The sequence below is a fragment of the Mustela lutreola genome, chromosome X (assembly GCF_030435805.1).
Source record: "Mustela lutreola isolate mMusLut2 chromosome X, mMusLut2.pri, whole genome shotgun sequence".
NCBI classification, from domain to species: domain Eukaryota; kingdom Metazoa; phylum Chordata; class Mammalia; order Carnivora; family Mustelidae; genus Mustela; species Mustela lutreola.
This window is the reverse complement of record NC_081308.1, coordinates 19,562,900-19,634,684: the sequence shown is the minus strand read 5'-3', so window position 1 is coordinate 19,634,684 and position 71,785 is coordinate 19,562,900. Positions and strand designations below refer to the sequence as shown.

The 71,785-nt window shown below is 39.2% G+C and overlaps 2 protein-coding genes and 1 pseudogene across 4 annotated transcripts; 2 read left to right on the top strand and 1 right to left on the bottom strand.

The window, feature by feature from the left end:
* Positions 1-3,507: 3,507 nt before the first annotated feature.
* On the top strand, positions 3,508-3,661 carry LOC131822262 (U4 spliceosomal RNA; annotated as a pseudogene).
* A 117-nt stretch (positions 3,662-3,778) lies between these two features.
* Positions 3,779-22,035, bottom strand: EIF2S3 (eukaryotic translation initiation factor 2 subunit gamma). Its single transcript, XM_059157533.1, has 12 exons — positions 21,883-22,035; positions 21,268-21,331; positions 20,198-20,325; positions 19,992-20,113; positions 18,073-18,167; positions 16,419-16,577; positions 14,156-14,290; positions 11,871-11,965; positions 11,197-11,341; positions 9,633-9,802; positions 9,187-9,359; positions 3,779-4,200 (listed from the first exon to the last, which is right to left on the bottom strand). The coding sequence occupies exons 1-12, from the start codon at positions 21,949-21,951 to the stop codon at positions 4,137-4,139; spliced, it is 1,419 nt and encodes a 472-aa protein (XP_059013516.1). The 5' UTR covers positions 21,952-22,035; the 3' UTR covers positions 3,779-4,136.
* An 11,911-nt stretch (positions 22,036-33,946) lies between these two features.
* Positions 33,947-68,775, top strand: KLHL15 (kelch like family member 15). 3 transcript variants are annotated; one of them, XM_059157179.1, is made up of 4 exons: positions 33,947-34,004; positions 34,579-34,778; positions 47,012-47,723; positions 63,410-68,775. In XM_059157179.1, exons 3-4 carry the CDS (start codon positions 47,019-47,021, stop codon positions 64,517-64,519), a joined length of 1,815 nt encoding a protein of 604 aa, XP_059013162.1. In that variant the 5' UTR covers positions 33,947-34,004; positions 34,579-34,778; positions 47,012-47,018; the 3' UTR covers positions 64,520-68,775. The 3 variants fall into 3 exon arrangements, with proteins under 3 accessions (XP_059013162.1, XP_059013163.1, XP_059013161.1); XM_059157180.1 differs by lacking the exon at positions 33,947-34,004 and having other exon boundaries at positions 34,301-34,778; positions 63,410-64,501; positions 64,817-68,775; XM_059157178.1 differs by lacking the exon at positions 33,947-34,004 and having other exon boundaries at positions 34,301-34,778.
* The last annotated feature ends 3,010 nt before the right edge of the window (positions 68,776-71,785 follow it).

Below are 71,785 nucleotides of genomic sequence, written 5' to 3'. Positions count from 1 at the left end.
TTGTTCCAATGATCTATTTTTGCATCAATACCATACTTCTTATACTGTGGCTCTCCATGATCTAAAACATGGTGAGTCGACTCTCCCGTAACTCTTTTCCGAAAGTTTACTATTCTTGTGAATTTACTTTTCCAAATCTTTATCAGCTGGACAAGTTCTTTTAAGTTTTATTGATACCTACTCAGATTGCACTGAATTTATAGCAAAAAAAAAAAAAAAAAAAAAAAAAAAAATTGGCAAAGGCGCCTGGGTGGCTCAGTGGGTTAAATCCTCTGCCTTCGGCTCAGGTCATGATCCCAGGGTCCTGGGATCAAGCCCCGCATTGGGCTCTCTGCTCAGCAGGGAGCCTGCTTCCTCCTCTCTCTGCCTGCCTCTCTGCCTACTTGTGATCTCTGCCTGTCAAATAAATAAATAAAATCTTTTTTTTTAATTTTATTTATTTATCAGAGAGAGAGGGGGGAAGAGAGAGAGCACAGGCAGACAGAATGGCAGGCAGAGGCTGAGGGAGAAGCAGGCTCCCTGCTGAGCAAAGAGCCCGATGTGGGACTCGATCCCAGGACGATGGGATCATGACCTGAGCTGAAGGCAGCTGCTTAACCAACTGAGCCACCCAGGCGTCCCAATAAATAAAATCTTAAAAAAAAAAAAAAAAAAAAAAAAAAAAAGAATGCATTATTCTTTTAATATAATTTTGCTGGCATTTACTATTTTAGCATGGATTTTGTAACTTGGTGAAAATACGTTTCAGTGATTTGGTTTTTTGCTTTTGGTAGTATTTTCTCCAAGTTTGGCAGCAGGGATAGAACTTTGAACAATGAGTTATGAGGTCTCCTTTTGTCTTTTCATTTCCCATATTCTGAAACAGCTTAAACAGAAATTACCTAATCTTTGAAATTTGGCAGAATGAATATTGTTTGTGGAAACTTCTGCAGAGGTAATGGTTTTTTCAAAAATTTGATTTATTAATCTAACAGAGTGTGCAAGAGAGCAAGAGAGTGAGAGAGAATGAGTGGGAAGAGTGGCAGAGGTAGAAAGACTCCCCACTGAGCAAAGAGCTGGATCCAGGACTCGATCCTAAGACCCCGGGATCATGACCCAAGCTGAAGGCAGAAGCTTAACCAACTGAGCCACCCAGGCATCCTTGCAGGGGTAATTTTTTAGTAAGCCAAGTTTCTTGATTATAAGTATATTAAGGGTACTGGCTTCATTTCTTATAATTCCTTAAAAATTAATGTATTTCTAGGGACGCCTGCGTGGCTCAGTGGGTTAAGACGCTGCCTTCGGCTCAGGTCATGATCCCAGACTCCTGGGATTGAGTCCCGCATGGGCTCCTTGCTGGGCAGGGAGCCTGCTTCTCTCTCCGCCTCTGCCTGCCTCTCTGCCTGCTTGTGTGCTCTCTCTCGCTCTCCTTCTGACAAATAAATAAATAAAATATTAAAAAAAAATTAATGTATTTCTAGAAAAGCATCCATTTCAATGAATGCTCCTCCATATTAAATTTTTCTAGAAATAAGATTTCAGAAGTTTTATTAAGAGTGCAGCTATAGGGGGCACCTGGGTGGCTCAGTGGGTTAAAGCCTCTGCCTTCGGCTCAGGTCATGATCCCAGGGTCCTGGGATCGATCCCCACATCGGGCTCTCTGCTCAGCGGGGAGACTGCTTCCCTCTCTCTCTGTCTGCCTCTCTTCCTACTTGTGGTCTCTGTCAAATAAAAACAAAATCTTAAGAGTGCAGCTATATGTACTCTTATCAAAGAAAATTATTTTTCCTCTGCAAAACCCAAACACACACACATCATTTTTGGAGGTTATGTAACAGAGAGAACTTTCTATGGCAACCTGGAAATCATTTGCATGTCAGAGCTAGATTGCTCTCATAATCCCCATTTCTGTGAGACTTTAAAACTTACCATACAGTGGTACACAAAGCATTCTCTTATAAAAAGAGTAACACTGGCTGTGTTGACAAGAGACTGCAGTGGGGCAAGTGTGGAAGCACAGAAGAGTTATGTGTGCACTGCTGTTGTAGGTGATAGCCCATGGTGGTGTCAACTCTATCATTAACAGTAGAAGGGATGAGAACTGGTCAGAGTCCAAAAATATCTTGACAGGTGAGTCAAGAGGAAGTATCCATACAATGTACTTTCATCAGTAACACTGCATTACAGGCAGATTCTCAAGCAGGTACAGCTGTTGCTAAGAATCAATGCACTGACTTCAAGTTTTAAGAAAATCAGGCCCACAGTTTTCATGTTTGTATATACCTATTTACATTAAACATAGTGCTTCATAAATCTGTTGAAATTCATGTAGATGCTAGAAATAGACAAGAGACAAGACTTTTGCTTTCAATTCTGACATGAGATTACTTAAGATAAATTTAGTCAACTATGGAAACTCTGGGTCTTGTTATCCCTGAACTACTGGTGGAAGGTGCTTACAAAACAAAGGGAACATGCTAAACATAAAATTAATGTCTGGATTAGGACCTTGCTTTATTTAAATGTCCTTCATGTTACAACACAACCCTTCAAAGTCAATCAAGTATGCAACATCATATGTTTCTTCAGAACTTATAAATTTAAGTAATAATTCATAGCCACACCTTCTAAATTTCTACAGGACAGTTTCAATTCCTAAAAAGGCTTATTATTAGTCTGTGGCATCAAGTCCCACATTAAATGCAATTTAAGAAAAGCAACTAGAGACTTAATATTATCAGACTATCAAAACTCAGTAAATTTTGTGTTATTTGATACACCTACTTCTCAGCTCTCTATACTCACTTCTTAACACTGGGGAATTTTTAAAAATATCAATTCCAGGGCTCCATCCCTACTCAATTAAATCAGAATCTCTTCAGGACACATTTTTCTTTTTTTCCCCTTTTTTTAAAGGTTCTCCAGAAAATCTAATGTCAGCTAGAACTGGGACCTACCACTTTAAGAGAATCTTACAAAGTAAAAAATAAATAAAAATAAAGCAGGGGTGCCTGGGTGGCTTAGCCAGTCAAACATCTGCCTTCAGCTTGGGTCATGACCTCACGGTCCTGGGATCAAGCCCCGCGTCAGGCTCCCTGCTCAGTGGAGTCTGCTTCTTCCTCTGCCTCTGCCCCTCCACCCTACTCGTGCTCTCGCTTGAATGAATAAATAAAATCTAAACAAAACAAAACAAAACCCAAAAATAAAAAATAAAGCAGAGGACAAGAAAAATGTAAAATGGAGGGCAAGGTAAAAATCAAAAGGCACACCCTTTGCTTTCTAACATCACTGACCTCTTGAAAGATCCAAAGGTTACTAACATTAGAATCTACATTATAACCATATCAATAAAGCAGTTAAGAAAAAAACAAAATAAGACCTAGAAAGATCTATGTTACTTATCTAGAATCATCAGGTTTAACAGTGTTTTCCAGTGGGGGAAGGCTATCAGGTTTCAGGTATAAACCAATGCAGAAACAACTGCAGGGCATCAAAAGAAAATGAGAACTTCTGGCTCTAGTTTCCTGTGTCCCAGTTCAGGAATCGTAGCCAATGAGGTTTATCCGAGGCGTGATTATTGCTAATTGAAAAAGGGGACATAAAGGTGTGTCCATGGGAATGAGCTCCTATGCTCTTAAGTTAATTTTTATTAATTTCTTTTTCATTCATAATTTCAAAGATAATGCAACATAAAATACGGGGCAAAGGGAAGCTGGTTTTCAAGAACTTGTGTCTTCAAGTTTTTACTGGTACAATAGTCCTTCGAGCCTGGAACCACTCAAAGATGAATCACGCAAAGTAAGAAGAAAACCTTTATTTGAAACAGGTTTCTTGGTATGTGTGCTACAGAAAAGGCTGGCTGTAGCAGTTTCATTTCAATCCTGCAGTGATGTATAAATTAGACATTATTTAGGAATGATTAATTTCTGCTAAAATGTAGATTCAATCCAACATTATGCCAATTTTTACATTTATTGTAGACCCTATTTTAGCATTAGAGGTTAAATTTTCATCACCAAAAAATGAGAATAACTTTACAGCTACCACTAAGGTAATGAGCTGTGAAATTAATTTCCCAGTACTGCTTTGAAAATATACCCCTAGGTTGTAAAGAGAAATTCTGACTCCATCCAAAGGTATGATTTCACCGGAATTCTTCAGTCATCATCTACTGTTGGCTTGATTGTCACTCCTCTTCTTATTTGACCCCAACCAATTAAACTGCAAAAAGAAAAATTTAAAAACCATGAATTTTATACTCATTTCATTATCATTACTACACAATCATATGACATAACTGGTTTTACTTGCTGATCTACTAAATTTGAATGTTCCCCAAACCTGCTGTTCCACTAAGAAAGCTCACACTTTCTTCTTAGGTCCTCAGACCTACAAATATGCTTGTCTTCACTCTACAGAAATATACTAACTCCTCCAGAACCACCAGAGTCCTCTAGTCCACCTAAGGAATCATGATGATACACAATCTACCACAGTCTGATTTCCTAAAAAATCTCCTTTTCTAACCTTTTCTCCTTGAAAAATGCTTTTTGACCATTCACAGCACTGAACAGATCACAAAGGATTTAACATGACCCTGGCTGGCCAAGAAAATTAAGCGAAGAACTAAGCAGATTACTCTCAATAGCAGAGGAACTTCTGCTCCCTCTTTCGATGCTTGCTCTAATCAATGACCACGATGGAATGCTACCTCAACAACAGCTTCCAGAACAAAACTCATCTAAACACAAGGTAAAACCATAATCCTAGGCAATGTAAAGATCGCTCAGATGCCCTCATTTAACAGTTTTAACATATTTGCTAATTTTTAGAAGTCTGACTCTTTCTTACTTCAATTTCTTTATTATTGAGGTATAACGGACATACAATATTATATAGGTTTCAGGTATAAAGCATAGTGATTTGACAATTCTACATATTATTCAATGCTTACCATAAGTGTATTCACCATCTGGCACCATACATTACAATATCATTTTTTTTTTTAAGATTTTATTTATTTATTTGACAGAGATCACAAGTAGACAGAGGCAGGCAGAGAGAGGAAGGAAAGCAGGCTTCCTGCTGAGCAGAAAGCCCGACGTGGGGCTTGATCCCAGGACCCTGGGATCATCACCTGAGCTGAAGGCAGAGGCTTAACCCACTGAGCCATCCAGGTGCCCCAATACATTACAATATTATTGACTATGCTCCCCAAAGTGCACTTTTCATTCCCAGAACTTATTTGTTGTATAACTGAAAGCCTTAATCCCTTTCACGGACTCTAATTGTCCCCCTACCCACCTCATGCCCCCACCAGAGACTACCAGTTTGTCCTCTCAATTTAGGAGCCTGTTTTTTAGATTCTACCTGTGAGTGAAATTATATAGCTATTTGTCTTTCTCCAACTTATTTCACTTAGCATAAAATCCTCTAGATCCATCCATGTTGTCACAAATGGCAAGACTTTATTATTTTACGGCTGAGTAATATTTCACTGTGTATATATACACAGTGTAGGCGTATCTCCTTCCTCCAATCATATATGGATGGACACTTAGCTATTATAACACTGCAATAAACATAGATATATGCACATATATATCTTTTCAAATTAGCGTTTTCATTTTCTTTGGGGAAATACCCCATAGTAGAATGACTAGATCATATGGTATTTTGAAATTTCTGAGGCACTTCCATGCTGTTTTCCATAGTAGTTGCACCAATTTATATTCCCACAAACTGTGCATGATGGCTCCCTTTCCTCCACATCCTCAACGACACTTATTTTTTGACCTTTTTTTTTTTTTAAGACTTATTTGAGAGAAAGAGAATTTCAAGCAGACCCCCAGCTGAGACGGAGCCCAATATAGGGCTCAATCTCACGATCCTGAGATCACGACCTGAGGTGAAATCAAGAGTCAGATGTCCAACCAAAGGAGTCACCCAGGCACCCCTTTTTCTTGTCTTTTGGACACTAGCCATTTGGAGTGGTATGTATCTCACTGTGATTTTGATTTGTATTTCCCTGACAATTAGTGATACTGAGCCTTTTTTCAGGTCTTTGTTGGCCATCTGTACGTCTTTGGAAAAATGTCTATTAAGGTGCACTACCCTTTTAAAAACTGAATTCTTGGGGTGCCTGGGTGGCTCAGTGAGTTAAGCCTCTGCCTTCGGCTCAGGTCATGATCTCAGGGTCCTGGGATAGAGCCCTGCATCAGGCTCTCTGCTCCGCAGGGAGTCTGCTTTCCCCTCTCTAGGCCTGCCTCTCTGCCTACTTGTGATCTCTTTCTCTCTCTCTCTCTGTCAAATAAATAAATAAAAATCTTTTAAAAATAAAATAAAATTGAATTGGTTAGCTGACTTGGCCTAGAGTTGTGAAAGTTCTTTATTTATTTTGGATACTAAGCCTTTATCGGATGTATCATTTAGAAACACCTTCTCCTGTTCAGTAGATTATCTTTTCATTTTGTTGGTTTCTTTTGCTATGCAAAAATTTGGTATTTTGGTGTAGTCTCAATAGTTTATTTTTGCTTCTGTTTGCCATGCTTGAGGAGACATATCCATAAATATGTTGCTAAAGCTGATGTCAAAGATTACTACCTGTTTTAAGAGTTTGTCTCTTTAAGTCTGACATTTAGGTCTTAAATTTGTTTTGGGGTATGGTGTAAAAAAGTGGTACAGTTTTGGGGTGCCTGCGTGGCTCAGTCAGTTAAGCATCTGCCTTTAGCTCAGATCATGGACTCAGGGCCCATGATAAGGCCCCAAGTCAGATTTCCTGCTCAGTGGGAGTCTGCTTCTCTTCTTCCTCTGCTCCCCAATCCACCATGCTTGTGCACATGCTCTGTTTTGAATAAATAAATCAATCCTAAAAAAAAAAAAAAAAAGGTGGCCCAGTTTCACTCTTTTGTGTGTAACTGTCCAGTTTTCCCAGCACCATTTTTTGAAGAGACTCTCTTTCCCCCACTGTATATTCTTGCCTCCTCTGTCACAGATTAACTGACCACATAAGCATGGGTTTCTTTCCAGGCTTTCCTGTTCCATGGATCTATATGTCTATATTTGTGCCAGTACAATACTGTTTCGACTACTATAGGTTTGTAAGACAGCTTGAAATCTGGGGCTGTGATATCTCCAGCTTTGTACTTTTTCTCAACTGTTGTGGCTATCTGGGATCCTTTGTGATTCCACACAAATTTTAGGATTATTTATTCTAGTTCTATGAAAAATGGTATTTTGATAGGAATTACACTGATTCTGAAGATTGCTTTGGACAGTAACACCATTTCAACAATATCAATTCTTCTAATCCATAAGCATAATATGTCTTTCCATTTGTGTTGTCTTCAATTTCTTTCACCAAAGACTTATAGTTTTCAGAGTATAGGTCTTCCACATCCTTAGATTTATTCCTAGGTATTTTATTCTTTCCCAAGCAACCATAAATAAAATAGTTTTCTTAATCTCTCTTTCTGCTACCGTTATTAGTATCTAGAAGACAACAGATTCCTATATATTTATTTTGTATCCTGCAACTTTCCTGAATCCATTTATTATTAGTTCTAACAGTTTTCTGGTAGAGTCTTGCTAATTTTTAAGCAAGATCTAGTTTCATGTGAATAAAATCCTCTTACAGTATTAGTGGGCAGACACACACAAAAAAATCCTTTTATTCTAAAATCTGTTCTGATCTAGGAAATGTACCATTCTAACTAAGTAAGAATAATATATTCCCTGTTGAGAGTTTCTGAAAGTTTATTATTTAAGCCTATTTTAAAATACCCTGGGAATCAGTGTGTCTGTAATAGCAAATGGTATAATCACACCAAACAGTAAAATCAAATGACATAAATACCACAAAGCAGGATTATTTACTTAAAATTCAACCAAAGGGTGCCGGGGTGGCTCAGTGGGTTAAAGCCTCTGCCCTCGGCTCAGGTCATGATCTCATGTCATGATCTCCTGGGGTGGGGCCCTGCATCAGGCTCTCTGATCCCTGCTTCCCTCTGAGCAATTTGAGCATGAAAATAAGTAAGGACAGTAGTGAATCATAACCTACTGAATAAAATAAAACTCTATGAGTCTATATTATAATCAGTTAAGTAAACACTAGGGAAGAAAGAACAATAAATGAGAAGTGGCGGGTTGGGGGAGCGTTGTCACCATTTTCTAATCATATAATCAAGTTCAATTCAGACAAGAATCATCAGCGGATGCGAAATCCAGGGTGGTAAGACGTGATGAGGAGTAAGCTATTCACTTCATCTCAGTGAGTCTTCCCATAAAATGCTTAGTAGGTGCACAGATAAAAAATAAAAACAGTATACAGTAGAAAACTGGACAACACTTCAACTGCATAATCAAAATTAACTTCCACAAGGAGGAGCAATCAGATCTCATGTGCCTCTGGTTGTGATTTCCTGAGGAGGTATCACCATCTATGTAACTATTCCAGCCAAGAATACATAACCTGAACCTAATCTTATGAAGTATCAGATAAACTCAGATTGAGAAAGAGTAAAAATGTGTTCTTCAAAATAGTCAATGTCAAGTAAGACAAAAAAACAAAACAAAACAAAACAAAAAAACCCAAGTACCTGATTAGAGATCTAAGAGACGTATGACAACTAAATGAGCCGAGACCAGAGGGACTACAGGACATTATAGGGACAAGCTGTGTAACTGGATTATCAACTATAGGTTTCAGTAATTATCAATGTTAACTTCTTGAAGTGGTTAATTAAGAGAATGTCTTTGTTTTTAGGAAATATAAACCAACATGTTAAGAGATCAAGAGATATGATATATACAACCCACACCTAAACAGTCAAGAAAGAAGTTTATACATATAGAATACACACACACTCAAATAAATTGCATATCTGGGAAAAGAGAAAAAGAGTTATGTGCAATTCTTGCAATTCTCTTGTTAAGTTTGAAATTATTTCCAAATATAAAGTTTTACAAAGCCAAAGAGAAAGATCAAGCCTAAATTCACTGGTTTTTTCATAGGTTGTGTGTATCACAAATCAAGGCTAGAAATACAAATTCAAAGTCATCCAAATAAATAGTGAGTTAAAGCCTCAAAAAATAGTTAAGCTAAAAAACTGTTGTGTTCAAGGTAAAGTATGCCTGCCCACCACCAAGAACTTAAGGAAACTGACTGTGTCTTTTTTATTAGATAGTGACGAAGGCTAGTAAACTTACCGCCAGTGTTTCTCAACTCTTCGGCTAAGGGCAATTTTTTCTCCTACTTCTGTGCAGACAGGGTTAGTCAAAACAATTTTGCCCAAATCGGCCTTGACTGCACTAACTCTTCCTCCTGTTGACAGGGATCCTATGTTGACCATGAGCACTTCATTCTTAGACAGTTTTTGCACCTAGGAAAATAAAATTGAGGAAAGATAAACCCCAAAATCAAGAAAATGCTTGCCAAAAATGACACGTATTTTCCCATATCCTTGCCAACAATACATACCAGCAATTTTCCATTTCTGCTAACCTAATATGAGACTTTCAAGTTCCTAAAAGTAGAAAGCCAAATTCACTCACCCTTTATGTTAATCCCACGTTAACTATAAAAGAATGAACCTCAAAACTGGTCCTAACATCACTGCCACTTTTCTGAAACAGGAATTATAGAAAGCACTTACCTTTGCTGCTTTCTTGTCTCCTTCAGTGCGTACACCTAGCAGCCGTCTAAGTAGGAAATAGGAGATTTCCAATTCTGTGAAGATCTCTGGTAAAGCTCCAACTGCACCAAGTACCTGTCCCACCATTCTGTCAGCCCGGCACAAAGTAGGGTCAATTTTTGTTCCCACTCCTGATATAAAAACAAGATATATAAAGCCTAACTTTTAATTTCCTGTAAGTCTACCCAAAACTTAGTCAAATAAATACAGCATATACCTATACATTTTAATACACATTTATATTCTCATACTCATGTAATAGCTTCATGGGCATGAGAAAATACCTGTCTTACCTGAAGAAACAGAATCATGAACCCACGGATTAGTTGGGCATTTGAAAACAGTCTCTTGATTTAAATTCTAAACAAAGGACAGAGATGACAACCTAACTAAAAAATGAGTCTGAATATACTTAATAAAGGTTGAAAAGATACAAAATTCATAATGAGTAATTTGTAGAATATTTGCTTGCCATTTCTCCCCTGAAAGGCTGATTAAAAAAATAACTTCAGGGCGCCTGGGTGGCTCAGTGGGTTAAGCCGCTGCCTTTGGCTCAGGTCATGATCTCAGGGTCCTGGGATCGAGTCCCGCATCGGGCTCTCTGCTCAGCGGAGAGCCTGCTTCCCTCTCTCTCTTTCTGCCTGCCTCTCCATCTACTTGTGATTTCTCTCTGTCAAATAAATAAATAAAATCTTAAAAAAAACAAAAACAAAAACAAAAACTTCAGGACTTCATATATGATTCAGAGGATCCACTTCAAAATATTTTAGCTGCATATGAGGATAGGGAAGGGGATAAAAGGATGAACCAAGACTGGTAAAGCACTGGTTAACTGGTTCAAGCTGGGTGGTGGCTACATGAGTATTATCATTAAATTATATATAGTAAACTCTTAATGACACAATAAAAAAGTGAATTATATACCCAAAAACCAGAGAACCAAAAGACGAACTCCTTCTTTATCCAACAACAACTTCTTTAATTCAAAGGTACAACATATCTAAGTCTCATTTGAATCTTGTCTTTTTCTGGGTATCTGCTAAGACACTAAGTTGTAACAAACTAGAAAAATCCGTAAAATCATCTCAGTAATTGCTACACAATCAAAGTTATTTTTTATTCCCACCTCAGAGTAAACATGATCTGAAAGGATTCAACTGACATTTGTGGATAATTTTCCATTTGCAAAACACACACAAAAAAACAACCACTCTACCACCAAAATTGTGTAGACAAAGAAGTATACTTAATTATTTTAAATGCTGGATCATAACACTTATTACTGCTAAAAGGAATTACTTCATATACTAAACCAAAACACATTCTTCTTTATCCTTAGAAATAGTTTTTACAAACACATGAAACTATCTTATGAACTAAAACCAATAACTTAACCACATTAATGTTCCCCACCCCAATCAATTATTTGAAATACCCAATTAAAAATCTACAATATATCTTTTTGGGCAATCCTTTTCCCACGAAAAATATGACAAAAATGTAGGGATGAGAGAAAAATCCTTACCGATAAGACCTCCTGGGGCAGCATATTGAAGATCATTATGTTCTGCAAAAAGGGACACGATTTTGGAAAAGATTGGTTTACACATGAGTTTTCCTTCACTATCTTTGGAAACAATACCAGGTCTGACTTCTATCTCCTGGCCCACCTGTAAACATAGAAGAACATAGAAGTTAGAAATTAGATTTACTGTGGGACAACACCATTACCAGTTACATAGCAGAAGTCTTAAGAGGAAGATGCCCAAACTGAAAAGACCATTATTTCTCTATGTTGAGGATTGTTATTAAAAAAAAAATAATAATGGGGAAGAGAGCTTCAAAACCAGAAATATCCATCCAACTGTTGCTAACTACCTACCACACAAGCCTATCTCCATATAAAATGTGATCCAGGGGCGCCCGGGTGGCTCAGTGGGTTAAGCCCACTCAGCTCAAGTCATGATCCCAGGGTCCTGGGATTGAGCCCAGCATTGGGCTCTCTGCTCAGCAGGGAGCCTGTTTCCCCCCTTCTCTCTGCCTGCCTCTCTGCCTACTTGTGATCTCTCTGTCAAGTAAATAAGTAAAATATTTAGGAAAAAATTTTTACTTTTAATTTGGAGTATCCTACTATTCACCTTATGATTAAGACAGGGAAAAATAAACAAATAAAAATATAACAATCAAAATCCAGTTCACCTTTAATACTCCTTTTAGAATACTGCCACCAGCTACACCACCCTTAAGGTCATCAACTTCACAGCCAGGTTTGTTGACATCAAAGGACCTAATAACTAAAAGAAAACAAAACAAATTAAAGTCGAATCTGCTCATTTTAATTTTAAAATCTTTTTTTTTTTTTTAATTTTATTTATTTTATTTGACAGAGAGAGAGATCACAAGTAGGCAGAGAGGCAAGCAGAGACAGAGGGGGAAGCAGGTTCCCTGCTGAGCAGAAAGCCCGATGCGGGGCTCGATCCCAGGACCCTGAGATCATGACCTGAGCCGAAGGCAGCAGCTTAATCCACTGAGCCACCCAGGCGCCCCTGCTCATTTTAATTTTAAAGGAAATATTCTTTACTAAGATAATTTTTCTAAGATAGAGGCCACATAATATTTATACACACAGGCAACTTTGTGATAAAATCTATTATCATTACTCTTACGCTTATTGCAGGTTTACGTATGATGAAAATAGTAGAAATAAAAGTTAATTGACGGGGGCACACTATGGTACATCCATACTATGGAACATCAGCAGGTATTAAAGAACGTTTCGGCTTTTTTTTTTTTTTTTAAGACTGATTTATTTATTTGAGATAGAGAGCATACATGCGTGCTGGGGGGATGGGCAGAGGGAGGGACAGAAAAACTTAAGCAGACTCCACACTGAGCATGGAACCTGACATGGGGCTCAATCCCATGACCCTGAGATCTTGACTTAAACTGAAACCAAGAGTTTGATGCCTAACCAAATGTGCCACCCAGGCACCCCTAAAAAAGGATGTCTAACCTATAATATAATGACCTAAAAGAATAACCCACACATTCTATTTAAAATCACACACACACACATAAAACCAGACACAAGTAACACAGAGAGTATGATCCCATTTCCATAAAGTAAAACTGAAATGGGAAACACGTACATGTTTATACATAATGATATGCACGAAGAGGAAGGTGTGAGACTAGTACACACCATTAACTTTGGCTGCTTCTGGGCTAAAGGGCTAGAAGTGAAAGGCAGGGAGACTGTGGACTTTTTTTCCTTTATCTATCTCTGCGTAACTTCTTAAATTAAAATTTAGTTTTAAAACTACAAAACAGGGGCACCTGGGTAGCTCAGTCGCTAAGCATCTGCTTTCAGCTCAGGTCATGATCCCAGGGTCCCTGCTCAGCAGAGGGCCTACTTCTCTCTCTCCCACTCCCCCTGCTTGTGTTCTCTGTGTCTCTGTTAAGTAAATCAAATAAAATCTTAAAAAAAAAAAAAAAACCTACAGAAGAACTTTCGAACTACATGCACTGAACTTAGGTCAAGAGCAGTGACTTTGGGGGCGCTGGGTGGCTCAATTGGTTAAGCCACTGCTTTCGGCTCAGGTATTGAACCCGGAGTCTTGGGACTGAGTCCCACATTGGGCTCCCAGCTCCACAGGGAGTCTGCTTCTCCCTCTGACCTTCTCCCCTCTCATGTTTTCTCACTCTCTCAAATAAATAAATAAACAAATAAATAAAATATTGAAGAAAAAGAAAAAGAACAGTGACTTTAAACAAGGATACACATCACAATTACCCAAGAGAACACTTCCCATGATATCAAGTTGTGCAGGCTCAGAGAGGCTCAAATGTCTGTTTTAAAAAGGCTCCTACATCTGTATAGGAACCACAAGCTTAGTGTAGTACCAATATTGGTCCTATGAACTTCAGTAAAATCTTCATTAATGTACAATAAAAACATCTGTATGAAAGTTCTAATATCCTGTTACTGATCAAAACATTTTAATTCCATGGAGAATACTGTATAACTCCATCTTGATCATGTGAAATACCATATACAGACCACAAAAAGGTTAAAAGTTCCTTCTGTATGGGGACTCTGTCCCTCTTCCAGTAATGCAATCTAACATTGTCAATACAATCCCAGAATCAAAAAAATTTACGAAGATTGTTTTTATCTCTACAGAAAGAGGAAGTATTAATAAACATCCTTCAAGATGAATCATCAATATGAAAAAGATCAAATTAAGAGTTAAAGAGGAGTGCCTGGGTGGCTCAGTGGGTTGAGCCTCTGCCTTCGGCTCAGGTCGTGAACTCAGGGTCTTGGGATGGAGCCCAGCGTTGGGCTCCCGGCCCAGCAGGAAGCCTCCTTCTCTCTCTCCTACTCCCTCTGCTTATATTCCCTCTCTCGCTGTCTCTCTCTGTGTGTCAAAAAAATAAAATCTTTAAAAAAAGAAAAAGAGTTAAAGACAAATACTATCACTTACCAATAAGTCGGGGTTCTGAAGTAAAGTCTCTTGGTGGTACTGGAATTTTCTTCACTATGTACTCACAAACAACTTCAATGTTGTATTTCAGCTGAGCAGAAATTGGAATAATAGGAGCTCCTTCTGCTACTGTGCCTATACAAAATTCAAAAAGATTAAAATCCTTTACTTTTACAGAACTTGGTCTTTCTACGTTACATGAAAAAGTCAAGATTACAAAAATAGACGCCTTGGAGTGTCTGAGTGGCTCAGTCAGTTGAGCCTCCAGCTCTTGGTTTCAGCTCAGGTCATGATATTGGTTGGAATTGTGTGATTGAGCCCCACATCAGGCCCTGTGCTCAGCAGGGAGTGTGCTTGAGAGACTCTCTTCCTCTTCTTCTGCCCCTTCTTCTCTAAAATAAATAAATTTTAAAAAGCAAAACAAAACAGGGGCACCTGGGTGGCTCAGTGAGTTAAGCCTCTGCCTTTGGCTCAGGTCATGATCTCAGGGTCCTGGGATCGAGACTCACATCGGGCTCTCTGCTCAGTGGGGAGCCTGCTCCCCCCCCACACTGCCTGCCTCTCTGCCTACTTGTGATCTCTGTCAAATAGATAAATAAAATCTCTAGAAACAAAAACAAGAAACACTAAAATAGATGCCTAAACATCCTCACACAAATGCCAACAGGTGCAAAGTGATAATTCTGTTTAGAAAGATGGCAGTATTCTGTTGGTTTTACTCCTAAAAATGAATACTACTCCTTTTATGGAAAAAAATTTGTTAAAATATATTTACACATGTATTTACTATGCTAAAACGATAATACCATCTAAAGGAGTAAATATTAACGCTCCTGGGAAAAAGCACATTACTAGTTTAAAGATTTCTAGTAACATGTAATTAACCTCCAAATAAATGTCAAGGTAAAATTACAGACTCTTTGCTAATCAAAGACTACTGGCTCATAAAATATTTGCTCCTTATTAATTATATGTCAAACAGGTTGGTCAAAGAAATGGACCAAATATAATTAGATTTTAATCAAAATGACTTATTCTTTTTCATCATGACAGAACTAGATTCATGGGAATCAATCCTTCGAACAACGCTGAGAGGGAATTGTCAACAATAACATGCATTATGTCTTCCCTGAAATGAAAAACCTTATGCAGCAGAGAAATGAATGGGACAGAGAAATGAACTCATAACGATTAAATACATCATTGTCAGTTCCAGTGATCAAAGTACTCGGTAAGAATAGTATAAGACTCAAGTTCAAAACAAAAAAAAGCTTCTGTTGATTAAGGAGGCCTTTTTTTCCTAAACTGACTCACAGTTTCCAGAATACAACTTCAGTTCTAACTTTCAGCCAGCAAAAATATACTTCAGTTTAAACTTCTAATAATAAAAGAAGTCACTGAGATGAAATTTGTAGCATAGTGAATATAGACAATAGTATTTTAACAACTTTTGTGTGGTAACAGACAGTAACTATATTTACTGTCGGGAACACTGCATTATGTACTGAATTATCAGAACTATTGAATCCCTATATTATACACTTGAAACTAACATAGTATATCAACTATACCTCAGCAAAATATTTGAAACACACATGGATGAAAAAAAATGTATGTGCTTTAGTTTATCAAATTCACATAGATTTCACTAATTGTATCAGGTAGCTAACAAGTAGTAGGTAGGTAAATAAGGTTTTTTGTTTTGTTTTTTTTTAAAAGATTTTATTTATTCATTTGACAGAGAGAGATCACAAGTAGGCAGAGAGGCAGGCAAAGAGAGAGGAGGAAACAGGCTCCTGGCCAAGCAGAGAGTTGGATGCGGGGCTTGATCCCAGGATCTGGGACCATGACCTGAGCTGAAGGCAGAGGCTTTAACCCACTGAGCCACCCAGGAGCCCGGGTAAATAAGGTTTTAAGATGCAAAAATCTGGGGCGCCTTGGTGGCTCAGTGGTTTAAGACTCTGCCTTCGGCTCAGGTCATGATCTCAGGGTCTTGGGATCACACCCCACATTGAGCTCTCTGCTCAGTGGGGAGCCTGTTTCCTCTCTCTCTCTGCCTGCCTCTCTGCCTACTTGTAACCTCTCTCTCTCTCTGACAGATAAATAATAAAACAATTTTTTAAAAAATCTTAAAAAAAAAAGATGGAAAAATTTATCTATTTCAGACAGTCTATTATAGTAAAAGTTAAATTTAACATCTGGTATCTGGATTAAATATCTCTCAAAGTGATTCATAGATTTATTAGTGATTACGTCTTCTTACCTTGTACAAATGCAAGGATCTGTTCATACTGTTCTTTAGCCTGACTTTCTTTTACCAGATCAATTTTATTTTGTAGAATCAAAATATGCTTCAGTTTCATGATTTCTATAGCAGCCAGGTGTTCAGAAGTCTGAGGTTGAGGACAAGACTCATTACCAGCTAGATGATGAAGAATTAAAAAGATGCATGAGAATTAACTGAAAACATCCAGAATAAGCAAATCCAAAGGGACAGAAAGCAGATTAGTGGTTGCTAGGAGCTGGAGGGAAGGTATGGCACAGAGTGACTGCTTAACAGGCATGGGGTATCCTTTTGGGGCAATGAGAATGTCTGGAACTAGAAATTTGTGATGCTTATAGAACACTGTTAATGTACTTAATGTCACGGAGTTGTGCACTTTAAATAACTATAATGGTAAATTTTATTTTATGTGTATTTTACTACCAAAACAAATTTACCTGGCATCTAATGAAGGAAACTTTTGCATATTCTAGCCTCACTCCAGGCAAAAGTCCTGGATATCACTGCCAAGCGTCCACCGTTTGCCCTGTTTCACCCTTTGTGCCTGCATTCACTGGAGCCTCCAGATCATCTGACTTTCATCCCTGGTGCTATGCAAGAAGCTTGGAATCAACAAGTTTGGCATCCCAGGGTCTGCCCTTTGCTCAGGTATAAGGTATAGCCCTCTGGCTCTATCCAGTCTTAGAGATGTTTTGGCCCAGTTCAGCTCCTAAGAGGTAGAGAGTAATTAAGGGAAAACACTTAATGCAGTCTGTGAATTTCAACTACTACCAAAGGGTACTCCCTAACAAAGGGAGACAAGAACACTAAATGCACAACCAACAGCGTATCATAAACATTGGCATGTTTTGTTGGGCATTCCAACAATCAACTTCCCCAAGCAGTGATGTTAAGCAGTCCTGTACTGTACCTACTTGGCACCCTTTAAAAATTATGTCCCATACATTAAGTGTCTGCCTTTGTCTTCGTTCACGATCCCAGGGTTCTAGGATCAAGCCCAGTATCAGGCTCCCTGCTGAGTGGGGAGCCTGCTTCTCCCTCTCTGCTCTTGCCCTATCTCTCTCAATCTCAAAATCTTCAAAAAAATAAAAACAATGTCCCATAACAATGAAATCTCTTGACAGCTCACAGAAGGAAGGTAGCACAATCCTAGCTTTGAAAATCCCAATTAGGTCTACACTTTAGCACTTATTATGAATAAGATTTGCATCTAAATAAAACCACTATACATCAACATTGCTGCAGATGACAAATACATGTACACTTATAAAAATATTTAACTAAAATAATAAACCATCTCATGTCATCTAGGTAGGAAAAGTGCACTAGTGATTTTAATTTAAAGATATAGACTAACCTTGAAGCTAATGATACATTATATGTTTATAAAAAAATAAAAATTTAAATTAAAAAAAATATATACTAACCTACGAATTCTCTAATCAGCCCCACATCTATCTTAGTATTTTATGATACCTGGTAGGCAGAGGTGTCATCCTGGATGACATCTTAGCTCCTATTTGTGTCACTCTTAGGTAATGGATACGGCCCTTAATGTCCCTAGTTCCCCTTTAATATTCTATCTTGGATTTGCTCCACACTGCTTTGTCGAAACCAATTCTGATATATTTACCTATCAACAGAAGAGCTGCATCCATCACTGCTGCACCATTTAGCATAGTAGCCATCAAGATATCGTGGCCAGGACAGTCAACAAAGGAAACATGTCTAACGATGAAGAAATAACAATCAGTTCTAAAAACAATCCATATTTTCACAGGTAGAAAATTCCCAAATCCAATCAAAACGAATATGGTATAGAGCATGATATAAAATGTATACTGGAAATGTCATTGATTTGAAAGCTAAAACTGTTAACAGAATGGGCACTACCACCTAAAAAAATAATTTGCCAAAAATTCCTCCAGCACCTTGAAAAGCTGGAACTGCCAATGTGAAATAGAGACGGCAATACTATTTTAGCAAAACTGCTACTCATTGAGAATTACTATTTTTAAAGAGTGTATGCTCATATGGTCATGATCTAAAACAGGGGTTAGCAAACTAAGACCCTTAGGCCAAATCTGGCCCATACCCACTCAAGCACATATTATTTGCACCTACTTTCGTAACACAAGAGCAAAGATGAGTAGCTTCTTCCCAGAGAACCTACGGCCTGCAGAGATAAAAATATTTATGATCTGGCCACTTATAAAAAAAGGTTTCCTGTTCTCTGATGAGGACTAGAACCAGGGTGAGGCTGAGTGAGATATTTGTCTTAGATGTAAAATTTAAGAGAGTGCCATGGGGTGCCTGGGTGGCTCAGTGGGTTAAAGCCTCTGCCTTCGGCTCAGGTCATGATCCCGGGGTCCTAGGATCAAGCCCCACATTGGGCTCTCTGCTCAGTGTGGAGACTGCGTCCTCTCTCTCTGCCTACTTGTGATCTCTGTCAAATAAATAAAATCTTAAAAAAAAAAAATTTAGAGAGGGCCAAAAAACTCACTAATCAAGATAAATAACATTTAAATTTTTAAGATTTTTAAAAACAAAATGCAAACAAATTCACAATGAGTAAAATATCAAAGGTAACTAATAATGCCACACTGAACCAAAAATGATACTGAAGCAAATGGGAAAAATGTGCTATTTTGAGTTGTCTTTATTTAAACAAATAATATTCTATTAAGATTTCTTTGCATCAATTTCAAAAAGCACTGCCTTGAAATACTGTTTATCCTGATCACTGAGGTTTTTTTTTAGGATTCCCCCCCTTACATTTGGGGTTCAAGGGAAGGGCTTCACTTACCTTTCCCCAGTCCCAGCCCTGGCCCAATGTAAAATTTCCTTGTGGGCCATCCCTAACCCCATTAACATCACTAGGGAATAGGAGTCTGTAACATCTGATAAAGAACCAGGATACAAATCATATTCAGAAACTTGATGTGGTAACAAGCCCATGTACTGAAGAGAAGTAATTAAGGATGGCTTTGTTCATCCCCTATCTAAAAAACTGAAACAACACTATTTAAAAGAAACGTAGGAAGCCTCGCAAAAAGCTTCCCCTCAATCCAATGAGCTGTGTTTCCCTCCATTCCATTTGCTCACGTTACCTTTCCTTTGGAGAACTTACATGCAAGTATCTAAATTGAGGATGAGGATGATTTAGACTTTTCAAATTACTGTCCTTACAGACAGTAAGAACACCAAAACATAGAAAAAAGATACTCAGCAATTAGTTTCAAAATTTAATATCTCAGTTAAATATTTCAAAAAGCACAATCACGAGGCGCCTGGGTGGCTCAGTGGGTTAAGCCACTGCCTTCGGCTCAGGTCATGATCTCAGGGTCCTGGGATCGAGTCCCGCATCAGGCTCTCTGCTCAGCAGGGAGCCTGCTTCCTCCTCTCTCTCTCTCTCTCTCTCTGCCTGCCTCTCTGCCTACTTGTGATCTCTCTCCGTCAAATAAATGAATAAAATCTTTAAAAAAAAAAAAAAAAAGCACAATCACAAGACAATAGAACATGAAGTATAAGGTGTTTTCTGAAAGAGGTCACCTGACTAATTTGAAATTCCCTTTGGTCCCTGGGATGTCTGTAGGAAACTCATCTGGTGTACTACTTCCACAGGATCTGTAACATTCTGGCCGAGGACAACTTGGATCGTCAAGTTTATAAATCTAAAAATTCCAATAAAAAAAAGATTCGAATTTGTTATCTGCACATTCAACAAAGCTTTTTCTAGTTCTACAACACAAACTCACCTTAGCATTAGCATATCCAAGCTTGATTGTAATATTTCTTTCTAGTTCATTTTTGAACCTGACAGTGTGAACTCCAGAAATAGCTTTTACAACTGTGGATTTCCCATGAGCTACATGACCAATGGTACCTATAGACAAAGTATAAGAAATTAATTCATGAGCATTCAGTTACACAGAATACTATTTCAGAAAGCACTGGAATAGAAAATCCAAAGCTAAAACTCACTATAAATACCAACATAAAACCAACAGTGACTTCAATTTTTCCTCCTTCATATTCTTTCCTACCAAAACCTTATTCTGATACAGGACTGAATGGAACTTCCCCTGTAATGACAATCTTGTCAAAAGCTACACTCCAGTACAGCAAAAGCTATTCATCTTATGTTTCTAACCACATGAAAAACTGCCTTCATTTAAAATAAACACTCAATAAGATAAAATCTTAAAGAACTTCCAGCACAACCACAGTGAAGTAAAAAAATATGAGTCCTGACACAACCAAAAAGAAACTGCAATAATAGGAAAACAACCCAGGTTTAATTATGGTAATGCTATTAAGGGTAAGATGTATCTTATAACTTAATATAACCTGATGGTAGAGCTTTACTTTTAACTAAATTTAATCGTGCTGCTTCTGTCAAATACCCTAAATTTACACTCAGTCAACAAACCTTCTCCTCTAAAGTTCTAGGTGGCAATTAGGGGAGGAAAAAACCCCTTCTACTTAATAATCACTTATATACCAAATAAAACTTTTGAAAATTATGCCCTTGCAACAACCCTGTGTGGCAAGTACCATATTTTCACCTCTTCTGTTGCATATGACTACATCTTGCTTTATGCTACTAAATTTTTCATATGTCTGTACCATTTCTTCTCACCTAGACATGAGCTAGGCGTGAACAGTATATGCTTCCCACAAAATCTGGCAGGATTTTACTCACAGGCTCAAAGTCTATTTCTTGAATATCTGCGTCCTCATAAAATTCAAGTAATCACACAAAGGGAGAAGATAATAAAATTACCTGTCGAGATAAAATCATGTCGCCAAATTATTCTTTTCTTACCTATATTAATTGTGGCTTGTCTGCTGATAACTTCGTGTGAAAGTGGTGTCAACTTGGTAACATCCTGCAATGAAACATTTTTATTTCAAATCGCTGTAGGTTAGACTTCCTTTGACTTTACATTTGCTACCCATAGCCTGCCACCATGTGAACAGCTGTCCTCTACTTCTAAAGCACTTTTCCTGCAAAAGCAATATTGTACTTTGATAACTGGGAAGCCCTAAATGTCCTGCATCGTTACAGAACTACACCTCCACTCACTATGGGAGATGTCAAAGCCTGAGACCGAACCCCCACCCCCAACCCGCCCCGGCAACCTTGTCAGCATAAGCACTGAGAATACGGTAGATACGCCCTTTCCACACCTTCAGAAGCAAAAGCCTTAGTAACACTTAACACCATGACTTTCCAGCCGAATCCTCCGGGTGCCTGAGGTCCCACAAACTCAGAACCCCATGTACAGCTCACGGACTTGCCGAGCTGCAGGCGGCGGCACGAGTCTCCCTCCTAACACATGCTCCCGACAGCCCGGCACTGCCTCGTCTCAACGCCTCCCCGGAGGCTCGATCATCCACTTCTGAGTTCACTTCGCATCCTTGCAGAACGAAACCTTACCAAGGTGGCGAGATCCTGGCGAGAAAGATGCGGCTGCCCCAGAGTCACTCCAGCCTCACCCCCCGCCATCTTGCTCCGAGAAGAAGGAAGTCGCCCAAGCTGCCGCCTGACCGAACGCAGGTCCCCTTTTGTGGGGCGGGGAAGGGGAGGCCGGAAGGCCGACTAGGACCCACGCCTGGGAAAGGAGGCGGGCTAGTGCAGCAGGGTCCTCGCTGCTTGGACTTCTCTACGCTTGGGTTTACACAATGTCTGACGGACGACTCACTAAAAAAACAGGAGGCAGAGTTTTGGAATCCATTCGTCGCCCACCTGACGGATTTTTGTGCAGGCAACGCTGAGGGCAGCCCCAAAAGAAGCCCCCCTCCTCCCCCCCTCCGCTAGGCGGGTGATGCAACCGCCAAGCGCGCCAGCGAGGGAGAAGCCACTTCCGGTTCCCGTGGGTATGGCCGGAAGAGTTTCCCGGAAGCTGGGAATGTTCTCTGGGGGTGTGAGGACAGACGATGGGGGCTGTCCATCTTTGCTGATTTCCATAATTTAATAAGGCGAGATCGCTTGGGGTGCGGCTAGGCGGTGATGGCCACGTTGGCCGCGTTTACGGCGTTCGCGTCACCTGGCGGGTGGCCGGGAGGGCGCCCTCGCGCGGAGGTTTGATGAAGTGCTCAGCGGATCAGGGATGTTCCGGAAAAGCAAAGTCCCTAACTTGTTCTCAGGTTTCTAGGGCCTGGGAGGCGGTCCGTGGTGGCTCTAAACTGCACAGCGTGGAGTTAGCATAGGATGGAGCTAGGCGTTTTAAGAGCGCCGAAGGAGGTGTTTTTTTGTTGTTGCTCTTGTTGTTTTTAAGCCCATACAGGAAAATTCACTTCTTCAATAGAAAGATTACCACTAAATCGGTGTTTTAAAATTTAAAGACTTCGGGGAATTTCCTTTTTTTTTTCCCCCACGGTGTATCAAAAAGAAGTCGAGTAATTTTTGTTTCTCCCCATGCATTTCTGTACTTTACAAATTTTCTGTCATGAACAGGTGTTCTTTTCTAGCCAGCAAAAAAATGTAAAGAGGGGTGAATAAGAATTTAGATCACCTGTGTTCATAGAATACTGAAGTAAGATTAAAAAGAATATGTTTCCTATCACATAAGTTTTAGGTTACAACAGTTTACCTAAAATAGGAAGTTCTATTTCAATAAATGCATTCATTGGTTAAGTGATGGTAGAGACTGTACATTGTATTGTATTTGAATGGAGGCATTTAGTTCCTAACTTCAGGAACTTACAGATCTGTAAGCTTATAAATTTAGAATTTAATCTTAGATTCTGAATAGTTACACCAGCCAACTCAGAAAAACCCGTTGAGGGGCGCCTGGGTGGCTCAGTGGGTTAAAGCCTCTGCTTTCTGCTCAGGTCATGGTCCCAGGGTCATGGGATTGAGCCCCGCATCAGGCTCCCTGCTCAAGTGGGGAGCCTGCTTCCCCCTCTCTCTCTGCCTACTTGTGATCTCTGTCTGTCAAATAAATAAATAAAATCTTGAAAAAAAAAAAAAGAAAAACCCGTTGAGGTGATAAAAATGTAGAAATGTGGAATCATTATGTCATACACCTGAAATTAATGTAATATTGTAGGTCAACTATACTTCCATTTAAAAAATTGTCAAACTAGTGATGCTTGCACAACTTTGTGACTATACTAAAAACCAGTGAACTGTATAGTTTAAAAGAGGGAATCTTACGGTATGTGAATTATATCTCAATGAAAAATAAAATTCATTGATTATAAATAGAACATAATATGCTCCATTGTCAGAAACGTACTAAAAGTAGAAATGTCACAAGAAATAATATTAATTTAAAATTATAGTTAAATATTGGCGCTGACTTAACAAGTATTCACTTTATCTACCCTGCACAACAATCTGATGAAGTAGATAGTATAATTCCCATTTTTACAGGTGAGGAAACTGAGTCCCTAAAAGATTACATAACATGCCAACAATCTCACAGCTTGTAAGTAGCAGAGCTGGAATTCACAGGCAATTACAAGTATACTCTTTTTAAAAAGTTAGTTTTGAGGTGGGTGCCTGGGTGGCTCAGTTGGTTAAGTGACTGCCTTCTGCTCAGGTCATAATCCTGGAGTCCTGTGATCTAGCCCCACATGAGACTCCCTGCCTAGCATCTCTCTCTGACCCTACCCCCTCTCATTCTCGCTCTCTCTCATTCTCTCTCTCTCAAATAAGTAAATAGAAAAAAAAAAAAAAACTAATCCCCAAATCTCTCTTTTTTTTTTTAAAGTTAGCTTTGAGGTAAAATTGCATACCATGAAACTCGCCCACTTCAAGTATACAATTCAGTGATTTTTAGTAAATTTTCAGAGCTGTGTAACCACAATCCAGATTTTGAATATTTCTGTCACTCCCAAGAGATCCCTCATGTCTATCTGCAGTCAGTCCCCCTTTCCATCTCTGGCCCCGGGGCAGCCACTAAAGGCCTTTGTCTCTACGGATGATTTCTGGAACTTTCACGTAATTGGAATCATATAAAACGTAGTCTTTTGCATCTGGCTTCTTTCACTAAGCATAGTGGTTTTGAGGTTCATCCATGTCATAGTATCTATCAATAGCAGTTCATTCCTGGGGCGCCTGGGTGGCTCAGTGGGTTGAAGCCTCTGCTTTCGGCTCAGGTCATGATCTCAGGGTCCTAGGATCGAGCGGAGTCAGGCTCTCTGCTCAGCAGGGAGCCTGCTTCTCTGCCTGCCTCTCTGCCTGCTTGTGATCTCTGTCAAATAAATAAATGAAATATTTAAAAAAAATAGCAGTTCATCCCTTTTTATTCCTGAGTTAATTCCATGTATGGGTATACCACATTTTGTTAATTCTTTCACCAGTTGATGGGTATTTGGATTGTTGGTTATAGTGAATAATACTGCTATGAACATTGATGTAAAAGTTTTTGTTGTGAATAATGCTCCTGTGAACATTGCTGTACACATTTTTATGAAAACATGTTTTCTTTCTCTTGGTAAATATCTAGTTGTGCAATTGCTGAGTCTGATGGCAAATCTATGTTTAACATTTTGTGGAACAGTCAAACTTTTTTTTGTAAGATTTTTTTTTATGTAGGGGCACCCGGGTGGCTCAGTCATTAAGCATCTGCTTTCGGATTAGGTCATGATCCCAGCGTCCTGGGATCAAGCCCCACATCAGGCTCCCCACTTTGTGGGAAGCCTACTTCTCCCTCTCCCACTCCCCCTGCTTGTGTTCCCTCTCTTGCTCTCTCTCGCTCTGTCAAATAAATTTTTTAAAAAATCTTTAAAAAAAAGATTTATTTATTTGACAGAGACACACAAGAGAGGGAACACAAGCAGGGGGAGTGAGAGAGGGAGAAGCAGGCTTCCTGGTGAGCAGGGAGCCGGATTCAGGGCTTGAACCCAGTTTCCTGAAATCATGACCCAAGCCAAAGGCAACGCTTTATGACTGAGCCACCCAGGCGCCCCTGAACAAACTCTAAAGAGGGTGCACATTTTACATTCCTACCAGCAATGTATGAAGGCTCCAGTTTCTCCACATCCTCAACAACGCTTGATACTGTTTTTTTCTTTTTATTATAGATATTCAAGTAGATGCAGATTTCATTTGCATTTCTCTAATGACTAATGATGTATTGAGCATCATTTCACGTACTTATTAGCCATTCATATTTCTTCTATTATTCCAGCCCGTTCTTAAATTGGGTTGCTTATTTTTCTTATTATTGAGTTGTAAGAGTTCTTTATGGATTCTGGATACCAGTCTCTATCAGACACATGATTAGCAAATGTTTTCTTCCAGCCGGTCGCTTGTCTTTTCCTTTTCTTAGTGGTATCTTTGAAGAGCAAAAGTTTTTAGCTTTGATGAAGTCCAAGTTATTTCTTCATTTATGAATCATGCTTTTGGTATCATACTTAAGAACACTTTATCTAGGGGCGCCTGGGTGGCTCAGTTGTTAAGCGTCTGCCTTAAGCTCAGGTCATGATCCCAGGGTCCTGGTATCAAGCCCCATATCCTGCTCCTTGCTCAGCAGGAAGGCTGCTTCTTCCTCTCCCACTCCTGCTGCTTGTGTCCCCCCGCCCCCACATCAAATAAGTAAATAAAATCTTTAAAAAAATAAAAAATTAAAAAATAGAAAAAGAGAACACTTTGCCTAGCCCAAGTTCACAAAAATTTACTCTTAGGTTTTCTTCTCAAAGGTTGATAGTTTCAGCTCTTATATTTAGGTCTATGACCTATTTTGAGTTCATTTTTATGTAAAGTGTGAAGAAAGGGTTTAACTCCATCCAAAAGGGCTTAGCTCTTTTTACATGCGGATATCCGATTGTCCCAGCACTATTTGTTGAAAAGACAATCTCTTCCCTATTGCGTTGCCTTGGCATCTTTGTAGAAAATAAATTGGCCATAAAAGGGTTTATTAAAAAATAAACGGTTTATTTCTGGACCCTCAATATTGTTCCATTGATCTATATGTCTATACTTATGCCAGTACAACACTGTCTTGATTTCTGTAGTTTCATAGTGCATTTTGAAACTGGAAAGCGTCTCTTTTAACTATGTCCTTTTTCAAAACCACTTTGGCCCTTTTAGAGCTTTTGCATTTCCATATGAATTTCAGGATCAGTCTGTCCATTTCTGCCAAAAAAAAAAAAAAAAAAGAAAAGAAAAGAAAAGGAAAAAAAAGCCTGCTGGGTTTTTGATATGGATTGTTTTTAATCTGCAGATCAATTTAGGGAGAATCACCATCGAGGCTTCCATCCCATGGGACTATCCTGCGTTACCTATATTTAGCATTCCAGTGCCCCCCCTCCCCAAACAGTGCTGCGCCCCTCACATCACTGGACAGCAAGAAGCTCTTCAGGCCTTCCTGCCAAGCCTGGGCCCAGTTGTTTGAGGAATGCTTCCCCTGCTTCCACTGCAGCTACCACCCCCAAGCTGTGGCAGCCAGAACTGACTTACCTGAAGTCCCTCTCTGCCCTGTACTGACAAAGACACTTTGTCCCCAGAGAGCTATGTGATCACTGTTTTTTTTTTAAGAATTTAGTTTTCGGAGCAATAAATAACCTCAGAGCCTGGATTCAATCCCGTCTCTACCCTTAACCACACTCCCCAAACCCCAAAGCTGTGCTTCTGGCAACACTTATTACTGAAGGCTTTATTTTTTTTTTCACTTCTTTCATTGAGCAAACACCATATAGCATCTCTTCATTGCTCCCACTCACCTCAACTCTGGCACTCACACTTAGGGTGTGTACGTGTGTGTGTGTGTGTGTGTGTGTGTGTGTGAGTTTGCATGCACATCTACCGAAATGCAGTGCTTATGAATATGTGGCTTGTACTTTGAGGCTTCTAAAGTATAGTGTTGCTTTTCATTGGTTCATAAAGAACATAAAGACGATTAACTTTGGAGGAAATTTGTTCTTTTTTAACATTTTCATTTACAAGGGGGCATTGTGTGCATTGTGTTTCAAAGTAAATATATTCCATTAAAATGGTGACATTCATTTCATCTTTTATAGATAGTGGATGTTTAACAACTTATAATACTTTCATTTTTTTTTTTTAAAGATTTTATTTATTTGTCAGAGAGAGCGAGCGAGAGCGAGCACAGGCAGACAGAGTGGAAGGCGGCAGAGTCAGAGGGAGAAGCAGGCTCCCTGCGAAGCAAGGAGCCCGATGTGGGACTCGATCCCAGGACGCTGGGATCATGACCCGAGCCGAAGGCAGCTGCTTAACCAACTGAGCCACCCAGGCGTCCCAATACTTTCATTTTTAATCTGGCTTGGTATACCACGTTCTTTGTTTTTACCAGTATCTCACTGGCTACTCCTCTATCTTTCCCCTGGATGACTCCCTAACAGGAGTGCCCCGGGGCCCAGTCCTTGCTCTACTTCACTCAGTCCCTTGGGAATCTCAAAAACACCTCATGAATATGTGGCTTGCACTGTTGAGGCTTCTGAAGCATAGTGTTATTTTTCATTGTTTCAGAAGGAGGACAAAAATGATTAACTTTTTAAACATTTGTTTTTTCTGACATTTTCATTTGCAAGGGGACATTGTCTACACTGCATTTCAAAGTGAATCTACTCAGTTAACATGGCAACATTCATTGCACCTTTTATCCATGGTGGACGTTGACCCACTTCTAGTACCTGTCTCTCCTGCTGGTAGCATCCACACTCTGATCTCCTACACCGGCTCCCTGTTCTCCGGGACAGCTACCTCCCCTTGGCATGCCCCCTTGTCCTTTCTCCCACAACTCCTTCAAACCTGTTCCTCTTGGGGTCTTCCCCATCTCAGGAAATGTCAGTTCCATCCTTCCAGTCACTCAGGCTGGAAGCCTAGGTGACATCCTTGGCTCCCCTACATCCAGGAAACCCTGTTGGCTTTACCTTCAGAATATCTACAGTCTGGCCCCTTCCCCAAGTCTCCCCTTTAACCTCTATTCTATTCCATTGTTAGACAAGTCTCCTTACCCATCTTCCTGCCTCCACATTTGTCCACTTACATTTTAAAATAGCCTATTTTATTATTCATGTGTGTGTGTGTATGTGTGTGTGTGTGTGTGTGTATGCTTGGTTTTCTTTCAGTAATGACTTGGCATAAATACATTGTGAAATGATGACCATAATAAGTTAACATCCATCATCTCATACAGATAGAAGAGAAAAAACCATTTTTTTCTTGCAATGAGAACTTTTACGATTTACTCGCTTAGCAACTTACAAATACCGCATATAGTAGTGCTGGCTATAGTCATCATGTTGTACATTACATTATGCCTAAACTCTTATTATGAATTATAGTGTGAATTATATTGCTGAGCTTCCAATGGTTCCCAATCTCTCCATGGCCAAAGCCCTTACAGTGGTCTACAAGGCTTTACACAGTCTGGTCCTTCACCTCCTGTAAGCGAAATGCAACTCCCTAACTTGGCCATCCCAGGTAAAACTGGAATAGCTCTCACCTCAACACTCCTAATCTCTTTATCCTGCTCTGTTTTTTCCTGTAACACTCATCACACTCTAATAGGCCCCATAATTTGCTTATTTATTTTATTACCCCATTTATTTAATCTTTGAGATGGCAAGGATTGTTATATGTTTTGGTCACTGACAGATTCCCAGTGCTTAGTACAGACTTGGCACAGAGTAGGCCCTCATAAATACTGATGGCATGAACAAGTAAATCAGCAGAGATTCGATTACTAGTAGATTACTATAGTAACTGAACAATTTATGGAATTATATAGGAGTAAAAACCAAGATCATTTAGTATGTTCATCAGTATAATAGCAATGGTACAGTTGATAGAGCACGGCGTGGGGCACTGGGTGGCTCAGTCTGTTATGAGTCTGCCTTTGGCTCAGGTGATGATCCCGGGGTCCGGGGATTGAGCCCCGCATCCGGCTCCCTGCTCAGTGAGGAGCCTGCTTCTCCCTCTCCCTCTGTGTGCCATGCCGCTCTACCTACTTGTGCTCTCTCTCCACCAAATAAATAAATAAAATCTTATGAAAAAAAAAAAAAAAAAGAGCATGGTGTGAGAGGCCACAAAAGCGGGGTGAAGCCTTCACTGCCTCAGTCTATACTCAGCAGCCTTCGTGGGTTTTTTCTTTTTCCTCTCCCCTTCTTGTGTCCTACACTGGAATCCTACTAAATTACCAGCGGCTCTCTAAATAAAGCTGCCTTGCTGCCTCTCCTAGGCCTGAAACAGACTGGGTTGTAGGAGGTCCTTTACTCTCTTCCCTTTCCCCTGTACTTCTTCCCTTTGGATTGAATTTAGAAGTTACTGCCTCTGAGAAGGCTTGCTTGACCATCTCAAGCCCGGATTACATCCCCCTACCTTTGTGCTTGCTCACAGAGCACCCCATGTTGTCTAAACCTGTCACAATGTGTTGGGGACTGTGAGAACAACCCTGAATGTTTCTAAACCCTTGTTAGCTGCTGGCCTCAAGCACAAAGCAGTTATTCTCACAACTGCCAGCAGAGAATTGCTTGCTAGGGCTTTATGGATGGAAGTGAAACATGAAGAAGCATTTGGTTCCAGAAAGAATCACATTGTTGAGTCCTCTCGGCCATACAGAGATAAGTTATTAATTCCTTTACGTTGAGGTAACTCCCCACACTGATAAACGAACACAAATATAAATACTTCAAATACACACTATCTCATGGAGGGGGTGTACTCTCTGAAGGCTTTTTGTGTGTGTGCCCATATTCCTTTTGTTTAGGGACCTGGCACTCTCCTAGCTGGGCCCAGGGGATGGGTTTAAAGGCTCATGAGTTTGGGGAAGAGAACTGGGACAAACCCTTTCCTATGCTTAGCAAAGGGTTCCCACCTAATGGCCACAAATCTGGCTTAGAGATGACCAGAGAAGCCATGTCCTGTTTAAAAAGATTTGCGCAGTGGCAGTATCGTAAACCAATGAGGTTTATCTGAAGCGTGATTATTGCTAATTAGAGAGACTGAAGTTTCCTTGTGATGGCCTTGGGTTTCTGCTTTGCTAGAGGACTGGAGGGAGAGTCAGGTTTGTGAGTTGGGAAGTACACAGGGAATACTGGAGAAACGTGGAGAGGTGGTGACAGACCAGAGGCTAGAGATAATAGGAGAGAAACTACAAGGAGCCATTCCAAGTGACAGGTGACCAGCAACAACCAAGGCATGTAGGCATTAGCCCAATCCTCCAACATTCATGAAGACACCCATTTCCTGTTAGTCATGCAACATAAAGGCTCAAGTTATTTTTTTTAAACATTTTATTTATTTGACAGAGAGGAAGAGAGAGAGTGCAAGTGCACAAACCCAGGGAGCAGCAGAGAGAGAGGAAGAAGCAGGCTCCCCCGTGGAGGAGGGAGCCCCAATGTGGGGCTCGATCCAGGACTCTGGAATCATGACCTGAGCCAAAGGCAGACCTTTACCACCCAGGCGCTCCAAGGATCAAATTATTCTATGGGGTTGTAAAAACAACAAACTTTAAAGGCTGGAAAATTTGGGGACTCTCAGATTGCATTATTTATTATTATTATTAAATAATTTTGTAAATTTTTTAAATTTAAAAATTAAAAAAATTTTTAAAGATTTTTATTTATTTATTTATTTATTTGACAGAGAGAGAGAGAGAGAGAGATATCACAAGTAGGCAGAGGCAGGTAGAGATGGGGGTGAAGAAGGCTCCCTGCTGAGCAGAGAGCCCAATGCGGGGCTCGATCCCAGGACCATGGGATCATGACCTGAGCTGAAGGCAGGGGCTTTAACCCACTGAGCCACCCAGGCGCCCCCAAAATTTAAATTTTAAATAAATAATAATAATTATTATTAAATAAATATCGAAATATTAATTAATATTTAATAGAACTAATAAATAATTAATAAAATTTATTAATAAGAATTAATAAATAATATTAAAATATTACTAATATTTTTAAAAAGCTTATTTTTAAAAAAGTAATCTCCACACTCAATGTGGGTTTCAAATTTAGGATCCTGAGATTAGGAGTTGCATGCTCCTCCAACTGAGCCAGCCAGGATGCCTTAAAACCAAGATGCCTTAAAACCCCTGATCGACTATAGGGCGCCTGTCCAAACAGTGTTAAAGAGGAAAGAGATGCACGTGTAACCTTGTCAGAGTTCACTGAAGATGTAATTCGATTCCCAGAGGTTAAGGTGGGAGCCAGTTACATGCAAAGGGATTACCAAGACAATTACCTGACTGCAGACTCTAGGTTTCTAAAAAGCCTTGACTGCTTAAAAAAAAAAAAAAAAAAAGTGGGGGCAGGGTAAGATTGTGCAGTATCCTAAATCCTCCTAACCTCCAGGTTGCAACTTCCTTCCCACTCTACCGCCTCTTAGACCCAAGCCTCCAGCATGCCTCGGGACATTGCAGACAGCAAGGCAGCGGATTTGAGGAGTATTCTCAAATACTTAAGTTAGAGGGCTAGGAAAAGACAGCTTCCATTTGCCCTGTGGGACTCTACCAATGTGAAAGGATGCCCTCAAGGTATTTGGGAGCTCCCATTACTTTCCAGTAATTGGTGGGAAAAGTAATTGAATACAGGAATTACCTGGAGGAGTTAGTTTATTTAAATGACGTGGTTTAACTTTGCTTGGTCTCAGAGAAGCAGAATGCTCTTTACTGTACTAGACCCTTCTATAAAACACTCTAAAAAAAATGAGAGTGAAAGAGGTATCATTGATTAAACAGAACCCCAGAACCCCTACGCCCTCACCCCTCCCTTCCCCCCACTCACACCCAGGAATGGACTCTACATAGTAAATATACGGATTGATGAAAAGACACTGCCTAGTTTCAGAAATGGTATTTTTTAAAAAAGAGCCTTGGGGTGCCTGGGTGGCTCAGTGGGTTAAAGCCTCTGCCTTCAGCTCAGGTCATGATCTCAGGGTCCTGGGATCCAGCCCCATTGCTCCGCAGGCAGCCTGCTTCCCCTGCTCTCTCTGCCTGCTGCTCTGTTTACTTGTGATCTCTCTCTGTCAAATAAATAAATAAAATCTTTTTTTAAAAGGCCATTAAAAAAAAGAGCCTTTTGGACAAAATTTTAATGCCACATATGAGGCCTGGTAATGTCATAATAAGGATGTACTAATCACAATGGTTTAGGACATCACTCACTGTAGGTGTACATACCAGCTACATAGAACACAGACACATTTTGGTTCCTGCTTTAGTCAAGAACCTAAGTTTCTCTCTAGATAGGTCACTACTACACTATGTAATATATACTTCAAAATATAAGCTTGTTCGCTAGTACACAAAAATAAAATTCACCACTTTTAAATGTTCAAGAATAATGTATGAAAACTCAAATATTCAAAGTTGAATGTATGCTGTATTTTAGGGCTTATAGTTTTTTAAAGCTCGTTTTATAGTTTAAGTCGGAAAAGCTCGTTTTATAGTTTAAGTCAGAAAAGTTAAGCTTATTTCCCTGTTTCCAAAGGATTCAGGTGATTCTTTATTTTTTTCCCACGAACTAGTCTACTTCAGCAAAACAGTACACCGTGTGCTATCTTGGCCTCTTGGGAAACATGACATGTTCAAGTTTGCTAGAAAGAGATAATGATCGCTTTTAGCCACACACCTCACTGTAAATTCATCAGGATATTGGTCTAGAGAGAAAATGGCGGCGGGGGATGGGGTGGGGGTTGGGGTAGGAGAAATTCCTCAGTTTAGGATTAGAAATGGGCAACGGATGGCTTAATTTAAGGTTAGCTGTAGAACCACTGGCCTCCAGCTGTGTATTTCTGTCATTCACATTTTTCTCACAAAGAGATTGATTTCACAATAACAAATTTACAGAACAGTCCTATAGTGTTTTAATATTTTTAAATCAAGAAAGGCGGCGTTTTAAAAGCATTAGCTAGAATTCTACAGCTGATTTACTTAAAAAGAATAGCCACCCCCCAAATCGCTGCTCTCTGAATGTTCGTTCTTGCCATCTTATTTTGACGCAAATAGAACAGCGTTTTTAGATCCGACATTTCTGTGTGGTGCAGACATGCCGTTTTCTATGAATTTTCCCACCTCTGGGAAATGCATTTCCGAAACGTGTAATCGTTGTGTAATAAGCCAAGTGGAACTATGACGCAATAACCCCCTGCAAATTGCCTTACAAAAATGATGTCATTTGGCGCAGATGTAGTCAATTTTATAACAGGTAGCTATGGCAAGGCTTCCCGCCCGTCGTCGCAGATTCCTCCACCCCAACCCCACCGCGGTGTTTAAGATGCAAAATGACATTTTCCGGGCGTCCCAATCCTCAACTTGTCCAGGGTGGGCGCACCGCTATAGCTTTAGCCCACCGCTCGCGTAGACTAAGCGGGACCGCAGCGCGGAGACGAGCACCGCCGAGCGTTCCCAGCCCCGACGGCGACGCCACGAGGGAAAGCGCGTTCGGCCGGGCCCGCAGAGCAGCGCCCGGCCGCATTATTCCCTCGGTGGGGCCCGCCGGCGTGGCCGGCTTGAACGTGGGGCCCCGCGGGCGTGGGACAGCCCTGCCCCCACCCCACTCCCACACCCGCTCCCGCTCCCCCAGCGCCGGAAGTGACGCGCGCTGGCTGAAACATGGCGGCATTGGCGCTCGACCAGGGGGAAGGTAAACACCCTCCGGGCCGCGGCCCGCGCACGGGCCCCCTCGAGGCGCCGATGGGGGCCGAGGACGCCTCCGAGGCCTGCTTTCCAACTCTCGTCTTCCCGCCCTTCGACCTCCCTACCCGCGTGGCAGGTTTCCGCGTTGCGACGACGGCGCATGGAGCCCCCTGCCGGCGGGCCCCGCCTCCCTGGGCCGGCCCCGGGCGGCTCCCGCGGCCCGCAGGGGGCGCGCGGCCCGGAGCGGCCCCTGGCTCGTGGCCTCGCACGCTCCGCCCCTTGCCCGCCCCTTTCCCGCCTTCCTCCACCCCCGGCGTGGGTGATCCTAAGGCTCGGCGCGCTTCGGGGCAGAAGCCCGGAGACGCCGTCGTCGACGCTGCTGCTGCCGGTTCTTCTGCCGCTGCCCGCGGCCCCCCAGCCCTTTCCCCCGCCCGTGGCCCCGAGTCGGCCCTCCGGCCGAGCCCCGCCAGGCGCCGCGAGGCCCCTGGCGTTGGCAAGGCCGGGCCCGGCCCCGACGCCGCGCCGCCTTACGCCGAGCCCGACTGTCTCGACTCGCGACTCAGCACTGTCTTCTTTCCCAGGACTGGTTCCGAGGGGCCCGCAGGCGCCCAGACTCGCCCCCCGCCGGAGTGCCCCGGCCCGGCCCGGGAGCGGCCCCTTGTAGAGGTTCGAGGAGCCTGCCGAGTGCCATCCCGGCGCCCGACCGCCCACCGCCCGGCCCGCCGGCCCGCTTCTTCCTGATGCAGACTGCCGTCCACTAGAGGTTGGACAGACCCCCGAGGTGCGTAGCCGCCCCTGGCCCTCCGGCCTGCAGGAGCCCGGGCTTCGTCCGCGGCCCCGCGCTGGGCACGGGTTCGGTAGCGTTTTCTGCACAGACCCGAGTCAAACATTTGGTAGACGCCGGGACCTAATTTGAGTTTACTTAAATTGTTTGAGATATAATTTTTTTTCAAGGAGGGGGGGAAAAAAAACGGAAGAAGCATAATTCAGCCATTTTTTGCAGCACACAGCTGCAGGTACCATGATTATTTTCTCCCTAACCCGTTCCTCCCCTTTAAAAATTCTGTTTATGCCTGAAATAGAACTATGCGAAATGCGAGGCATAAAACGTGGAATCAGAAGGTCTGGGTTCGACTGGGTGACGCTGAGAAAATCGCTTACCGAACATCGGTTTCTTATCTATGAAATCTAGGCAGTAATAGCCAGCCACATCACAGGGTAGAGAGGACTATATGAGGTCATATATGTGAAAATAACCTATAGATGTAAAGTGTTGTAAAAATGCAAAGCGATTTTTTAAGTAACCTTTGCCAGAGTGGTTAATGTTGTAGTGGCTAACTGTTGCTGCCTCTTTTTTTTCCCCTGTATTATAAGTATAAGCAATAAGTACGGAATAGCGAAGCAGTGCTGCGAATCGACTGGATATATAATAGTCACGTTGCTTGGCCTTCTTCCTACGAAATGCTAACTGCTTATTTAAATAACGGTATTCTTTAATTCAAATTTAACGTTACTGTAGTTATTTGCTTTTCATTTTTCTAGGCCTCTTATGCTCTTTTTTTCACTTGGAGTATTTAATGTCTAGTCTTCTATATTTTCCGAATTTATATTTATTTTTGTTGACCTGATTTAATGGTAACTTAGAAAATGCTTTTAAGATATATACTCTAATTTAATGCTTTTTTTTCATGTCTAGAGAACAGGATGCCTGAATATCTCTACTAATTTGAAAATTGTTTTTGAAGAGCTTATAAATGGATTCAGATTTCTGTAATTCTTACCAGATCTAGAAATGCATAGAAATTTTCAACTTTTCGACAATGTAATAGTGTTTATATAATTCTCTTTTTAAATCCTCACAGCACTTAGTAGGTGCTTAGAGCCAGTTTTTCAGTGGGAATTGGTGTTAATTTGCACTCTACTGCTGATGTAACTTAGGAATAATAGAAGAGTAAGTATTTGTGGTTTGAGAAATTGGATTTATTATTTGTCAGAACTAATATATGTGTGTAACAGATCAGTATGGAATCATTCCTACTAGGTACATCAAAAATGTAGTATGATTTGGCTTAAAAATGGTCCACAAAAAGTGAAAAAGAAGCATTTTTTTAGTATATTATTATTTTAGCCAGCAAATGGTTTTTTGAGTTTTTTCTGAAATGTTTTATTTATAACCCAATACCAGTTTTTTTTTCGAGTATGCTTTTGTGTTTTATAAAAAGGCAGAGTAATATAAGCAGGCACGATTAAATTAGCAAATGGAAGAGCCTATCTTAATGTGCTAGCTTTTATAAAATGGGCTTATCGTTTGTCCTAAAGATAAAATTTTGGCAAATCACTGCTTTATTGGGAGTTTCAAGGTTTGACCTTCTCTCTGCCTTGATTTGGGTTACCTGGGTCTAAAATCTTGGAACCAGGGCTGGCTTGGCTTCATGGGTGTTCAAAAGGGCCCTGAAGTTGGTGTAATAATCTGCATTTAAAACTGGCATTGTGTAATATAAAGGTGAATGGTAAAATTCATGCTAATTTAAACTTTTAATTTTTCTTCACTTAGAATGCATTAAACCACAAATAAAAAAACAACATGACAAGTCAAGAGAGACCACAGAAGAAAGGAGAAACCTTTTTATTCTAGTACCTTTAACAACATTTTTTTCCTGCTTTAGGATAAGGAACCCAAACTTTCATTTCGCTTGGGCCCCCAAAATTAGTTGGCCTGTTGTCAGCTTGCCATTCACCTTGTAAATATTTTAAGAGTTAATAACATTAGCTGGGAGAAGAATGAATATTTAGTTTGAGGGGTTGAATTAATTTATTAGCATATGTGTCCTCTGAACTGGAATACTGTAGTTGGTGTGGGGTTTTTTATTGAAGAGAAATGAAAGAGTCATTGGTGAAGCATTGTAGGATACTGGTTAAACACACATGATCAGAAGTGGAATGGACCCCAACTCTACCACTTAAGACTCATAGCCTGGGGCAAGTTCCTTAACCTCTGTGAGCTTTTGATTCTTCTCATCTTTAAATCAAGGAGGGTTACAGAACATGGAGTGTCATGAAAATTAAATTGATCTCTTCATCCAACAAATATTTATTAAGCACCTATTACGTGCCAAGTGCTGTTATTTCTAGGTTGTGAGGGATACAACAGTCAAAGCAAAACTGAAAAAAAAAAACATAAAAAGCAAACTAATTAAGAAAAAAAGAGCCTGTTATCTCTATTTCAATATACTGTAGAAAAAAATAAAGCAGAAAGGGAAAGTGAGGATTTCTGGTTGTGGGGGGTGGGTGAGGTTTTTGGTTTTTTTGTTTTGTTTTGTTTTCAAAGATGGGGTTTGGGGAAGGCCTCACTTGAGATGCCACTGGAGTAGACTTGAAGGGAACCGTATATATCTGGGAATGTAGTAATCCAGGCAAAGGGAACAGCAAGTGTAGAAGCCTTAAGTTGGGTGTGTGGCTTGTTCTCAAGAAACAGCTCAAGAGGCCAGTGTATCTGGGGCATGGTGAATGAGGGGGGAGAGTAATAGGAGATAATTATTATTACCATCTTAAGAATCGTTGGAGGGGCTCTCATGGTTCATCTCGTTGTGGATATATGTTGTACTGCTACTGGTCCAAAAGTGGAAGGCATTTTCAGAATTAGAAATTTTACTTTGGAAGAAGCTGGAAAAGGCAGGGTACTCTGTATTTAATATAAGGCTCATCTGGCTGAATCATTGAAACATATAAGAACAGATAGAAAATTTATTCCTTTGTCTCTGATAAAATCATTGAGTTTAGTTAATGATTTTACATCATTTAAAGATTTGCAGTAAATCTGTATCAGAACATCAAGACCTTATGAAAGATTTAGTTTGATTGTATAATTCTTATAGAGAACTAGAATGTTAACATTATAATGTTGATGATTTCTTGTTAGGATATAACTTAGAAGATTTGGGGTTTTATTCCCCAATAGAGGCTTTTCCTAGAATTCTCACTGGATCCAATCTCTAAAGGCTAGGGAAGCTGTTTTCCATGACGTCACTCTTGGACTACTACTGTTCGTACTGAGGAATAGGCAGAGGAGCATTAAATGAAAATCTTCTGATGAAAAAATAGCATTGAAGCAGGAGTGATTTTTTTTTTTTCTTGCAAGGTTTCTTGTATTATAGAACGATTAAATGCTAAACATACCTGAAAAGTGAAGTAATTTAGATGATAGGTGCCAACCTGGGGCTGGAGAACCCAGAGCCTTCCTAAAAGCTTAAACAGTCATTTGCAATTTGGTACTGAGTTATAAAAACATTTAGATAGACAAGAAAGAATTTCCAGTATTAAACAAATTAAAGTTGTGCAGCCTTTCCTCCCATATTAAAATTGAGTTGTTTCTCAATCTGAATAGTGTATCCAAGAGTAAAATGACTGCTAATATAGCTAATACAGTGAGTCTGTTTTTAAAATTTTCTTGCCTTTTAGATTGAGAAGTTAGCCACTTTGAGATTGCCGAACTTAGATTTTTTTCTTTATAAGTTACAGAAATGGTGAGAAACTTTATGACTCAGAAATTAATTCTATTTTTATCCATAGTAAGCCTTGCATTTTCTTTTCAGTGTGTGAGTATGGGATTTTCTGCATTAGGCACCAACTTTGGTAATCTACCAGTTTAAGCATGAAGGTAGTATGAAATAATTTAAACTTTTCATTGAAAATAAGTATTTCAAGCTCTGAGAATCTAGCTTTTGTTTCAAATGAGTTAGGATTTTGTATGAGTTTTTAAGGACCTTTGGGAGGAATGTGAAAGCATTAATGCTTATGGCATAAACATGGACCTTAATTTTGAAACATCTTCTATTTAATTGCCTAGAATTTTGCCTTCAAATCAGAATGGCAGCCTTCTAACTGAAAAGGAAGCATTTAATTTCTTTGCCTTTAATTTCCTGTCCAATTTTACCCCCACCAGACTTCTTTCTTTACTGGTCACTAGAGAGTTTGAACTGTTAGAAATTTCTGTGATATAAATAGCAGTAATAGGCTTCCAGGGCAGAGGTAGGAAGAGTATGTTTTGTGTATATGCGTGTGTTGTCATTGATCTCTTGATCATACCATCAGTAGTACTCAAACCTTTTGGTCTCAAGACTTCATTATTCTCTTAAAAATTTTGGAGATCCTAAAGAGCTTTTGTTTGTGTGGGTTGTATCTGTTTATATTTATTATAATATAAATTAAAACTGGAATATTAAACCCATTACACATTAAATAGCATTTTTGACAAAAATGTTTTCCAAACCATACAAAACTTGGTGAGAAGATCTAATTTTTACCTTTTTGCAAATCTAATTAATATCTGACTTAATGGAAGACAATGGGCTTCTTATCAGCTTCTGCATTTAATCTGTTACCATATCACATGTGTAGCTTCTGGAAAACACTGAGAGAATGAAAGTGAAAAAAACAACTTCTAAAATTATTACTGTGAAAATAGTTTTGACTTTGTGGAATCCTTTTAGAGGATAAGGACCCCATTTGTCCCTGGACTACACTTTGGAAAGTGCTATACTAATCATTCTTTTTAAAAAATTATTTTTATTTTTATTTATTTATTTGACAGATCACAAGTAGGGAGGTGGGCAGAGAGAGAAGGGGAAGCAGGCTTCCCACTCAGCAGAGAGCCCGATGCAGGGCTCGATCCCAGGACCCTGAGATCATGACCTGAGCAGAGGGCAGAGGCTTAACCCTCTAAGCCACGCAGGCGCCCCTATACTAATCATTCTTATGCGTAGAAAATATGAGGCTTTTTTTTTTTTTTAAATCAGTGCCAAGTTAATGAAACAAGGCAAACTCTTCAATATTTCTTTCCTAGTAGTGTATGTCTTGTCACTAGTTTAAGTTGGTCCTGCTTTGGAAAAAATCTTCCATTTAACATTGTAAAGCCAAATGTAGAATATATACATATGTGGGTTTATAAACCATGATTTCCTTTAATCTGATGATCTGTTTCTGAAAAGTGAGGATACAGAATTTTTGTACATTGAACATTTTGTATGTTAGTAAATCTCTCTTCTCAAAACCCCTTAATGGGTTTTTTTCACCAGTTCTCATTGATTTATAGTTCTTATTTGAGCTTAGTTTTACAGTGATTTAGTTTTTAATTATTTACTTATTCCATAATTTGCTGTAATTCTTACAGAATTCTTATGCATAAGTTTTTTTAAGATTTTATTTATTCTTATGCATAAGTTTTTATGTTTTTTTTATTCTTACACTTTCCTTTTTCTAATTAATATTTTAATTTGCTTCTACGTGTATTTTGTGTTTTTATTTTAATTTAAGCCTCACTTTTTTTTTCTTCTTTTTTGGTAGCTTCCAGGGTATGGATTGTGAACAAGGTGGTTTTGTTTCAAGTGTTCATTTGTAAGTTTGGTTGTTTGATGCCTTAAGCATTGATTTTGTTGATTTGTGGTGTCCAATAGAATATAATACAAGATAAATGTAATTTTAAATTTTCTCATAGTCACTGGGTTTTTTTTAAGTCAAAAGTAGATGAGATTACTTTTAACATATCTTATTTAACCCACTGTATCCAAAATACTACTTCAATATGTGATCAATACAACATTTTGTACAATGAGATAACTAACCCTTTCTTTTTTGTACTAGCTCTTCAAAATCTGGCATCCATTTTTTTTTCTGGCATCCATTTTATATTTAACAGCACATGTCAGTTTGGACTAGACACATTTCAAGGGCTCCATAGACCTTGTGTATTGAACAGGACAAATGTAGAGAGTGGGTACTCTGGTTAGGGCAGAAAAACTTGAAGAGCCCATAAAAGCTAGAAAATTATACTTGTGTGATGAGAAAAAATGGAAAATAATGCCATTACAAAATGAAGTCCAGGGTTTTAACTACCATTACATCTACTCTCTTCTAAACTTAAATTGTGATAAACCCTAGGGAGGTGTGGGATCTGTAGAGGTGATTTTGAGGGGTATCAAGTTCCTTTGGTTTTGTGAATGATAAATAGGCAAGAGTTGGACAGTGGAAGCCAAAATTGAGTGACCTCTGGTGGAGGGCCTTGCTCTGGGCTAGGCATTTAAGCAAATTCGTTTAATCACCACCACAACTCAGTAATAAGGTGGTGGTGATAATTCCTAATGTGTGGATGGATGGAAACTAAAGTCAGGAAGTTAACTGAAATTCTCCAGGTCACGCAGTGGTAAGTACTAGTGAGCACTCTTAATCTCCAAAGTTTTGCTCTTTCCAACAGAATACAAGTTTCTTTGTATTTTTTGCAAATCAAATTCTAATTTTATCTAACTAGTTGCATGACCTTGAAAAATTTCACCCCTCAGCCCTAGTGTCTTTATCAAGTTAGAGTTGATAAAGACAGGTTGGGGTTTGAAGGAAATGCTATGGCTAAGGAGAAGGGTTTTTCCAGAGACAACAGGACTCTTAAAGGGTCAGGTCTGTTATACTGGTTCCAGTAACACCAACAGAAAGGGCATAATAAGCCCTAACATTAGGGTGTCCTTAAGTGCCACATACTGGTCTCAAGTCTTTACGTGTAGTCATTCATGTAATCCTCACAGCCACCTATAAGGAAGGTTCTGTTGATATTGATGTCGCTTTATACAGATCAGGACATCAGAGCACAGAGAGAGTAAATAGCTTGCCCCAAGGTCATAGCTGGTAAGAGGCGGACCCGGGATTCAAACATGGCACCTTACTCCAACACCTGGACTCTTAACTCACTACTTCCATTTAGAGATTAAATGTTGGTCAGTTAATCACTGAGTATTTTACTATTTTATACTTATACACATGCTTCCCATTAAAATGTAAAATACTTTTGCTGCTCTAAAGCTGTTAGTCTTATTGATAGATGCACCAAGCTTTTTCATGTAGAAAAAAAGTTAACTGATATGTTCCAGCTACCACAAATTAGTTTTAAGAGTCAATTTAGATCAAGTAAATTTGACAAATGCGCATTGCTAAGACTTGAGAAATAACTATAGTTTATTTAGTCTGCATGCCCGCATTAAGTGCATTATACCTCTGGAGGAGAATAAGTGAGAGTTTTATGACAAAATTTTGAATTCATCATGTTCAATGTTCTCAGTTTTAAATGTACACATATAAGACCAAGAAGGTTTGAGTAACTTAAAGTATAGAATTTCTGTTCTAAAACACATTAGTCAGGGATCTTGATTATAATACGAAGGAAAAAACCCACCTAAGGTAGTAAAATTGGAATTTATTCTAAGCATGGAAGGATTTCTTTTAGAATCCGGGGACAGGAATAGAGCTGGGCCTAGCAGCAGGAAAAATGAGGGCATTGGGGAGCACTCCCTGTCCTCTTGTCTTCGCTTTATTCTTCTTTCTCAGTTCACTGGCTTTCTCTGATAGCCAAGCCAGCATGGCAAGCAGAAGTTGGTGCCCACAGCTGCTCTTCGACATCTTCTAGTCCTAGTCATACACGGTCGGTGTGCCTCTCTTTTCCCCTTTTCTAAATTCTTGACAAGAGAGAGTTCATCTTGATGCCTGTTTCCCACCCCAATCTGACCTTATGTGACTGGACAGGATCACAGCGGGGAAGCTGGCCTACTTGGAGTCCCCCTTAGTGGGCTGGGTGCCCAGAGGAATACGAATGGGTGCTGTATTTTTAGGATCTTTTGACTCCCAGTTTACCAGTCATTCTCCTTCCCCACCCCCCCTTGCTTCTTTGCCCTGTGATGATTCTGCCATAGTAAGTATCTGGAACCTAGATTGCTGCTTTTGAGAAAGCATGGTTTCTCCTTTAAAAAAATTTTTTTTTTAATTCAAGTACCATTAACATATAGGTGTATATTGGTTTCAGGTATACAATATAGTGATTGAACAATTTTATACATTTCTCAGTGTTCATCAAGAGAAGTGTACTCTTCATCCTCTTTTTTTCACCCATTCCCCCCACCAGCTTCCCCTCTGGCAACCACCAGTTTGTTCTCTGTGTTTAAGAGTCTGTTGTCTCTTTTTCCTTGTTCATTTGTTTTTAAAATTCTGCATATTAGTGAAATCATATGATATCTGTCTTTCTGACTTACTTTACTTGGCATTATACTCTCTAGGTCCATCCATCTTGTTGCAAATGGCAAGATTTCTTTTTTTCCCTTTTTTATGGCTGAGTATTATTCCGTGTGTGTGTGTGTGTGTGTGTGTGTGTTCTATATATGTATTATGTATAACTCCACATTCTTTATGCATTCATCAGTCAGTAGACACTTAGGTTGCTTCCATATTTTGGCTATTGCAGATTGGTACAGCCATTGTGGAAAACAGTATGGGGGTTTTGCAAAAAATTAAAAATAGAATTACCATATGACCCAGTAATTCCACTTCTGGGTATTTACCCAAAGAAAACTGAAAGCATGAATTCAAAAAGATCTATGTACCTCTATGTTTACTGCATCATAGTATCTCTTTTTAAAAATTTCCTTTAGATGGAACCTTTTTCAGAAAGGTAAATGATAGCTGTTTGAGACCTAATCTGATAGTGACAGCTGTTGAATAGAGAGGGTCACTTTGACAAGGAGTGAAATATATGGTATTTTAGGCACTATCAAAATAACAGATTAATAAAAGACAAAGTAGTCTACTCTCAAGTATATGAATGCTAATGTCCAGTCTTGTACTGCTGAATCTTCATTAAATGTGACCAATATCTTGACTGATGTTAGAGTGCTAATTGGTGATCCTGAGAAAGATAATGAAATATCAAATATTTTATCGGTTTAACTTACTGTGTTTTTTTAATTCCAGTTATTCTGAAAATTGATCGTTAATGTGATGTGAGCAGTCCTCTATTAACCATAATGTTTGATTATTCAGATACCACACTGTATGATGTTCCTTTTGTTCCCAGTGCTCAGTTGTGTACAGATGCCTCATATCACTTGGAAAATTCTAAGCTCTAATTCTAATTTTACCTTTAAAAAATAATTCAGGAAAAAAAATCCTAGTAGCTTACTTTAATCTTGAATGTATTAGTAAAGTTGTTCTGCCAAGCATTGCTTGCAGAGTCTAAAATATTTTATATCTCTTTTCCAAATGATAAACAGCCCTCTTGTGTTCTGCCTTTCCAAAATGAAAGTATAGCTTTTGAATTAATGGAGTACTAATAAAAAAAAACTTGATAATAATTTCACCTTATGCATATTTTGCTGCCTTAGGTAAGTAAACATACTATGTCATTTAATCAGTAATACTTGAAGGTAAGTTAGGGACAAACTGGGACAAGAGCACCTAGGATGCCTCTTGGTAAGATGGGGAATACAGAAGAAAGAACTGATTGGGAGAAGGTAGAATTATGACTACTTTTAGACATGATTTTGAGATCCCAGTGGGGGGGCACTAAGTATCTAGCGGACCATTCACCACTGGGACAGAGGTGGTCAAGGTATGGGTAGAGGTGGGTAATAGGAGAAACCCTGGGTTTAAATGAAGTCATTTAAGGAGACACAGTGTTTAGATGAGAAGAGAAAAGGTCTGAGAACATGAGTCCAGGGAGGAGATTTCAGAAGTAAGCAGCCCAGGAATAGAAAGACAATTGAAATAGTATCCTGAAACAGAGCAAGTGATGAGCCACGGGAGGAAGTCATACTGCAGAAGGATTCTGAGAAATAGGGGCCAGTATCTAATCATTGGATTTGGCAATTAAAGGGTTTTTTTTAAACCTTCAATTTTTAAAAATTTTTTTTATTTTAAACCTTTAATTTTTAAAATGAAATTCCAGTTTTTAAAATGAGATTTTTAGAAATGAAATTTCAAAAACAATAGTACACTTTTGTGGCAGGGAGATTAGAAAACACAATTTAGCAAAAGGGAACAAATTAGAACTGCTTAATATTCTACCATCCTGAGATAACCGTTTTTAACATTATGTTCTATTATCCTTTCAGACATTTTTCTTGCTAACAAAGGATTTTCTTAAAGATGACTTTAGACTGGGATAACTGCTGAATTAATAACTGCTGGGTTAATAGGTCAAGAAATTAAACATAGGGTGTCACAGATAACATATTGATGAAACAAAGTAGAAAAATACAGTGATAGCTTACTCACTAGGGTGGAGAAGTAGTGCTTTTAGCATGGCCATGGAAGCTGCCTTTTCATTGCCACATCGGAGGCCTCTGCCAAATCCAGGGTGCGGGAGGGATTCCCGAAAGACACCTCCATGCCTACCACAATGCCTGGCACACACCGAGACGCTCTTATGGCAAGTAAAGGAGGAGGTAATGGTGATAGAGTGGGGGAGACCGGAAAGGAAAGCACTTGGGAGATTGGGTCGGATACTAGAAGGTCTATGCAGGAGAAGGACAGAAAGTAAAGTTTGGGATTGATAGGCCAAGTGAAAAGAGAGATGAAGGTTAAGCCAGAATGAAAAGTTGACAGTTGAGATTTTAGATGGTAACCGGTTTTAGATTGTGGTGCGTTCTAGCAGGTAGGGGAACACGGTTTTAAAATGGAGTCAGGGGGGAGGTTGTAGGAGTTGAGGTGGCCAGGGAAGTTAGACTTTGTGGGTTTTGTACGAGTGATCTTATGTGAGCATTGAAAAGGTGGAGAACAGGAGCCTTAGCCGGGTGCCAAGGTTGTCCATGAACATGGGGGCGAGAGTCATTGGTGAGGATGTGGGTATGTGATCAGTGACAAGGAGCAGTAGAAGATAGATTTCTATCTGAGCGAAAGGCCATGTTTTAGAAAAAGGACAGTAGAAACCTAAAAGAAGGCTTAGAAGGTAGGCTTAATAAGCTACAGAAGAGGATTTTTTTTTGTATGTTTAAATCAGACTGTGGAGAAAACTTTGCGACCAGCAGGAGCTGGTAGGGGAGTTTGTTTACTCTGACCCAAGGTTCCACAGGGCACAGACGAAAAGGGTAGGGAGGGAATTGGGGATGGGAGGAGGCCCCGGAGCTGGGAAGGATGAGAGGAGAAGATAAGTGGCCCTTGGCCTGGCCGGCAGGGTGGAAAGGAGAGTAGTCGTGTGAAAAGGAGAAAATTACTTTGCTTCAGAAACAGTCTAATAAACTCAATTAGTTTATTCTGCCCTAGAAGATCTAATTATCATTCCATTCTCTTGGCTTCATTTCTCTGATATGCAAAAATGTGCTTTCATTCCTTTCAAAAATTTACATATTTATATTTTAAATATATAAATAACATGTGATCATTGTTTTTTTTTACAATAAGGTTAATGAGGTAAGTAAAAAAGAGCAGGGGGTAAATCTCAGTTTCTTGAAATCTTACTACCCGAGGATATCATTTTGGTATCTGTTCCTCCAGACGTTTTCTTATCTCAACATACATGTGTGTATTTAATTTTGGAAAATGCTCCAAGTAAACTGCAGTTGTCTGCTTCATTGCTTTTTTCACGTAACAATACCTAATAAACATCCTTTGTCAGAATAGGTAGATTTCTGCCATCGTTTTTAGTTGTTACAGTACTCCATTAGAGAACTATACCACATTTACTTCATATACTCTGTTGTTGGGCTTTTGAATATTTTCCAGTTTTTTATTATAAGTAAGGCTAGAAAGAAAAATCATGTGTGTACAGTTTGGCATATTTATCTGATTATTTCCTTTGGGTAAGTTCCTAGGTTTTTTCAAGGTCAACAGTGGTACTTTTTGGGTTGATTTCTTTTTTGTTGCTTTTTCTCATAATTTAGCATTTGGCTGACAAATCCTTTTTGTGTTGATAATTTGGGGAGATAGTGAAATATGTTTGGTGAACAGTGTAAAATCAGTGGGCTAGGCATATATTATTTGTGAGTTAACAATTTGCCATCGTTTGATCGATACGTAATAGACTTTTTCCCCAGGTAGGGAAGCCAAAAACATTAGCCTGTAAACCTTTAGGTTGTCTTCTCCCAAAGGGCTTGTACATTTAAGACTTAGGCAGTGGAATTGAGATAATTATGAAAAATTGTTTAAGCTCTTAAGTTAATAATGCATGGAAATGATTAACACAGTTTTCTTTGATTACCTTTTTTCCAGGTGATTCATGGCAGGGGACGTGGAAGGATTCTGTTCCTCCATCCATGACACCAGTGTCTCTGCCGGGTTCAGAGCACTGTATGAGGAGGGATTGCTTCTTGATGTCACTCTGGTTATTGAAGATCATCAGTTCCAGGCCCATAAAGCACTCTTGGCCACCCAGAGTGATTACTTCAGAATTATGTTTACTGCAGACATGAGGGAGCGAGATCAGGACAAAATTCATTTAAAAGGTCTAACTGCTACTGGTTTCAGCCACGTCCTTCAATTTATGTATTATGGAACTATAGAACTGAGTATGAATACTGTTCATGAGATCCTTCAGGCTGCCATGTATGTTCAACTTATAGAAGTGGTGAAGTTCTGCTGCTCTTTTCTATTAGCAAAAATCTGCTTAGAAAATTGTGCAGAAATTATGAGACTCTTAGATGATTTTGGTGTAAACATCGAGGGAGTCAGGGAGAAGTTGGACGCCTTTCTGCTAGACAACTTTGTGCCACTCATGTCCAGACCTGACTTCCTGTCTTATCTGAGCTTTGAGAAGCTCATGTCTTATTTGGATAATGATCATCTGAGCAGGTTCCCAGAGATAGAGCTGTACGAGGCTGTGCAGTCTTGGCTGCGGCATGATAGAAGACGCTGGAGACATACCGATACCATCATTCAGAACATCAGGTTTTGTTTGATGACCCCATCCAGTGTTTTTGAGAAGGTTAGTGCATTTGAAAGCAACAGACAGGACTCACCATTTAGTTGAGGCAGTATGTCTTTATAGGTCAGATTCCCAGGCTTGGTCAGGAGCTAAAAAGAATAGTTTATAAGAATAGTTAGTGGATAAGCAGTCTAATGTGTTGTAGCTTGTACATTTAGGTTTTTAAAAATACATTTTGTGGGGGAAAGAAGAACCAGGTAGGTAAGTAGAGTAGTTTTGTTTTAAAAGTACTTTTAAAGTTGAAGCATAATTATTTAATCCAAAATATTCCAAGTTTGCTTTAGCTTTTCTTTCTTTTCACAAAGTAATTAAATCTGAATTGGGTCAGGTTAGCTCCGTTTTTAAAAATTAATTTAAGTAATACATGCAGAAATTAGAGTTGAGAGGAGTTTTTGTAGTTTTGAATGATGTACATTAATGTAGTTTTGTATTCCTCTAAAATGTAGTGAGTAAACATAAAATAGTTCTTGAAAAGCAATAGGCCCTAGTGGTGATGCTTCTCTACCCTTACCTAGTTGTTTCTTCCCTATGCTTAAGTAGTTCTGTTTTTCCCGTTTCACTATGAATACTAACTAAATTTAACCATGAAAACATGTTTATGTCTAAAACCATTGTTTTGGCATTTCTAACTAAATAGACTATAAATCCTCTGTCAACGTTGATCAAACAGCCCTGTGCACATTTTACCATGTAACAGTTCTGTTGTTTGAAAAATAGTCTTTCTCCAAAACAGCCTTGCCCTTTTTGCACGCAAGCATCTTTCATTTTTCTATCAGAGTCTTCACTTATGATCTTTTCTTGCCAAAAGGAGAGAAAGCAGTTTCAGTAATTGCTTAACTTAATTGGTTTCTAATCATACGGTTACCTCTGGGGCTCTGTTTACCTCTTGCATCTTTTCCTCTTTCTAGAAAGCACACTTAAAGCTTTGGTTCAACACCCTTCATGTTAAATAGTTCTTTAGCTTTAGTTACCACACGTGGTGATAAAAATATAATATTTGCAAAGGAGGGTTGTTTACACCGTTTGAAAAATAAACAGATTTGCCCCTGCAGATAACACTCAGCAGTCTGGCATATTCCCCCCTCCCCCCCGAAATGCTGTGAAATATCATTAACTTATACTTTTAATAGAGAACCCAACTTTATGGGATTTTTATCTTTATTCTCAGAATGCACTGGATCTGGCAGAAATAACTGAAACTAAAGAATACATTGCTTAATTACTTTTTGTTGGGTGATAATCGGCCCCACGTCAACTATGTCAATCATTTGTCTCTGATAACGATTTTTTTCCTTACTAATGTTTTTATTGTTCTCTTTCTCTGGGGAATTCTGTTTTGTCTTTATGCACTAAATGCAAATGCTCTCCCACGGCTTAAACAAAACACTCCAACTTTAGTCTAGATGGAAGTACTGGTGAAATAAGAAATAAAATTTCTCCTTCTGTGGGACAATATAATGGATAATTGTTAGCAGTAAATGATTTTTAATTGCTGAGTGCTGAGCCTTTTTATGTTCTAATTACCAGTTCAAGGTGGTCAGTAGTGACAGTGGCTGAAATGAAAGTTAATACCATCGGGTAGTTTTGTAAATTACATGAAACATCTCATGTACCTTCTGATGGATTTTGTTTGCTTCTGTAGCATAGGATGTGATTATTCACCACTGGCCCAGGATTGGGTAGATCTCCTCAGAATAAAAATGTTAAGGCTTCCTTCTTGAGTTAATTTCTAAGGAAAACTTCATAAGGCCCTGGCCAAAGAGGGAGCTTTGTTTTTTTGTAATTTAGAAATCTTTCAGTTTTATTTTAGTAATACTGGTAAGATCAATGGAAAGTAGTCAGTGATTCTTGTCTTAGTGATGTATGAGAGTTACTGCTTATCATAGTACTCTGTGGCTTTCTCTTCTATTTTATTTCCAATAGAATTTAACATACATTGTTAACATACATTGGCTTTCTGAATGTTGAGAAACATTTTTGAGAGCTTATCTCTAGAAATAAAACTTCATAAACCAAACTTAAATGGAAAATTGGGTTGGGAAATAAGAATTTGAACTATTTTGCACTATACTATTTTGAGCTCCCTTGAAAAGAGGGCCCATCCATTTTTCCTTTACTTAGTGTGCTGCAGGTCTCAAACAAAGCCATTTTAATATCCATTATATATGCACACTGCCAGAAAGGGCACAGAAATAAAGACATGTTACATCTGTGCTGGTCCTTTTTTAGTATGAGAATCTACATAGGGAAAAGCGTAGGCAGTTTCGATTTGTGGTTTTATCCTATTTGCTGAAATTTAGAAAAACAGAATATTGATAGGCACATTTTATTTTTAGCTTTAAATTATTAAAACTTCCTATGACTTTCTAAACATTAAATGAAAGAATAGTGGAATGATCACCCATAAACATATCCTTTAGGTTAAGACTGTTAACATCTTTCCGCCTTGGCTTTAGCTGTGTAAAACCATTTCAGAGAATGTTGTAGACATTATGACACTTCATCCCTAACTGCTCGAGCGAGCAGCTCATCTCCCAAGAGTGAGGAAATTCGACATAACCATAATACCATTGTTGAAATTAACAATAATTCCTTAATGTCATGTAATAGGCTCTTCATTTTGTGATTTTTCTCACTTGTTCCCTAAATGTCTTTTTTTTAAGCTGTTTTTTTTTTAAAGGATTTAATCAAGGTTCATACAGCATATTGGATTGTTGTGTCTCCCTTTGAATCTGGAACTCTCTCTTTTTTCTTGTTTATGATGAGGATGTTCAAACATGAAAAGATGGAAGAATAGTATAACATAACTCTGTAGCTGTCACCTAGGTTCCAGAACTGCCCTACCCAAATTCAGTGCCATTCCACTTAGGTTAATCAACAATAATATCATGTGATAGCTAGTCCATATTCAAATTTTCCCATTTCTCAAAGTGCCCTAGAATCTAGTCATTATTTATGTATTGCTTTTGATTATCACATCTGTCTAATCTTAATCTAAAACTGTCCCGCACTTTTTTTTTTTTTTTTTTTTTTTTTGAGAAAGGTCAGATCTCTGATTGTCTTAGTGTGTCCCACATTCTGGATTTGTCAGATTATTTCTTTGTGTTGGTGTTAACTTAGTTCCTCTTTTCCTTATGTGTCCTGTTAACACATCTACTTCTCAGCATTGTGTTTTTTCAGGAACAGTTACAGGGCAATATTGTTGTAATGCCAAAGAAGTCTTGGCACTTAGCAGCTCTAATCAAACTTAGAATTTACCATTTTTTTTTCCTTAGGAGGCTAAGTAGCCTGATCCTATGACTAAGGTAATCAAGAATCTTATTCATAGTATTATTAGATTTCTTTTAGATTCTTAAAATTTCCCTCCTTTAAAAAAAATGGAGAGCCTTTCCATTCAGTTTGATGGGATTAAAACTAGCTGAAGTCAAGATTAAAAGATTGCTTTCTAATAAAAAATTAGTGTATAGCTATGACCCTAGAACTGCGTTGTTCAGTAGGGTTACTGCTTGTGGCTACTGAATACTTGAGATGTGGCAAGTCTGAATTGAGATTTTATTAGGATGACAAAAAGGGTGTAAATAACCTCATTACTCATTTTTATATTGATCATAGCTTGAACTGATATTTTGGGTATACTGGGTAAAATGAAACACATTATTAAAATCAACTTCAGGTGCCTCGTTAGTGCAGTAAGTAGCGCGTCAGTCTCATAAAATCAACTTCACCTTTGTACTTTCTTAAATGTGGCTACCAGAAAGTGTACAAGTAATCAGTGGCTCACATTTGTGGCTCTTTATATTTCTTCTGCACAGCGCTGCTCTAGAAGTTCAAGGAGTGAGTTGTTCATCAGAAACTCTGTGAACAAGAATATGGTAAACAGTCTTTCTCACATATTAGACCCTTTTCCTGGTTTCTCAGCCTTTTAAGATGTTCTGCACGCTCTAATGTTGAATGAGCTTACCCTACCTACCTATTCTTTAGCGTGGCTGATGAGGTTAGCTTGAACGTAGCATCTCTTTGTCAGGATCCCGACCCTGGCCTTAGGAAAATAAAAAGCAAGTGAACAAAGCTTGGTGGAAGGAACCTGTGTGGACTTTAATTCTTTCTTCGGTGGTAATGAACACATCTGAACAGAAGCTTCGTAGTGAGGGAACGGGGCCTTCCGCCTCTCATCAGGGAATAGCCCTTTTCGTTGCGGGGACCTGAGTCTTGTCCTCCAGCGATGCTGCAATCTTTGAGTTGGTGCTTCTGTAGTATCTTTCTCCCTCATCCTCTACTTTTCTCCCCAGCTGAAAACAGATGGTCTTAACTTTTGTACTGAGTACTCTGTGGGACCATCACCAGAGAGATCATGGCTTCCAGATTTCCACTGAGTTCCTTAGAAGCCACCGGGGTTAAGCGCACGCTTCTGCACCTCACGGTCCTCTCCCTTCCTGCTCTAGCAGCCATCGTAGGAAGCCCTTGGACTGGGAAGCGAGCAGACCTGGGTTCCACTCTGAGCAGTGCCACTTGTTCTGGAATAAGATTCCTAACCTTTCTGAGCCTGTTTTTTTTGTTGTTGTTTTTTAAGACTTTATTTATTTATTAGAGATCACAAGTAGGCAGAGAAGCAGGCAGAGAGAGGGGGGGGAAGCAGGCTCCCTGCTGAGCAGAGATCCCCATGCGGGGCTCGATCCCAGGACCCTGGGATCATGACCTGAGCCGAAGGCAGAGGCTTTAACCCACTGAGCCACCCAGGCTCTTCTCTGAGCCTGTTTTTTAATCTGTTAAAGGGAACTAACCAGTAGCCTCAACCTTTGTGTAGAGCTTTTGAGGCACAATCTGACATATATAAGGTGTTCTGGCCCAGCTTGGGTCATTTAGAAGTTGTTAGATAGTCATGAAAATTCAGTTTGTTTGCATGAACAAAATATAGCCAGAGAAATTTAATGGCACTGAAAAAAGCACAAGGTGTGGGAAAGCTTCCAGATGTGCAAGCCCAATTCTGGGGATTTCGATGTATTATCAAAGAAATTAAATTTTAAATTTTAAATTTATTTCAAAGAAATTTTAAGAATTTCAAGGAAATTTTAAATGTACAATTTATTTCGAAGAAATAAATTTTAAGGATCTTGTCCTTTTAATATAGTTGTTGAAGAGGTCTTAGGATTCCTTTTATCTCTAGTGGATTGTTTTTTTAAGATTTTATTTATTTTACAGAGAGGATGAGTAGAGGCAGTGGGAGTGACAAGGAGAGGGAGAAGCAGGATCTCTGGCTGAGCAGGGAGCCCGATGCTCAGCTCAATCCCAGGACCCTGGGCTCATGACCTGAGCCAAAGGCAGACGCTTAACTGACTGAGCCACCCAGGTCCCCTTTGTAGTGGGTGTTTAAAATAGACTTCATTTTCAGTTTTTACTGACAAACGTCTGTGGCGTTTTTGTTTTTTGTTTTTTACTAGCTCTGAGGGTCTTTGCGTCTGTTAACAGAGATAAGGCCTGACATTTGTCATTCTGAATTTCAGTGATGGGAAGATTTAAATAGTTTAAACCTTGCTTTCTTTGGTTTTTTGGTTTTTAAAAAAAGAATTACTGCTTTATTGAAAACATTTTATGAAGTAAATGTATATTTGGCAAAATGCTATTATACTTTTTTTGTATAGAAAAGATCTTCTTAGCAAAATTGTTAAATTATTCATTTACATACCCATATGTTGGTTATTTAGTACAGTGACATTTTAAGATTTTTGAACCTAGGGCATCTTCAATATCATAAATATGCATAAGGTAAGAGTGTGCCAGTAATTCCCCTTAGAAATTGTATTAATCATAAAATCTTCCAGTTTTTCAAAAGGAAGGAAAATCTTTCAGTCCTGTAAAGATTAAAAATAACACATTTGTTCAGCTTATAATTAGGCTTTTACAGTTGGTTTTTCACTGGCTGTTCAGTAAGGGAGCAGATTATAAAGATGTATTCTGCTTTATTCTTAATGTTTTATAAACTAGCTTGTGATAGTCAGGTTCCCTAGTGTGCTTTTTTCCTCATGTATTAAGTGTAATTCATCATATGGCCCCAAATTGGGGTTTATGTAACTTTTAAAGAGCAAAGCTAATGTTTTAGTGAGAAAAAAGTTCTCTTTTACTGAGAATATATTTGGATTTAAAAACTGTATCTGCATTTTATGAAAGCTTGTTATAGAAACTTTTACAACTTTGAGATAATTTTGATAGTCTGCTAAAAAAAACCCAGCTTCATTATTAGTAAAAATTAATCCTAGTATCAGAATAAAACATGCTACAGAAGAACTTCCTAATACCTTTTTTTTAAAAAGGCTTTAACTTAAGGTGCAGAATTTGTGGCTTTAAAAGCTACATGTTAAAATGGGGGTAAGGTGTCTAGTGCTCACCTTGAGAGGGAAAGAATTCAAGGATTATAAATTAAGTGTCCCAGTATACCTTGGATACTGAAGAATGTTAGCTCTCAGAACTGGTCTTCACAAAACACTGATAATCTTCCAAATATTTTCTCTGTTAGCATAGGTGATGTAGATAGCATTAACAGTGGACTGTGTGACACATAAGTAAATTGATTGTCCTTAATGTCACACTTGGATGGTGTGATATTCCGGTTAATTGAGGCGCGGACCACTTGTAACGACACTGTATGGGTACGGTTGCATCTATGTAAAGTGTAGGTGCTATATGCCCTCCAGAATGTTTTGACTAATCTAACACTTGAGCGATCCAAAATTTCTGTCCAGCAGCCAGACCATTATCTGTAGTGTTACCACAGTTCAGCAGAAAACTCAAAGTTTATTTCTAATAACTTCAGCTACAGCCAGACAAATCTAGAGGAAAAAACAGAAATCTGCTTCTAACCCTCACTGAAGTACATGAGAAACATAAGCAGTGCTTTATTTGACAATACAAATGTTTGTTTGTTTGTTTGTTTGTTTTTACAAAGTCAGTAACCTAGATTTCAAATGTGAAATTTGGTTAGGGTTCCTAATAAGTTTGAGTTGTTTTTGAAGAAGTTTAAAATCCCCTTCGTATATTAAATAGTACTTACACAGCTATAAACTTGAAATTGTTTAAACTGACAGCTAGCTCACTTGCCCCTTGGAGTGAAAGCACAGAGAGGAGCGGGTTTTCTGGTAGAAGCTAGGTTATTAGGTTAAGCGGACTTTCACCGTTCACTTGGTGTCTTTTTCTGTATCTGTCTCCTTTTTACCTACCCCTCTTCCCCAGCCCCGTGGACTTGGATGATTGTAATTAACATGGGCAGAGTTCTTAAAAAATCACCCAAGGTGTTTTTCTCCTCAAGTCTTAAGCCCTTTATGTAGGGGAGTAGAGTGCTCTTGTTTTCTACCTTTGACTTGCATTCATCCCAGGTTCGTAGGTTCCTGGAGGGTGCGGTAGGTAATTCACGGTGTGCACTGCTGTTGGATTCCCCTGGGAGAGAGACTTTGGTGGGGGGTGTATGAAGCCGGCAGGAACCTAGTGAAAACAGGAGTTTACAAATTCAGTCTTGCTGGTTTTCCTTTTAAATAAAATAAATGGCTGAAGAAAACAAAGTTCTAGAATTGGAAATTAGCCACGCAGAAAGAGATGGAATACAGACAGCTATATTGACTTGTAGACGGAGAAAGTTTTTTTAATGAACGAAAGAAAAAGGAGGGAGAGAGACCAAATGATAAGCAGAAATCGAACAAGATCGGAGAAGTTAGAAAATGGAGACGAGGTTAGCAGCAGGAGAGGAACAAGGGCAAATACTAAGATTTTAGGCCTTAAAGTTTTAATTCTCAGATTTAATATTTACTCAGAAAATGTTGCATGTGTCACAGGTAAGCCTTGCTCATTTAGAAGTTAGTTTTAGGATTAAACCTTTTTGGCTTTCCTTCTGTTTTACCATATTCTTAAATGAAATTACAGTATTTATGTAGTTGAAAATATTTCCATAAATAGGAAGAACTTTAGAATTTAGTTGTACTATCTAAATATAACTATAATGAAATAATACAGTGGACTTAAGGGGCTTTCTGGAAATCATTTTCTACCTTTTAGGCTTGTGCACACTTAATTTCTAGTGGTGTTCTATGACTTCGTTGAAATTGGAAGGAAATTGGACTTTCTGAGCATACTTATTTTTGAACTACATATTTTTCACTGTAGAAAAGTTGAAGGGATAGACCACTAACCAAATGGTGCTGAAACTTGTATTAGAGGGAGTATTACGTTGAGGAAAGGCCTCTCCCTTACCCCCGACTTACGCTGGTTTCTTGACTTCGGAAGTTCTGTTCGGTTGCCTGCTTGAAGAAGAGTTAGGTAAATCCTTACTAAAATTTGTCTTTACCACTTGGTATTTGACTGCAATTACAGTATTACTGAGAGGATTTGTGCTTAGCAGGAACTGATTTTTTTATAGCCTTATCCTTGGTCGTTAACTCAGTTTTTCAGGACAAAGGGATTAATTAAAGGTATTTTGCACCTAGCTTTTTTGGTGATGATTTTAACATATATCAGTATAAGCTTCAGTTCTGAGCATGATTTTATAAAGAGACTTCTCATACTAGGGTAGATGCTTTTGTAATACAGCACATAAAGACTGCTCCATGTTTTGCTGAATATCAAAATAATATTAAATGTAGCTGTGGTTCCCAGAGGTATAATATGTTTTAGTAGATGCTTTGTTTCTGGATATTTCTTTTGAACCGATTGAATTATGGAGAGGGGATGATAAAACTGATAGCCAGGCCTGTCTTCCTTCCATATGACACCTTATACTCATCATTCTGAAAATTAGGTTAACATTTTGGGATATAGGAAGGGCCTTAGGTATCTTCATGCAACTGATTGTTTTTATAAGGAGAAAATATCTAAACCAGAGGCTTGTCCATAATCACAGTGACTTGGGGACTGTGTCAAGCCTAAGATCTGGGATCTTTAGTTTGGGGATTATTCTGGTCCCCAGTGGCACTTCCCACCCCCCACTGATTGATAAACTAATAAAAGGCGTGAGGTTTTGTTTAAGTATATTGGGCATTTGAAAAAAAAACATTTTGAAAGGTGAAATAGCTGATAATATCTTAAATTGGCTGGCTGAAGGCCTAAAATAATTTTAGACTGTAGCCAGCTATTTTTTCTTTTTTTTTTTTTTTTAAAGATTTTATTTATTTATCAGAGAGAGAGAGGGGGAGAGAGAGAGCACAGGCAGACAGAATGGCAGGCAGAGGCAGAGGGAGAAGCAGGCTCCCTGCTGAGCAAGGAGCCCGATGTGGGACTCGATCCCAGGACACTGGGATCATGACCTGAGCCGAAGGCAGCTGCTTAACCAACTGAGCCACCCAGGCGTCCCATATTTTTTCTTAAATATTTTATTTTTTAGTAATTTCTCCACTCAGTGTGGGGCAGGAACTTACGACTCAGAGATCAAGAGTCACATGCTTTACTGGCTGAGCCAGTTTTAGTAGATTTTTTAAATTGCAGATTTTTAATCAAACAAAAGTAGTAAGCTCTGTGGAAATGGCTGTTTTAGTTATATCACCAATTCTGTTTTAATTCTCAAAATTCTCAAAATATATGAATTACCTTTACAAGATAAAAATTTAATGAATGGATGATGTAACATTTTGATAGTGGAGGGAGAAACATGGAATTTTTGGCCAGTGGTAATATCTAGCTATTATTTCTTCACCTGAGTATATATTTATAGGAACCACATTCCAATTTGATAATTTCTCACATTTTCTCCTTTATATGCACATACACAATTACATTAAAAACAATTTAGGATTTTCAGATCACTGTTTTTGAGAGGTAACAAATTTAATTTTGTATTCAGTATAAGAGAAGATGCTTTTTTGTAATGCAGTTTTAAAGTATCAAAGTAAGAAAAGTAATATTGAATATATTCTAAGTATTAAGACAGCTTTTTTTAATCCTATGAAAGGATAAGGAAAGTTCTTTAGAATATGAAAGAAATGTCATTTTCCCCCATATCTTGCTTTTGTAAGTACCTGATCTACAGATAAACTGTTAGGTGGGGAGTGAATGATGGGAGAAATGCTTAAGGATGAGCCACGTGATTATTTTTTGATAGCTCCCTTTGTTAATGCATTCAAATGACTCCATTCATACAGCCCTCCACCTTTTGTTTTAAAGCAGAGTATCTGTAATTACTTTGTCCAGGATTATCAAAGAGGCATTAATTCCCCATTTCTTTGATGAAAGAAGAAACTAATTATAATTGTGCTTATTTGTATTATTTGGTTTCAGAGGAAAATTGTAGCCCTGGGAAAAGGGCAAGGTAGATCTAGAACTTTGAGTTGTGACAGAGAGGAGGAGCTAAATTTCTTTGGTTAGAAGATGTTCTTGGGTATAATCTACTATCTCCAAGACACAGCTTCCATTATTGGGGGCCCACAGGTAGAACAGGCTGGATAAAGATATGGAGCTGTGATGTGGATTTTAACAGAGTTGAAGTGACGTTTTAAATTCTTTGGAGCTGGAGTTTCAAAGGAAGACAACAGAATGGATGGAGGGAGAAAAGGACAAAGGGACCCAAAGGTTGGGTAGCAAATGAGACAGGAGAATGACTATAAGAAGTAGTTAAGCTGACTCCGTTTGATGGAATCTGTAAGAGCCTGGGTTTGGAATGTGGAAGGCTATCACACAGGCCGTGGTGCCTCGTCCTCATGTGACGCCAGGACCCCTCCGTGGCGCTCCTGATACGTGGTCCCACCTGGACTACCTCCACTGGCAGGAATGCTGACTCCAGAGGTGGCAGTCCTGGCTTGGGGAGAATAGGTACCCATACCCTTCTTACCGTAATCCTTGTTAAAAAAAAAAAAAAAAAAAAAAAAAAAAAGCCAAGTACAGACCTATATAGAACCCGAAAAGGGGCAACTGCATGTTGTATGTGTATACATATGTTTTCCTCTGAATATACTGCCAGCTGTATAAAAGAGTCCATTTTTATTTTTTGAGAATGTTACACTCTTCTGCAGTTTTTGTCACTTGACATTTGAACAGCTGTGTTCATGCGTGTGGATTAACCTCCTCCTTTTTAATGACTGCAGATGGTAAAGACTGCATACGAGAGTTCAGCCAACCAGTGTCTTATTTGTGAGATATTTGAGTTGTCCTGGTTTCTGTGCTCCTAAAATAATGTAATGAACATCCATTATCTTGACAGTTCTAATTAGAAAGCTTTTCCCTATGCTGGCCCCCAAATCTTCCTTCTCACTTCCACTGACTGGTCCTGAAAACGGTTGCCATCTTTCTCGCGAGTTTTCTCTTGAGTTTAAACATTCCTTGTCAGTTTTACCATTTTTTCATATGGTTTGGATCCCTTTGCTGTCCGGGATGTGGTCCGCTTTGTGATGTCTAAATTGTAGTGATGGAACTCAGCCCTCTTAGCTGTGGTTTCACCAAATGGAGAGGGTGGGATTGTCTGTTTTAATTCAGTCCATGATTTTCTTCTCCCCTATCGCATTGTTAGTCTGTATTGAGGGTAGTCAGTTATAGCTTTCCATTGGAGTTTATGGATCCCTGGACTATTTGACAAAAGCTGTGGACTTCCCACCCTCTCACTTTACTGTGCCCCCACCCCCTGCTCCCAGAATGCATTAACACAAGTATTTCTGTAGTTTTATGTGGTTCATGGGTCCCTGGTGTTTCTCTTTATCATTGGACTTGTTGATTACTTTGCCACATTCATAGGTTCTCTCATTCTCTGCCAGTTCTGTTACGTCCTCATTCAACTGGAAGTGGTCAAGGTTTGGCATTGCTGGGTGAGTCCATGCTGCCTCCCAGCGTGGAGCGCTTTCTTATCGCAAGTGATGTTTTTTAACAATACAGATCAGCCTCAGGCTAACCAGTCCGTAGTTTGGATGTCTGGCTTTTAGTACTTTCCCATTCATGATTCCACACAGATTACGAAAAGCAATTAAGCAGCCTTATCTGTGAAGCCTCTCAGGATCCCAGGATGTGATTTTGAGATCAAATGACTTGAATTTAATGAGAATATCTATCTAGTTTTTCTTTTTTTTTTTCCTCAGCCATCTTGGATTTAAGTTTCTTCTTAGTCATTGTGTTTGATCTTCAGATTAGAAAGAAGAAAACATCCTTAGCCAAGAATGGAAATAAAATAGGAGAAGGCTATTTGTCTCTGTTACTATTACATTAACCACCCCATCCAGGAGGGGCTTCCCTTTGCCTCTACTTCTTTTTATTCTAACCTCTAAGACGCCGTTTATTCATTATCTGGCGCTTTGTAAAGTCACAGTTCATCCTGAGGCTTTAGCCTCGTTTACAATATGCTTACAGCTCCATTTCACCCTTTGTAATACTTGTTTTTTGTGGGTTTTTTTTTTTTTTTTACCATCTGTTGTAAGTGGTTTTTTAACATCTGAATTCCAGAAAGTTCTCTGTGCAGCACATCAGATTTTTTAGATACTTTCCCCTTTTCTTCCCCTCATCAGTGTGTTTTGCAATTATGCAGTCAGCATTATGCTTTTGAGAGCCTCCAAGCCTTCTTGAGCTTCTTTACACAGTTTCCGATCTTGGAATTGATCCTAATTTTCCTTTAAAAAACTTGAAATCTGCCTATCCAATATGTGCAACATTCCCCTTCCCTTCTCGATTTCCAAATGACATGGCTGCTTTCTATAAAGCTTCTTCCTCCTTGCATCTTACCAATCATGTTTTATTGGGGAGAATTAGGTCCAGAGTAACAGTTTCTCTCCTTTCTCCTCTTACTTTGGAAAGACTGAATTTTTATGCAGACCAAAAGTACATCATCAGACGCACTGACTTAAGCTAACACTTTTACAGATGTCCGCTGGTCAGTGATGGTAGCTAAGAATGGCTGTTTGTTGTACATTGCCACATGACAGGTACCATAGTCTCCTTTTCACATAGATGATCTTGCTTGTCTCCTGCCTTAGGGTTATGAGCCATAGGTACTAGTATTGTTTTCCCAGTAATACAAGATGAGGAAATGGCTATAAGGATGTTGAGTTACTTGCCCAAGATCCCACAACTCCTGAGTGCCAAGGTTGGATATTTTCCTCTACTGGATTCTTAATCGGCTATCCTGGGCAGCTTGACGTGGTGCTTAATTACATTGCTGGAAGGGATTCTGTTACTTCAAAACCTGTGTAGCTCTCAGGCCACTGGCTGTGCACAGTAGGCACTTAAATATTTAATTTGAGGTTTCTGTTTCTGGTTGATTTCCAGGGTATTGCCTTTTAGCTCTTGCAATTAAGAAAAAGGTGAGGAAAAATGGGTGAGATACACCATTAGGCAATTCATAGAAGAAATGGAAAGACAAAAAAAGATGCTCGTTTTTCCTAAGCAAATGTGTATTTGATGGTTTTAAGAAACCCAGTTTTTAAATGGCAAGACTCTTTTTGTTTATAAATATGATACATAAAAAAGAATGCAGAGATGTTTGTGAAGTTTCAGAGATAATCATTATTAACGCAAGTGGGCATACACAAAATCTTATTCAGTTGAGCTACCAGTGTACAATTGCTTTTTTAAAAAACTGAATCTATTGTGAACATCGTTCCAGGTTAATAAACACTCAGTGATGATGGCGATATAGGTTTCCATTGTTTCTCATAAGTGATTGAAGCTCACTTCATTTCCTTTGTTCTGTACGTTTTTATATGTGAAGCAAAAGTAGAGGACGAGACTTCAGATCTATATTTTTTATTATTAGACTGCTTATTGAAATTACTTCTTTACCATTCATTATTTGATCTCTTCTACATTAGGTGTTTTGCTAGGAAGAGTGGGGTTGGATGTCCAGTCATTGTGATCCACGCAATTGATTCTTTGTTTCAAGAACCATTATACTATCTTTTCTTTGAGAAGGGTCATTAGGATAACTTGTTGAACATGTATGTTAAGTGTTTTAATAAATGAGTTTGTCATTTAAAGAGTTTTCTAATGAGTAGTGGAAGCTGTGCAGTAACCTCTTGGAAATAGCTTTGGAGCAAGACTGTCCTGGTGCAAGTTTCAGATCCCTGCTCTATCAGTTTTAGTCATGTAAACAATTTGGGCACCTCACTTAAGGGTCTACGCCTCAGTTTTTTCATCTTACAATTGATCCTCATTTTTTTAGAAAAATAGTGATGATTGTTACTCTCTTATGGGAGGAATAATTTAACTTGAGATATTACATGTAAAGCCTCAGTGAAGTATTGATATCCATTTTGTCTCTTTTACGCAGTAAGACAAGGAATTCTCAACCTTTTTTTGTGCTGTTTACTCTTTCGCTACCCTGGTGAAACCCACGGAAGGACCCCTTCTCAGAATAATGATATTAAAGCCATAAAGTTCAGTGATTGGGATTACAAAGGAAGCCAATTATATTGAAAGACAGTTACCAAAATACTTAAAACACATTTGTGGTCCTTTCTGTTTCAGACTTTCTTTGGACCGAGGTAGGGAATGAATGAGAAAGATAGGGCAGAGGGAGGAAAAGGAAGCTCCTAAGTAAATGCCTGGTGCTGGCTCCCTCCCAAGCAGTCCCCCTGGATCCCCCACGGGTGCCTGGACCTCGCCATGTCCGTGTCCTCTCAGCAGCTCAGATGGATCACCAGTGAAGTGGAATGCCTCTCCTGTGTCCCTTAGTGACAGCACTCTCCAGAGCACCTCAAGTCTAAATTCTCCGATCAGTCAGAGTCCTCGCTTTGGGAACCTATCCCTACTTCACGTCAGTCATGCACTGACTGTTTTCTGCCCGTTTTCTCTCTCAATATCTGATTTTCCCGTCGACATGGGAGACTCTCAACTCATCCTTGTCATTATGACACGGGCTTTTTCTTCGTGGTTGTCCAGCTTCCTACCTCTTCCACAAGGCAGCCTGTCTTTTGGGCCGGTTTGGTATGTTCCCTGTCTTCACATCTGCAGCACTCACAGATGGGCTGTGCGCTCTCGTTCCCAGCCGCCAACCGCCTCATTCGCTTGTTGGCAAATCTGTGTCTATTTTCATTTCCCCAAACATATTCGAAGTTCTTTGAGGAAACAGACCCCATCTTATACTTAACATTTTTGTCTCCCTATGGAACTTAGCACAGTACTTAAAAGTGCTTCATAAGATTTTGGTTAAAAAAGAAAATCCTCACAATGATGTAGTTCCAGCTCCAAAAACAAAAAGGAAAAAAATTGGACCTTGTCACCTGCTTGATGGTTGTAGGAGCTGCTGATATCCGACCAAGTCTTTATAGCAAAAACCTACTGAGAATTTTGCATCTTCTAAAATTTTTACTAACTCACTAACTTGATTGCCCAAGTTATTCAGTCATGGTTGCTCTTACAGTGTTCCTTGTGGTTAAGGAAACCATGGCCGTGACTCCCTCTACTGTGAAACCTCTGTTTGTCCTCATAATCACCACTTATATCCCAGGGCCTGATACAGAATAGATGATCAGTATATTTTGCTAGAGGAATTTAGCTTGTGCCTGGAAAATAGCTTGTTTACTTTGAAAGGCTTGGGACTGTGCATAGATTATTATAAAAACAAATATATAATAGCTTTGTTTAAAAAAAAGTATGTGATCTTAACAAGAAAAGCAGTTTTAGTACAGCAAGCCTTAGATCATACACTAGCCTCCTTAGTTGGCTTTGATATATATATATATATTTTTTTGCCATTGATGTTCTTTCTTTTGGTTAAATTATTTTACTTGTATTCTTAGGTTAAGACATCCGAATTTTATAGATACTCCCGACAGCTGCGCTATGAAGTTGACCAAGCATTGAATTACTTTCAGAACGTTCACCAGCAGCCTTTGTTGGACATGAAATCCAGCCGCATCCGCTCTGCCAAACCCCAAACTACAGTATTCCGAGGAATGATTGGACATAGCATGGTTAACAGTAAAATCCTTCTCTTAAAGAAGCCAAGAGTCTGGTGGGAGCTGGAGGGCCCGCAGGTTCCTCTGCGCCCGGACTGCCTTGCTATCGTCAATAACTTCGTGTTCTTGTTGGGCGGGGAAGAACTGGGCCCAGATGGCGAATTCCATGCTTCTTCCAAAGTGTTCAGGTATGACCCGAGGCAGAACTCTTGGCTCCGGATGGCAGACATGTCAGTGCCACGTTCAGAGTTTGCAGTTGGTGTTATTGGGAAGTTTATTTATGCCGTAGCTGGCAGAACCAGAGATGAGACTTTCTATTCAACCGAGAGATACGACATCACCAATGATAAATGGGAATTCGTGGATCCTTATCCAGTTAACAAATACGGACATGAAGGGACAGTGCTCAACAACAAGTTGTTTATCACCGGTGGAATCACCTCATCTTCCACCTCCAAACAAGTGTGCGTGTTCGACCCCAGTAAAGAAGGGACCATAGAACAGCGGACCAGAAGAACGCAAGTGGTTACCAACTGTTGGGAGAATAAGAGCAAAATGAATTACGCAAGATGCTTTCACAAGATGATTTCTTACAACGGCAAGCTTTATGTCTTCGGTGGTGTCTGTGTGATCTTGAGGGCCTCTTTTGAGTCTCAGGGATGCCCTTCCACAGAAGTGTACAACCCAGAGACTGATCAGTGGACCATCTTGGCATCCATGCCAATTGGCAGAAGTGGCCATGGTGTGACTGTGCTGGACAAACAAATAATGGTTCTCGGAGGCCTTTGCTACAACGGTCATTACAGCGATTCCATCCTTACTTTTGATCCAGAAGAAAACAAGTGGAAGGAAGATGAGTACCCGCGGATGCCCTGCAAGCTGGATGGTTTACAAGTGTGCAACCTGCACTTCCCGGAATATATACTGGACGAGGTCAGGCGTTGCAACTAATGACATCTTTCTCCCTTTAAAAAAAAAGCCAAACAAAAGATTTGTTTGTGACGAAGTAGTTAATTAAAAAAAGTGAAGAAAAACCTCACCAGTTTTACTATCAAAGCCATTGGTCTAGTATCGTAAAAAAATTTTCATTCTGTGCTAGCATCCGTATTTTTTTTCTTTTTAGTGGCCTCAGACTCATGCAATAAGTTCATTCTAAGCGCTAGCTCTTGAAACTACTTCCAGAAGCAGTTTAATAGAGTGATCCACTTATCTGGGAAGTTGATTTTGTGCTTTAAACATTTCTTTCAGATGTCAGCGTAGGAGTCCTGCATCTTCTAAGAGAAGACCTGATAAGTGTCACTGGATGTAATTTTGGTTCCTATCTCGATCTGAAATCTTTTGGAACGTTTCAGTGTATTACAGTCTGTTAGACCTTTTGGTTTTATAATTTAAGTTTAAAACTCTTGACCTTTTTGCATGGCTTTTTGCTGAAAATGCAAAAATATAAATTTTCTACAAAATTAACTTTTTTATATTCAAAACACTATTTCTAAGCTGCCTTCTCTTATCTGCATTGTGTTAGTGAAAGCATATCCATACTTGCATACATCTTATGAACATATAAGGCACATCTCCTTTTATGCGTGGTTAGGATTCTATATTTTTAAGCTAGTGCACTTGCACACACGGTTTGCCATACTTGTTGAATTTTAGATGTAACGTCTTTTCGTGTATTAACATTTTTAGAAAGTTAAAATAACTGGAGTCCTCATTGGTATCAAAGTAGCCTATCTTCAGTCCATACTGATTCAGTAATACTGGAACTCCGTGTATTCCTGAAACATGTATGGATTTCTGAAAACTAACATTTTATATTTTCTTTTCAAAAGTAAACGTTAGTGTTCCTTATTCAATGTATGTCTTCTTTTTGAAAATGTTTTTCTTTGCAGTCTGTTTAACGTTACCCTGTTTTTAGTGAGAGTCGGAGTGGTAGACGCAGCCCGGGCCTTGCAGCGTGCAAGCACTTTTAAAGAGCATTTAGGTCATACCAGACTCCTAAATAGAGGCCCCTTAAAAGTAAGTGCAACTCCCATTCTTTACACTCAGTAAGGCCGCTGCGTCTGTTATTGAATGGAAAGTAGCAACTCGTGGAAAATTTGAGCTCATTTTTGATGTAGAGGTAAGAAACAGAATTATAATCTTACTGGTCATATCTACTTGTTTATTTAGTACAGAATACTTAGTGGCACCGGGGATGTAAGCCCCCAGCCTTTGTTTTATTTACTGAAAGCTACTAGCATGAAGGATAGTAACCTCAAAGTTCAGAACAGATCAAGAATAACTGTTTAAAAGCATTTATAGTAAGTGTTGTAGGATTAGCCGCGCACCTTTCAACTCTTTAAACTCAGAAGGAAGAACAAGATTAAGCAAGAATAACCAGGGAGTGGATCATTCACATGGATGCCATTTTCTCCTGAGTAGAGTCTATATCTGATACAGACTAGTTCTACACTGGCAAAACTTGCCAGGTCTTAGGATATTGGTGCAATATTGCAATGCCTTCTTCTATGGCTGTTGTATAAATTTTCTAGTTTCACTTTTTTTTTTTTTTTTTTGCTGCTGCCACCACTGAACACAAAATGGAAGGGTGAAGTCACGGAAATGTGAAGACTTTTGGGTTTTTTGGTTTTTTTTTTTGTTTTGTTTTGTTTTGTTTTGTTTTTTTTGTTTTTGCAATTAGATAACTATGAAAAGAACGCCTGATTTTAAAACTCCAAAACCGGAGACATTTGAGTTTAAGAAACAGTCAGGTACACAAGTAGTTTTTGAGAAAGAGAAACATTGGCGTTGGTTTTAGAAATCAAGTTAATGATATTCTTTTGTATATGAGACTTAAATTTTTATTAAGTGGTTCTGTCATTTACTTTCACTTTCTTAAAACGGAATTCAGTATCTTGTTGGCCATAGTAATATGAGTAAAAGTCTTTTTCTACCTTTTAAAAAGCATTTTTAATCATTTTACTTTTGAAAGTTAGGCATTAGGTTAGCCATTTAATTCTTTTTCTAATACATTAGTTGGTTTAATGTTTTGTGTGTGTGCTGTCTTGCTTTAAAGAAAATAACAATAATAACGTCTTCATTATTTTCCTCATCGTTGTCTTTTGCTGGAAAAAATCGAGACAGGGTACCCCATCAGGCTTTTATACGTCACACACCAGTGGTGGTTCTCTTTAATTGCTTAGGTATGACTTCATAGCCCCAGTTAGGGTAAAGTCTGGGCGAACAGTTGCATATTCTTGGTCTCCATTCTCAAGACACAAGACCAAGATCAAAGTTCACATTTTAGAAAATTTCTGAAATCTTAACTTGAACTAACTCTGGGTTCAGCTTCACACATAAGTCATGTCTGACCTGATGTTAGCTGTAATCAGTTTTGAGCTTTAAGAATAGTTGCTATTGCTTGGGTTCTGAATGTATTGAGAAAACTCACCTGTTTATATGTAGTGCTAATATAGGTTATTTTAAATCCATGATTAACTTACATTCCCTTTTAAAATTGTGGTTTAATTGTTGAAAGAGATTTATTTTTGTTATACTAAACTATGGAAAATTTTTCCATAGAATTTTTTTCAAGTTTATTTTTTGTGTGCTTCATTTGGAACCATTTTTGTTAATCTACATTGTATGTGCTCAAAATAGTTTTTTTTTTTTAATTCAGTCAGATTGGAAACTATACAGTGTAACTGTTGTGATCCTTGTGTGTTTTCACTTTACATTTTAAACGGCAGACTTTACAAAAATAGCCGATTTTCATTAATTACATCTTAATTAGAAATGTTTGTTCTCCATATCTTTGACCCTCTCAGTTTCGATTTTAGTCTGCTTAAAGAAAATCCTTGCACTACAGCCATTTCATAAAATCCAAGATTCTCACATTGAAGGTTTTATATTGGAAGAAATACTACTGGTTTTTAAAAAAAGCAAAGCTTAATTAATAGAACTATTAGCTTTTCTTGAGACAGCATTCTGTGTGTCCTCATTACTCTGCTCTGTGTGTGTGTTACTCTAATTTGTGAAATATTGACTGAGCCCTTCACTTATCTTTTCTAAAGCAGCACCTTTGGACACCTCATTCTGGGAAGCCTGCTCGAGTCATAGTAAAGGACACACACATTTGTGTGAGGAGAAGTGGTAAAAATGGAGAGTTTTGTCTTAATTACATGAAACTAAGCTTTAAAATATTTTATAACAAATTATTTGAGCTGCATAATCTAAACATGTCAAACGTTCAGTGGGACTATTTTTATATATGTATATGTGGTTGTAGGTCATAACATTTCAGTTTATAATATAAATTGATATTTCAGTTTATAAGCTATCTCAGAAAGGACTAGCTCTTTTGAGAATACATAATTTAAAGTTTTAGACTGAAGTAAAACACAACATAGATAATAGTGTAAATTAGGTATAACTGAGGGCTATATGGCAGTAAAACTGCTAGTGCCATTTTTCTTTTTTGCCTATTACACATTTTTGATTTTTTTTTTTTGTACTCTGAACATTTTTAGGGAACATATGTTTGTTCAATCAGATTAGAGTTGGTTTGGGAATAAATATCTTCTAAAAAGAGATTTATCTTTAAAATGAAAGTCCTGAAAAATTAGTTTATTGAGAGTTTATAAAGTCAAATATTCAATAGACATAGACTGGAATCAGTAAGCTCGTGGAAGTCCTAGCCTTTTAGTACATGTACCCGTGTAACTTCGGTGTTACGTGAGCAACACCGAGAGAATGCCATCAGCTTGCTTTGTTCCCCCTCGATATTCTTGGATTTTCTTTTTACATCTTTGGGAACAACTGCATTAAAAACCTTATCTATCAGTGTGTCAGTAAGGATTAGGTGTTCGCTTTCTGAAGGAGAGTTACAGTGAGGTGGTCAGAGAGGTTATTTTCTACCTAACTTGTATATGCCCTCTACCTCTTGGGCATCCTTTGTCTATAGAAAAATATTTTGACCTTTAGGTACATTTTGGGCCAGTAGTCAAATAATCCTAGGGCCGATTTAAAAATCTTAGAATAATTTAAGGTTTGCCTTTTATACCTGTTTTGAAAGCCTTTACATTTTTGTCAGGTAATTTTTCCCAAGCCGTGAATATAATCTATTCAAACATGTTTATGCTATCCATTCTGTTTTTAAATTGAAAAAAAAAATGTTAAAAGTGTTTATGAAGAAAAGTTTAAATAAAATATTTTTAATCTTTAAAATAGATTTTTCTCTTATTATTTGCTATCTTTATGCAACCCATCACTTTCAGAGTCACTCAGGGCTTGATTAACAGTATACATTTTGTTTTCCTTCAGTGTGCCAAGGAAGTGCCACAAAAATGGGATTTCTACCAATGCTTTCAGCCACAGATTCAAATGAGTGCATTAGAGTGAAATTATTTACACTTACATGCAGTGGAAATTTTATAATGAAGCCAAGTAATTAAAGTTCCACTAACGCAGTTTTGCAGAATGGAAATGTAGTGTGGTGGTTTTGTAGGTTTCCTTTAGCATTTGTGATTGATCGTTCTTAAATGTGTTTCTGAGGTTAGTGAATAGGCAGAAACGAAGCTAGCTACATCACAGGCCCTTGGGTGTACATAGGCCCGTGTGTGCCTTCTTTAAAATGGACTCCTGAGAAATCTCAGCAGGATTCCCTGGATCCTGGCCTCATGCCACCCTTCCAGCTTCTTTCTCTCTGTCACTTCCCGCACTCCATTCTCTTGTGATCTGTTAGTTTCCAGCCTCAAATTACTTGCCTTCTTTCCCCTTCCCTGCTTGCGAAATCCACTTATTTTCCCACCTCAACTCAGATGCTCTCCTCTTTTCCCGAAGCCTGGGTTATATCTTCCATTGGATTAATTGCCTCTTCTACACTCAGCATATTCATAACTCTTCATTTCATTTTCATAATAGTTGGGTAGAATTCTCCCCCCCCCCCAACGACATCATAGCCTCCGTGGACGAAAGGATCTTTTATTTCTCTTCATACGTTCACATCTAGCATGACACTTTCTGTGGCCCACAGGCACAGAGCTAAATAAATGTTGCAGCGCATGACAGATGCCGTCTGAGCTCCAGGCACGTGCTGTAGGCGTTTGGAAGAGGGAGATGCAGTTCCCGCCAGTTTTGTCTGTTGCTTAGTCTCCGCAGCCCTTGCCCTTGCCTTCCACACCTATGGCTTCAACAACCTTCTATCCTGAAACCTGTCAAATCTGTGTCTCAACCCAGAGTCCCACCCATCTCCTGAATGTCTTGTACACGTTCTGTCAGAATTTCAAACCCAACAAGTGCAAACCTGAATGCATTAACTCCTTCCCAAACACCTGCCCCTTGTCCTGTGTTCCCTCGGTTATGTGGCTGTACCAGTGCCTGGTATTGTTCAAGTCAGAAGCCTAGGAATGGTCTACCACTCCCTCTGTCCGCTTCGCCCCAGCATCTTGGCTCATTCAGGCCCTCATTATTCTTGCTGGCCGCCTGGAGCTGGCTTTCTGATCTACCTCCATGATCCCTTTTCTACACTGCTGCCAGAGGGAGCTTCTGAAGCATAGACCATCCTGAGATTCAACAGCCTTTCATAATCTCCCTTCACTCTGAGAATAAGATCCAAACCCCACAGGGTGCCACACAAAACCCTTCGTGTTTTGCTACCTTTGTACCTGTCCAGTCTTCTACACCCCACATTCTAGCTACGTAAGCAACTTGGAGTCCCCAGAATACACTGTTCCCTGTGGCTCTCTGCCTCTGCACATGCTCTTCTCCTTTGCCTGTCCTGGCCACGCCTTCTTTGGCCTGCAAGAACCAGCCTGGACATCACGGCCTTTGTCAGGTCTCCTTGTACACCCTGGTCCAGGTTAACTGTGCCATTGGCCTTACCACAGCACCTTGTGGACACCCCCAGCCTGCCTCTTCTGACACATCCAGCTTGTAACTCTTTTCTGGCTCACCCTTAACTGTACTCCTTGATGGTGTCTTTATTTTTCAAAAGTCTGACTTAAGCCAGGCACATGGGAAGGCCTCCTTAAAAAAACAAAAACGAAGTTGGAAGGTTACCAATGAAATGCTCCTGGTGAGGAGGGGCAGCTGTATTAGCTTGATTGTCTGCTGAAATAGACCTCCCTGAGGGATTTCCTCCATTCATTTCCACTAGCACCGGTCCCTTTAGAAGGTTAATGCATATAGCTTTCATAGTTGTGAACATACTTCTTCCCTTAACATCTCAGTATGTCTGATCCAAGTGGAAATTTTCAAGTAAAACACACCAAAGGGTGTCTCAAAGATCACTAATACTTTGAAATTCTCTGTGGAGGAAAAATGTGTTCGTTGGTCACAATTATGTTGAGAAAACACTATACTTTTTCTTTCCTAGAGAGTCTCAACAAACAGCATATTAAAAGCTCTGAGAAGTCCTGACGTTAACTTCTTTTGATTTTGTTTAACTTGGTGTGAACCAAATGTTGGCCACAGAGCTCTTTTTGGTGGTTTTTTTTTTTTCATGGAATGTATATGATCATTGAATATTCTTGAAAAAGCCTGCCTAAAAACTAACTGGAAGAAAATAAGTACAGAGGGCCACTAGTTCAGGTGCTCTGGTCTGTACAATTGGACTTCTTCCTGCAGATCCAGTTAGTTTCCAGGCTGAAGTCAACATTTTGCCAAGGTGACATTACCCTGGGGATTTGACAACCCAAGGAAGGTCCCACTGTCTCCCCCAAGGAGTAAGATGAATTTGTATAATTAATCTGTACAACTTATGTGGTTTACAGAGCAGGACTTCCGGAGTGGCCAGTTAAGGAGCTCAGCAGATCCTATCGCTAAAAATCAAAACTAAACAAACCTGTCCCAAAAAATGGAGACTCGGGAAATTGGTCAAAAGCATACAACAAATGGGAGGCGCATTTATTCAAGGAAATGGGCAGAACTGCTCTAAGTGGTGTTATGATGGGAGTCTGTGGTATTTCAGCCAGGGCAGTCCCATCTCCGCTCCCCTTCCCCTAGCTACACGGCACAAAGGTTCTCCCGGGGCCCTTAGGGGGGCCTGCCTTTATCTGGAGCATGAACAAGCCCGTGTCATTGCTGACAACACCGCAGCCAGCCTGAAGTCTCAATAGTGCTTGGTTTTAGCAATAGACTGGCAGACAGACCAGCCAGAAATTGAACAGACCTTGGGAATGAGCCTACTTTATCCCTTGGTGGTCCAAAAGGCTGTGTTCATGGACAAGGCTGCGTGCA

What these genes read in the sequence shown, in the direction of transcription:
- EIF2S3 (XM_059157533.1), bottom strand. Translation starts at nt 21,951, where the DNA reads ATGGCGGGGGGTGAGGCTGGAGTGACTCTGGGGCAGCCGCATCTTTCT. An exon ending in GATCCTTGCATTTGTACAAG is followed by an intron (nt 14,291 to 16,418) that starts GTAAGAAGACGT and finishes AATTTTGTATAG; the next exon opens with GCACAGTAGCAGAAGGAGCT. An exon ending in GAGACAAGAAAGCAGCAAAG is followed by an intron (nt 9,360 to 9,632) that starts GTAAGTGCTTTC and finishes TTATTTTCCTAG; the next exon opens with GTGCAAAAACTGTCTAAGAA.
- KLHL15 (XM_059157179.1), top strand. Translation starts at nt 47,019, where the DNA reads ATGGCAGGGGACGTGGAAGGATTCTGTTCCTCCATCCATGACACCAGT. An exon ending in CATCCAGTGTTTTTGAGAAG is followed by an intron (nt 47,724 to 63,409) that starts GTTAGTGCATTT and finishes TTGTATTCTTAG; the next exon opens with GTTAAGACATCCGAATTTTA.